Source organism: Heterodontus francisci, chromosome 46 (genome assembly GCF_036365525.1).
Source record: "Heterodontus francisci isolate sHetFra1 chromosome 46, sHetFra1.hap1, whole genome shotgun sequence".
Classification (NCBI taxonomy): Eukaryota; Metazoa; Chordata; class Chondrichthyes; order Heterodontiformes; family Heterodontidae; genus Heterodontus; species Heterodontus francisci.
The window spans coordinates 12,394,451-12,458,243 of NC_090416.1; the positions used below are offsets into that span (position 1 = coordinate 12,394,451).

The following is a 63,793-nucleotide window of genomic DNA, read 5'->3' on the forward strand; positions in this document are numbered from 1 at the left end:
TGTAACTTTCTTTTCCGTGTTCTTTCAGCAAATGGCAGCCCAGGGAGCAAAGACGCAGTCGGCACCGTTTGGGATGGGAGCGAGTCGCAGCTTCACAGCCAACGCCGCTTCCTTCAGCCCCCTCGCCACCCCTGTAGCCCCGTCCGCTGCCGGAGGTGCCACCTACCCAGCCCTCGCCAACCGCGCCACTGCTTTCGGTAGGTAGCCAACTCGCTGTCGCTCCCTCTATTTCTCTTGTGCCTGGCTGGAGAGGAAGGTTGAAATCCATCCTGGTTCCTGCGCCCGATAACTGTCCATTGACACTTACCCCAACCCCTCAGCCACAGCGAGTAGGTGTGCAGAGTGTGACGTGGGAACAGGATTGGGCTTCGCTTTAATGCCTCCCACAGTCGAATAGCGATCATGTCCTCCTGATCCAGACTTGGCTATGAAGAAAGTACAAAGTACTGGAGTTGAATCTGTAGAAGTACGTGAGGGAGCAAGGGATAGAAGAATATGCGTGAGACGAAGGAGAATGGGAGGAGGCTCGTGTGGAGCAGAAACACCATGGAGCAGATGGGCCGAGTGGCCTGTTTGTGTTGTGGGCTCATTTTAATTCTGAATCGGGCAGATAAGTTTGAATGAAGGTTATTTTCCCTCTTACTGCATTGTGTTAATTATAGAAGCAAAATACTGCAGATGGTGGAAATCTAAAATAAAAACAAAAAGTGCTGGAAATACTCAGCAGGTCTGGCAGCATCTGTGGAGAGAGAATCAGAGTTAACGTTTCAGGTCAGTGACCTGTCATCAGAACTGGCAAAGATTACAAATGTAATAGGTTTTAAGCAAATAAAGCAGGGTTGGGTAAAAGATAACACAAGGGAAGGTGTTAATAGGACAGAGGGTCACAGAGAATTAACTGACCAGAAGCGTTAGTGCCGAGAGGGTGTTAAGTGACAGAATAATGAACAGCTCTGGCCAAAAGCACAAACATGAAAAAAAAAGTGGGGCAGGCACATGGTAAATAAATGAATGATGAAACCAACTATAATAAAATTAAAATAAAAAGGGGGGGGGGTGCCCCGTCATGCTCTGAAATTATTGAACTCAATGTTCAGTCCAGCAGGCTGTAGTCTGCCTAATCGGTAAATGAGATGCTGTTCCTCGAGCTTGCGTTGATGTTCACTGGAACACTGCAGCAATCCCAGGACAGAGATGTGAGTGTGAGAGCAGGGGGTGTGGGGTGTTGAAATGGCAAGCAACCAGAAGCTCGGGGTCCTGCTTTCAGACTGAGCGAAGTTGTCACCCAAAGCGGTCCCCCAGTCTGCGCTTGGTGTCCCCAATGTAGAGGAGACCACATTGTGAGCAGCGAATACAGTATACTATGTTGAACGAAGTACAAGTAAATCACTGCTTCACCTGAAAGGAGAGTTTGGGGGCCTTGAATAGTGAGGAGAGAGGAGGTAAAAGGGAAGGTATTGCACCTCCTGCGATTGCAGGGGAAGGGGACGAGGTGTTGGGGGTAATGGAGGAGTGGACCAGGGTGTCGCGGAGGGAACGATCCCTTTGGAATGCTGAGGGGAAGGGAAGATGCATTTGGTAGTGGTACTGTGTTATTTATCCCTTGTCCAGTGCCACGTAAAACGTAAAATCTGGGTTGTCATCACATTGCTATTTGTGGGATCTTGCTGTGCATGAACTGTCTGCCCCGTTTCCTACATTGAGCGACTAGATTTCAAAATGTAATTCAGGATCGTAAAGCGTTTTGGGGTGTGCTGTATAAATGCCGATCCCTTTTTCTTTACTGGACTGAACTGTATTTCTGTACCCCTCCCCACAACGAAGCTGAGGCCGGACAGACGAGTGCACAGTTCCAGAGTCGACCTGCCGAAGGAGCCTCCGTGTGGCCGCAGTGGCAGGGTCAGCATCACACACAGACATCCAGCGAGCAACACGCTCACCAACAGCAGAGCCAGCCCGAGGTGTTTCCGGTGAGGAGTCAGACTGCAAGTAGTAACCTGTCACGTCTTAGAGCAGAGAAAGTTAAGGGAAGATACAATCGAGGCGTTCAAAATCATGAGGGGGTTTTGGTGAAGTAAATAAAGAGGAAGCTGTTTCCAGTGGCAGGAGGGTCAGTAACCAGAGGGACACAGATTGAAGATAATTGGTAAAAGAGCCAGAGAGGGAGATGAGAGTGACGCATGATCAGGTTGAATAGCGGAACAGGCGCGACAAGCTGAGTGGCCTCTTGCTAGTTTAGAGGGGAGGGATGTATGTAAATACAGGATGGTTCACATGCACAGACAAACGGTGTGTTGTCTTTTGTTTAACCCTTCAGGATATGCTGTCCATCTACGAGGACCAGGGCACCAGTTACAACAGCGACGAGTTCTCTGAGCTTCCCATATTCCCCTCGTTCTCCGAGTAGCCTGGACTCGCCAGAAAGGAAACATATTGCCAAATCGCATCTTTCGTCCCCTCTCTCTTTCTTTTCTGCCCCCCCGCACCAGAACCTTTTATTTGTAACCGTGCGCTAAGTGGTATCTTGGTTATTTTAATTTCCCCCCCCCCCACCTCCCCATTGGGTGTGGCGTATGATTGGACACGTCTTGCCCCACCGCCCCCCCCCCCCCCTCCCCCCAACCTGCCCAGCCACTTGTGCTTGAAGTGGTTGGCATTGTCTTCACGCTCATCTTGAGGGATCAGCGAGGGTTTGGCCACAGGTCTGCTCGGCGTGCTAGTGACTGTCAACTTCTGCAAGCAATCCACTTTTAACGGTCTTTCCACCTTGAAGCCTCGAAATATTGTCAGCATTTCCAAGTTGCGGAGGGAATACACCAGCATCATACTTGTGTCCGAGAAAGCTGGGTCATCTCCATAATGACGTCGTCGTCTGGCACTGAGCGGGCGCAACACTTGGGTGCTTGACATGCTGTTGCTGCACACTTTTGTCTCCTGCTGTGCCCCAGGGCAGTAAACCTCCACTCTACTTGTCTCAATTGCTGCCATAGTCGCTGTGTGCCTGGAAGCATCGAAGCTCTGTGAGCTTGCTTTGAGTGTTCTGTACCTTTTTCCACCCCCCACGCACACCTTTGCCCACCAGAGATCAGTGTATTACAGATGCCACCCCTCTCCGCCAATGCACAGTGGCAGCAGTGTGTGCCATCTACAAGATACACTGCAGCAACTCGCCAAGCCTCCTTTGGCAGCGCCGCCCAAACCCGTGACCTCTACCACCTAGAAGGACGCATGGGAACACCACCCCCTGCAAGTTCCCCTCCAACTCACACACCATCCTGACTTGCAACTATATCGGCCGTTCCTTCACTGTCGCTGGGTCAAAATCCTGGAACTCCCTCCCTAACAGAACTGTGGGTGTACCTACCCCACATGGACTGCAGCGGTTCAAGAAGGCAGCTCACTGCCAATCTGAGGGTCAACTAACGATGGGCAACAAACGCTTGAGATGCCCATGTCCCAAGAATGAATTTTTAAAAGCTAATTGTCTTGCAGGCCCCAGATGCTTTTGGGCTGATTGCAAGAGGAGTAATGCTTTCTCTGGTACCGTTCTTTCAGACCACTGGAATGTCTGCTGTGGCAGCAAGTGCATCAGAAGGCCCCACGCTTGACCCCCGTGATCTGCCCCAGTGTAGCATACACACACACACCACCTCGAACCTCGGGCAAGATGAGGGCGCTCCCAGCCTGCTGGCTGTCCAGGTGCATCCATGCTAAAGCATGAAGGGGCTCGGCTGTGATGCATCATGGGGTTGAATAGCCTGCCAGCCTTCGCTGCCTGGGCTTAGAGGTTGAGAGCAGGCCATCGATACCCATGAATATATTTCTAGCAGAGAAGAATTGGTGTACGTGGGCTTTTTTAAAAATCAGAAATGAACTGTACAGAATCATGGGGATTTGGAGTCACTGAATTATGCCCTTTAACAAAGGCTTGATAGTGGAATGAGGACATGTTTCTCACGGGCCTGTAGGATTCTAAAGCCACTGAGAAGAATGGCCATCAGTTTTACCTTTTCAAGAAAAAGGTTTCTGTGGGACGGGCGTGCCTGAGTAGTTACTTTTAAGACTCGTAATTCCGCGCACGTCGCACATTCACTTCTGCACCAGCCTCGAGAGTTTTCGTACATTGGAGCCCAGCGCAGCTTTTACTCGTTGGGTGCATATATACTTTTGTATTTTATGTTTTTAACTTGTAACATAGGTCTGTGTTGAACTCATGGATAGTTCAGGAACAATCATGCTTATCATTACCTTTTTTTTAAAAAAAAATCGTGTATTTCACAGCTTTTCCTTCTGTGCTGTTTGTAAATATATCATGTGAATTGGGGAGATGTGGGTACGAAATGGGGAACATTTTAAATAACTATGAAGAATATATATATAATATAGTTTTAAGGGGTGGTAGCACCAGCGAAGGAGCTGTTGTGTTTGTATCTCTCTCTCTCTCTCTCTCTCTCTTTTTCTTACCTGGAGGAAAACTAGGCAATGTCAGTTTCTGTGTGGTGATCCCAGTGACCACCCAGTTAAAGCAAGAGGCCGAGCCTGCTGCGGCCCTTGTATTGCTGCACGCCTTGAGTAAATTTTTAAAAATCTGAATTTTGGAGAACCCAGCATGCCAGCCCATTGCAGAAGCACGGCTGTAGTCTCGGGCGGGCGTGTTTTTACACAAAGCTGGATTGGGTGAATCTACCTCGAGGCTTAATTGGCAGGATTTAGTCTCCGAGGTTGCCCTTTGTTTTTTGTATTTTGTTCAATCCTCGTCTTTGTTTCCAGAAACGCTCACTGTGTCTCTACCTCTTACCCTGTTCATTTGCACACAGAGGTCGCCTTCCCAGGCAGCTTACATCCGTCACACTGGTTGGGGGAAAGACTCCCTCCTCTGTGGCTCCCTTTTACTTTTAGCTGGAGTCCCGAGTATTGGAACTCCCCCTGCCCTCCCCCCCAGCCTCGACAGCTTTTTTGGGGGCGAGGATTCCAGATTTTCACTCCCCTTTGTGTGAAGAAGTGCTTCCTGACATCACCCCTGAACAGCCTGGCTCCAATTTTAAGGTTCTGCCCCCTTGTTCTGGACTCCCCTCCCCCACCAGAGGAAATAGGGTAGATAGAGAGAAATTATTATCTGTTTTAATATCTTAAACACCTGGATGTAGATCACTCTTTAATCTGTTTTCCAGGGAATGCAAACCTAGTCTATGCAACCTGACCTCATAATTTAACCCTTTTACTGCTGGTGATTCACCTGCTGCCAAATCCTTTTCCCGTGTTGTACTATGGCACAGTCAGTTGCTTACGAGGGCTAGTGGTGCGTGAGTGTGCGGGTGAATTTAACAGACCTGTGTCTGTGAGGGTTCTACGTCAAATTGCGATTGCAGCTTGGCTCATCAGTTCCCCTGGGGATTGGGGGTGTGGTGTATGTGTGGCTGGGAAGGGGTCTTCATTGGGCAGGCTGACAATGGGAGCGCGGTGGGCAGGCCGGACAGACAGCTATCCTCCGGTCCGATCATCAGGGGGCGCAATCTTGGTTATATCGATCAGCCTTCGCCCCGAGCAGCTCCTACCTAACCTTCATGAAGGAAGGTGGCAGCGGTGCCCTTGTGTTTACTGGCTTAGCTTCTCTGGCAATACAGAGACCTTCCCTCAACAAAATAAAGGTCTAGGAACCCCCCCCCCCCCCCCCCCCCTTCAACAAGCTGCCTCACTATTTATATTTCAAACAATTCTTGGAGCATATGGTTCATTGCAGGTGGGAGGGAAGCCAAACCATTCTATTGGGGTGCGAAGGTGGGGCCACGAATGGTTCACATTGAAGGAGCTTGGAAAGTGTCTAGTTTTTGACTTTAAAGTCGATGATTTGGATATTATTTTAGGAAGGATTTTTTTTTCTTTGACAATCTTCTGGATTGTCTCCCCTTATTTCCTGTACATGTTTTTATTTGATTTTTATTTATTCAGATTAATACATTGTTAATCTTTCCATCTCTATTAATAAAGAAAAAAAAAACCACCCCTTTGCATTGTGTGTCTCTTTGGGTTTTGTGGGTTTTGAACAGTTGCCAGCTTTGCCCTCGTGGCTCAGTGGGCAGCACTCCTGCCTTGGAGTCAGAAGGTCGTGGGTTCAAGCCTCCCTCCCACTCGAGATGTTTGAGTGCTTAATCCAGGCTGTCACCGCCAGTACTGAGGGAGTGTCTGAGGTGCTGTCTTTTTGGGTGAGGCGTTGAGCCAGATGAGAGGTAGTGGCTGAGAAGTTGGCCTCTTTGTACACACAGCCTTGCTTTGGCCAAGCAAAGTTGACAATTCACCAGGACTGGATGCGACGCAGCTGAAGATACTGAGCTAAGTAAGGGTAGAAATTGCAGAGACTCTGGCCATAATCTTCCAGTCCTCCCTTGGAGATGGGTGGTGCCAGCGGACTGTATAAATGCAAATGTTACACCCTTGTTTTAAAACAAGTGGTGTAAGGATAAAGGTAGTAACTACAGGCCAGTCACATTAACCTCTGTAGGAAGGGTTTTAAAAACGATAATCTGTGACAAAGTTAACAGTCACTTGGGCAAACGTGGACTAATTAAGGAAAGCCAGCGTGGATGTGTTAGGCAAATTGTTTGAGTTTTTTGATGAGGTAACCGGGTTGATGAGGGCAGTGCAGTTGATGTGGTGTACATGGACTTCCGAAAGGCATTTGATAAAGTGCCACATAACAGGCTTGTCAGCAAAGTTGACGCCCATGGAATAAAAGGGATAGTGGCAGCGTGGATATGAGGTTAGCTGAGTGACAGGAAACAGTAGTGGTGAGCGGTTGTTTTTTCAGACTGGAGGAAGGTATATAGTGGGGTTCCCCAGGGGTCAGTATTAGGACCACTGGTTTTTTTGATCTATATTAATTATCTACACTTGGGCGTACAGGGTGCAATTTCAAAATTTGCAGGTGACACAAAATGTGGAAGTATTGTGATCTGTGAGGAGGATTTTAATAGATATCAAGAGGGCAAATACAGGCTAGTGGACTGGGCAAGCACTGGGCAGATGAAATTTAATGCAGAGCTGTGTGAGGTGATACATTTTGGTAGAAAGAATGAGGAGCAGCAATATAAAATCAAAGGTACAATTCTAAATGGGGTGCAGGAGCAGAGGGATCTGGGGTTTTATGCACACAAACTGTTGAAGGTGGAGAAAGGGATCCTGGCCTTTATTTAAAAAGGCATGGAGTAGAAAAGCAAGGAAGTGATGGCGCACCTTTTATGAAATAGTGGTTTGGCCTCAACTAGTATCGTTTCCAATTCTGGGTACCATGCTTTTGGATGTGAAGGCACTGGAGAGGGTGCAGAAAAGGTGAGAGGTTCCAGGGACAAGGGACTTCAGTCAAGAGAATAGATTGGAGAAGGTTGAGAGGAGGTTTTACAGAGGTTCTCAAAAATCATGAAGACAGAGTTTAGATAGGACTAAACTATTCCCATTGGAGGAAGGGTCAAGAACCAGGAGTCACCAATATAAGGCGGTTGGTGAAAGAGCCAGAAGCGCCATGATTCTTTTTTTACACTGAGTGGCTAGGGTCTGGAATGCATTGTCTGAGAGCAGAGTGGAGGCCGATTTAATTGCGGCTTTCAAAGGGGAATTGGATAATTACCAAAAGATAAAAGTTTTGCCGGGCTATGGGGAAAAGACGGGGCACTGGGACTAGCTGAGTAGCTCTTGCAGAGAGCCTGCAGGGGCACGACAGACCGAATGGCCTCCTCCTGTGCTGTAACCATTCCATATGGATGGAGGAGCCTGTCATATCAACACCTGCCAGAACACAGGGACATTTCATTTAGGTGTTGAGAAAAGGATTGAAGAATGCTTACCCTGTAATTATTACCAGTTAGATTCTCCCCCTTTCTTTTATGGATGCAGTTAATCGTAGAGCAGGCTTTTTCTAACATGATCCCCATTTGTTGCTGTGCTCCATCCTCGGGCCCAGAGTGATCAACAGCTCAATACAAAGCCTCCACTGCAATTGGAGCTCCACTGCCATGTGCCCTTTTCTCCCCAATATTTTACTCCAGTCTGAATAGGCAGCGAGATGAAAATGAACTAAAATCGGTGGCATTTTAAAGGGTGAAAATTCACACCCCAAAAAAACCAACATTTCAGCCTGCTCTGGGTGTCCGCCTGCAGTCACATCCGCCAGTCTGAAAGATGGCGCCCCTCTATCAGTCACACCGAGCGCTGATTGGCTCGCCGGGGGTACTGGCGTTGGCCACGCGGGAAGGCGCGAGGGACGGGCGTCGATGTTCGACGGGGGGGAAACAAAACGGTCCTGAAGCGGGAGGAGTTGGTAACGTCGTTAGTTAGTTAGCGAGTTATTAATAACTAGTAACTGGGTCAGTAATAACCGGCAGTGACTGTTCACTTACTGTCACTTTTAGAATAATCTTTACTGCGTAACTAGTAATGAACACTAAGCAGTAACCTGGTTATTATTAACCAGCGTTTACTGATTAATAAATAATGAGTAATTAATAACGAATACTCAATAACACCCTGCTAGTCAGTAACCAGCTAACTAATTAACAGCTCAGTAATTAATAGGGAATGCCCAGTAACAACCTGGTAATCATTAACCAGTTAACTAATGAATAATTTAATTAATAATACAGCGTAATTAATAACGAATACGGAGAAATAACACGAGTAAAGATTAATTAGCATTTACCGCTTAACTAATGCTGAGTATAATGTCGAGCAATAGCTCAGAAATTAATCACTAACACTGAGTAATTAATAATGAATACTGAGTAACAACCTGGTCATTTGAGTAATTAATAATGAATACTGAGTAACAACCTGGTCATTATTAACCAGTGTTTTCCGACGAACAACATAATTACTAATACAAGGTAATTAATAACGAATATTGAATAATAGCAGTGAGTAATTATTAACTAGTGTTTACTGATGAACAAATACTGAGTAATTAATAATGAATACAGAGTAACAACCTGGTCATTATTAACCAGTTTACGGATTAAAAACGTAATGAATTGCTAATACTGAGAAATTAACAATAAATGTTGAGTAATAACACGGTGAGTAACAATTAAACCAGCATTTACTAATTAACAAATACTGAGTCATTCATAATGAATATTTGGTAATAACAGCGGATGATCATTAACTAATATTTACTAACTTCCAGTGAATAAGTTATAATGAACATTATCTACAAATATTGTATAATAATTTATACTGATTAACAGGAGTAATTTTTACGATTTACTGATTAGATGCCAAAAAATGTATATCTAATATACAGTATTCATTGTTTAATTATTCCAACTAACTAATAACAAATATTTACTGATTAAGGCTAATTGCTGAGTTGTTACATTTAGTGAGTAGTGATTAATGTTGAATGATTAGTAATTGCTACAAAATGATACTATATGGTTAATATTTTTGGGCTAATTATTAACTGATAGAGTAATTAACCAATATTTATTAATATTTATTCATGACTGAAATGTCAAAAATGTCCAGGGATAAAGGCAGGCATTCAAAATCCAGCCCTGGACACTTTTAAGAATTTATAACTTTATCCCCATAATTTTGCAAACTACATGTCATTATTAACACGTCTTTTTTTTTGTGTGTTATTAATTAATGTTTGTGTGATTCTTTTAGAGGCACTCTTGTTCAGTCAGGAGGTCGTGGGTTTGCGTCCCAGTCCAGGAAGCTGGGCGCCATTATTCCGGCTCACAATCCTGGCTACCTTTTTCGGGACCTACAGGTGAGACGTTAAACCGAGGCCCCCCCCGTCTGCCCCTTTCAGGTGGAAGTAAAAGATTACATGGCCGCTAATGGGGGGTGCGGGGGGGAGGGTGGAGTTCTCCCCGGTGTCCCTCAAACAACGTCACTAAAAGCAGATCACATCACGTTGCTGTTTGTGGGGTCTTGCTGTGCGCAAATTGGCTGCCAGGCTTCCTACGCTACTAAAGTGACTACACTTCAAAAAAAATACTTAATTGGCTGCTGAGTGCTTTGGGACATCTTGAGGCTGCGAAAGGCGCTATAGAAATGCACACCTTTCTATCTGACTGTTTAATATGAAAATAGGGGGCAGGATTATGCCAGCAGGTCCGTCCCTCGTGATGGCTGGAGCAGCATAACTCAACTCTCCGCTTCCATGTCAGCTCCTGGGAGAATCAAAAGACCCAGGGTCAATAAGGGGAAAATATTCTGGGAGAATTCCTCTCTGACCCCCTCTCACAATCGAAACCAATTGAGGGGATCACACGAACCCCAGGTTTTCGCTACAAAGACACTCACCTTCAGTATGGTGCCATCTCTGCCCTATAGTCAGGAACCGGTCCACCTCGTGAAGGCAGAGAATGAGCACCCAGAACACCAGCCAGTGACCCATTCCAAGTTGGATAGCTTCTTAGTTACTTTAACTAAGTGGAGCATAAACTCTGTCACGGACAGGAATGCAATGGATGACTCATTCATCAGTTGGTGTTTGTCGTCAAGGTGTTAAATGTGAGCCAGGATTTTATTTTTATTCATTCATGGGATGTGGGCGTCGCTGGCCAGGCCCCAGCATTTATTGCCCATCCCTAATTGCCCCTTGAGAAGGTGGTGGTGAGCTGCCTTCTTGAACCGCTGCAGTCCATGTGGGGTAGGTACACCCACAGTGCTGTTAGGAAGGGAGTTCCAGGATTTTGACCCAGCGACAGTGAAGGAACGGTGATATAGTTCCAAGTCAGGATAGTGTGTGACTTGGAGGGGAACTTGCAGGTGGTGGTGTTCCCATGTATTTGCTGCCCTTGTCCTTCTAGTTGGTAGAGGTCGCGGGTTTGGAAGGTGCTGTCGAAGGAGCCTTGGTGAGTTGCTGCAGTGCATCTTGTAGATGGTACACACTGCTGTCACTGTGCGTCGGTGGTGGAGGGAGTGAATGTTTATAGATGGGGTGCCAATCAAGCGGGCTGCTTTGTCCTGGATGGTGTCGAGCTTCTTGAGTGTTGTTGGAGCTGCACCCATCCAGGCAAGTGGAGAGTATTCCATCACACTCCTGACTTGTGCCTTGTAGATGGTGGACAGGCTTTGGGGAGTCAGGAGGTGAGTTATTCCTAGCCTCTGACCTGCTCTTGTAGCCACGGTATTTATATAGCTACTCCAGTTCAGTTTCCGGTCAATGGTAACTCCTAGAATGTTGAAAGTGGGGGATTCAGCGATGGTAATGCCATTGAACGTCATGGGGAGATGGTTAGATTCTCTCTTGTTGGAGATGGTCATTGCCTGGCACTTGTGTGGTACGAATGTTACTTGCCACTTAACAGCCCAAGCCTGGATATTGTCCAGGTCTTGCTGCATTTCTACACGGACTGCTTCAGTATCTGAGGAGTCACGAATGGTGCTGAACATTGTGCAATCATCAGCGAACATCCCCACTTCCGACCTTATGATTGAAGGAAGGTCATTGATGAAGCAGCTGAAGGGAATCATGAAGGGATGGTTGGGCCTAGGACACTACCCTGAGTAACCACTGTCCTGGAGCTGAGATGATTGACCTCCAACAACCATCTTCCTTTGTGCTAGGTATGACTCCAGCCAGTGGAGGGTTTTCCGCCTGATTCCCATTGACTTCAGTTTTTCTAGGGCTCCTTGATGCCATACTCGGTCATCTCACCTCTTGAGTTCAGCTCTTTTGTCCATGTTTGAACCACGGCTGTAATGAGGTCAGGAGCTGAGTGGCCCTGGCAGAACCCAAACTGAGCGTCACTGAGCAGGTTATTGCTGAGCAAGTGCTGCTTGATGGCACTGTTGATGACACCTTCCATCACTTTACTGATGATTGAGAGTAGGCTGATGGGGCGGTAATTGGCCGGGTTGGACTTGTCCTGCTTTTTGTGTACAGGACATACCTGGGCAATTTTCCACATTGTGGGTAGATGCCGGTGCTGTAGCTGTACTGGAACAGCTTGGCTATGGGCGCGGCAAGTTCTGGAGTCTTCAGTACTATTGCCGGAATATTGTCAGGGCCCATAGCCTTTGCAGTATCCGGTGCCCTCAGTCGTTTCTTGATATCACGTGGGGTGAATCGAATTGGCTGAAGTCTGGCATCTGTGATGCTGGGAACATCAGGAGGAGGCCGAGATGGATCATCAACTCGGCACTTCTGGCTGAAGATTGTTGCAGATGCTTCAGCCTTATCTTTTGCGCTGATGTGCTGCGCTCTCCCATCATTGAGGATGGGGATATTTGTGGAGCCATCTCCTCCAGTTAGTTGTTTAATTGTCCTCCACCATTCACGACTGGATGCGGCAGGACCGCAGAGCTTAGATCTTATCCGTTGGTTGTGGGATCGCTTAGCTCTGTCTATCGCATGCTACTTACGCTGTTTGGCATGCAAGTAGTCCTGGGTTGTAGCTTCACCAGGTTGACACCTCATTTTGAGGTATGCCTGGATGCTAGGAGAATGCCCATGCTCTTCCATGAGTAGTCCCGTATGATGTTTAGCACCCACCCAAAAAGGCACATAGGTTGAATTTAAATGAAGCAGCGAATTTCACTGGCCCTCACTCAGAGGTGCAACTCACATTAACAACAGTAACTTGCATTTATATAGCGCTTTTAACAGGAATGTTATCAGACATAAATCAACAGTGAATCAAAGGTGGAGAATTTAGCACAGGTGACCAAAAGCTCGGTCAAAGAGGTCGGTTTTAAGGAGCGTTTTAAAGGGGGAGAGGGAGTGAGGCGGAGAGGTTGAGGGAGGGAATTCCAGAGCTTAGGGCCCCAGGCAGCTGAAGGTGATGCGAGAGAGGCCGGAATTGGAGGAGCGCAGAAGTCTCGGAGGGTTGTAGGAGGAGACGAGGACCATAGAGGGATTTGAACACACGGATGAGAATTTTAAAGTCGAGGCTTTGTTGGACCAGGAGCCATTGTAGGTCAGCGAGCAGAGGGTGGTGATAGGTGAACAGGACTTATGTGGGTTATATATCAAATTAAGCTGTGAATTTTCAGTGGGAGGTGTTCACATGAACACACATTGCAAAGAAAGGAATTTTCAATTCAGAGATGACTATTGTAGCTTGTTATTCACACACGTATGAAAAAGAGCTGTTCAAAGAACCAGCACAAAGTCATTAAACACCATACTTGGCTCTCAATGAAACTCAAGTTTTACACCAAAAGACGAAATAATTGAAAGAAAGGCTTACATTTCTATAGCGCCTTTCACGGCCTCACATGCTTTGTAGCCAATGGAGCACTTTTGTGAAGTGTAGAAACTTTTGTAATGTAGGGAACGCTGCAGCCAATTTACTCACAGCAAGCTCCCACAAACAGCAATGACCAGATCACTGAATAATACAGTGCAGAAGACGCCCTTCGGCCCATCGATTCTGCACCGATGCATTAAAGACACCTGTCCTGTCTACCTCATCCCATTTGCCAGCACTTGGCCCATAGCCTTGAATGTTATGACGTGCCAAGTGCTCATCCAGGTACTTTTTAAAGGATGTGAGGCAACCTGCCTCTACCACCCTCCCAGACAGTGCATTCCAGACCGTCACCACCCTCTGGGTAAAAAAGTTCTTCCTCAAATCCCCCTTTAACCTCCCGCCCCTCACCTTAAACTTGTGACCCCTCGTAACTGACCCTTCAACTGAGGGGAACAGCTGCTCCCTATCCACCCTGTCCATGCCCCTCATAATCTTGTACACCTCGATTAGGTCACCCCTCAGTCTTCTCTGCTCCAGCGAAAACAACCCAAGCCTATCCAACCTCTCTTCATAGCTTAAATGTTCCATCCCAGGCAACATCCTGGTGAATCGCCTCTGCACCCCCTCCAGTGCAATCACATCCTTCCTGTAATGTGGCGACCAGAATTTCACACAATACTCCATCTGTGGCCTTACCAAAGTTCTATACAACTCCAACATGACCTCCCTGCTTTTGTAATCTATGCCTCGATTGATAAAGGCAAGTGTCCCATATGCCTTTTTCACCACCCTATTAACCTGCCCTTCTGCCTTCAGAGATCTATGGACAAACACACCAAGGTCCCTTTGTTCCTCGGAACTTCCCAGTGTCAGGCCATTCATTGAATACTTCCGTGTCACATTACTCCTTCCAAAGTGTATCACCTCACACTTTTCAGGGTTAAATTCCATCTGCTACTTTTCTGCCCATTTGACCATCCCGTCTATATCTTCCTGTAACCCAAGACACTCAACCTCACTGTTAACCACTCGGCCAATCTTTGTGTCATCCGCGAACTTACTGATCCTACCCCCCACATAGTCATCTATGTCATTTACATAAATGACAAACAATAGGGGACCCAGCACAGATCCCTGTGGTACACCACTGGATACTGGCTTCCAGTCACTAAAACAGCCGTCTGACATCACTCTCTGTCTCCTACAGCTAAGCCAATTTTGAATCCACCTTATCAAGTTACCCTGAATCCCATGTGCATTTGCTTTCTTGATAAGTCTCCCATGTGGGACCTTGTCAAAGGCTTTGCTGAAATCCTTGTAAACTACATCAACTGCACTACCCTCATCTACACACCTGGTCACATGCTCAAAAAATTCAATCCAATTTGTTAGGCATGACCTCCCTCTGACAAAGCCATGCTGACTATTCCTAATCAAATTTTGCCTCTCCAAGTGGAGATAGATTCTCTCCTTCAGAATTTTCTCCAATATTTTCCCTACCACTGACGTGAGACTCACTGGTCTGTAGTTCCCTGGCTTATCTCTACCACCTTTCTTAAATAGTGGGACCACATTAGCTGTTCTCCAGTCCTGTGGCAGCTCCCCCGTGGCCAGAGAGGAATTAAAAATTTGGGTCAGAGCCCCTGCAATCTCCACCCTCTCCTCCCACAGCATCCTGGGACAGAAATTGTCCGGACCTGGAGATTTGTCCATTTTTAAGCCTGCCAAAACCTCCAATACCTTGTCACTCCCTATGACAATTTGCTCAAGAACCTCAAAGTCTCTCTCTACGTTCCATATCTACATCCTCTTTCTCTTGGGTGAAGACAGATGTGAAGTATTCATTCAACACCCTACCAATGTCCTCTGGCTCCACCCACAGATTTCTCCCTTGGTCCCTACTCTTTCCCTGGTTATCCTCTTCCCATTGATATACTTATCGAATATCTTGGGATTTTCCCTACTTTTACCAGCCAGAGCTTTCTCATATCCCCTCTTTGTTATTTATTTAGAGATACAGCACTGAAACAGGCCCTTCGGCCCACTGAGTCTGTGCTGACCATCAACCACCCATTTATACTAATCCCATATTCCTACCACATCCCCACCTTCCCTATATTCCCCTACCACCTACCTATACTAGGGGAAATTTATAATGGCCAATTTACCTATCAACCTGCAAGTCTTTGGCTGTGGGAGGAAACCGGAGGACCCAGCGAAAACCCACACAGTCACAGGGAGAACTTGCAAACTCCGCACAGGCAGTACCCAGAATTGGACCCGGGTCACTGGAGCTGTGAGGCTGCGGTGCTAACCACTGCACCACTGTGCCTTTGCTCTCCTAATTGCTTTCTTAAGCTCCATCCTACACTTTCTGTACTCCACTAATGCTTCTGTTGATTTGCTCTCCTTGTATTTGCTAAAAGCCTCCCTTCTCCTTCTCATCATACCCTGAATGTTTCTGGTCATCCATGGTTCTCTGGGCTTGTTGCTCCTACCTATTACCCTAGAGGGAACATGTTGGGTCTGTACCCTCCCCATTTCCTTTTTGAATGCCCCCCACTGCTCTTCTGTAGCTTTCCTGACAAGTAACTCTTTCCAGTCTACCTTGGCCAGATCCTGCCTTATTTTACTAACATTCGCTCTCCCCCAATCCGAAACCTTTTTTTGCAACTTGTCTATTTCTTTCTCCATAACAAGCTTAACTTGTACCATGTTGTGGTCGCTATCACCAAAATGCTCCCCCACCAACACATCAACCACCTGTCCGGCTTCATTCCCCAGAATTAGGTCCAGCACTGCACCCTCCCTTGTTGGATCCTCTGCATATTGAGCTAAAAAGTTCTCCTGTATACATTTTAAGAACTCCACTCTGTCTAAGCCCTTAACACGATGACTATCCCAATTAATGTTGGGAAAGTTGGAATCACCAAATATAATTACCCTATTATTATTTTTACATACCTCTGTGAATTGCACACATATTTGCTCCTCAATTTCCCGCTGACTATCTGGGGGTCTATAATAAACACCTAGCAATGTGGCTGTCCATTTTTTATTCCTAAACTCTACCCATAAAGCTTCATTTGATGCCCCCTCCAAGATATCATCTCTCCTTACGGCAGTAACTGACTCCTTAACTAATATTGCAATGCCCCCTCCTCTTTTACCCCCTCCTCTGTCTCGCCTGAAGATTCTATATCCCGGGATATTGAGCTGCCAATCCTTCCCCTCCATCAACCATGTCTCCGTGATGGCTACTATATCACAATTCCACATGTCAATCCTTGCCCTTAACTCATCCGTTTTACCTGCAATACTCCTGGCATTAAAGTAGAGGCCATCCATCCTGGTCTCACTCCCTTGAAACTTACTTGTAGGTTCCCTCCGACTTGTTTGCTTTCCTGTGTTTAGCTGTGTCCTTATTCTGCTAGAAGTCTGCATCCCCTCCCCCTTCCAAATTAGTTTAAACTCCTCCCAACAGCACTAGATCATCTGTTTTTTTTTGTGATGTTGGTTGAGGAGTAAATATTGGGCCCCAGGACACTGGGGAGAACTCTTGCCCCGCTCTTCTTCCAATAGTGGCCGTGGGATCTTTTCCACCCACCCGAGAGGGTAGACGGAGCCTTGGTTTAACATCTCATCCTGAAAGACTGCACCTTCCTCCATCCAGAGGTACTGAGGCCAAGTCACTGCATCCGTCTGCTGTCCTATTCGGGACCAGCTAACTCGGACCGAGAATCAGTGGCTTAGAACTACATTGAGCCGGGAGGAGGCTTTTCCACGCTAGACCACAAGCGGTAGCGTGCATTATAAGGCTGGGAACTCCCGTTGGTGTTACCTGTTCTCATCACCTATTCACTGACATGGCCTTGACTGTGTTTGCAGGTAATCCGCTGCTGCAGAGCTTTCTAAAATCGCAGTTGTGACACGGGACACCCCCCACCGCCCCCTCAATCATGGCCGTTGTCCAGATGCAGAAGAACGCAATGGTACTGTTCACATTTTATTGATTCAGTCACTGCTCACACATTCAAGGTTAGCAAATAATGTTAAAGGACAGAATCTTTGCGCATGGAGAAAAGTGAACCAATCCATTCTCTCTGTCTCCTCTCTCTCCCTTTCTCCGTCCTTCCTTCCCGCCCTCCCTCCCTCTCTCCTCCTCCTCCTCCAGCTGTTGTTAAATGTTTATTTTCCTCCTCCTGGTTTCTCCCCTTCTCATTTGTAGACAGGGCGTGTTGTCTGTACTGCCTGTGTGTACCCGGAATGCAGAGGGGAAATTCAACCAGGGGTGGCGGCTCCTCTGCAATTTTTCCTCCAGTTAAATGAGCAATGCACAGGGCATGCAGCACCCCCACAATTTTGCCGATCCCCTCTCCCCACAGAAGGGTTTAGGGAGAGTAAGTAAGGAGAAACTGTTTCCAGTGGTTGAGAACCAGAGACTTAAGGTGATTGGCAAAAGAACCAGAGGAGACATGAAGAAAAATTCTTTAGTACCACGAGTGGTTAGGATTTGGAATGCACTGCCTGAAGAGTGTGGTGGATACAGGTTCAATAGTAGCTTTCGGAAGGGAATACTTGGAGGAGCAAAATCTGCAGGGAAAGAGCGGGGGAGTGGGACTACCTGGATAACTCTTAGAAAGAGGCAGTACAGACACGATGGACCAAATGTTCTCCTCCTGTACTGTATTGTACAATTGAACCTACTTCTGTCAGGCAGCACATTCCAAGATTGTAGCGACTCGCATTTTTAAAAAAAAACTACATTCTGGAGCTATTCGAAGGGTTGCAGAGGTTCCCCCTAACATAGGGCGGCACAGTGGCGCAGTGGTTAGCACCGCAGCCTCACAGCTCCAGCAACCCGGGTTCAATTCCGGGTACTGCCTGTGTGGAGTTTGCAAGTTCTCCCTGTGTCTGCGTGGGTTTTCTCCGGGTGCTCCGGTTTCCTCCCACAAGCCAAAAGACTTGCAGGGTGATAGGTTAATTGGCCATTATAAATTGTCCCTAGTATAGGTAGGTGGTAGGGGAATATAGGGACAGGTGGGGATGTGGTAGGAATATGGGATTAGTGTAGGATTAGTATAAATGGGTGGTTGATGGTCGGCACAGACTCGGTGGGCCGAAGGGCCTGTTTCAGTGCTGTATCTCTAAAACAAAATAAAACAAAACATGATCGTCAGGTTAACGCTCTTTGTCCATTGCTTCACAGAGCGCAGCCATGTTCCCCAGCAAGGTAACCACAGAGCAGCAGTCATTGGTCCTGGTGAAGCGTCTGCTGGCCGTGGCGATCTCCTGCATCACCTATCTCAGGGGGCTATTCCCCGAATACGCCTATGGCACACGATACCTGGAGGGTAACCTTTCTTACTGTGTGTACTTCACATAAGCCAAGGGCGGGGTAGAGAACAACTCCACCCCTGTTACAGCTTGTCCCTCTGGATCACCCACCCTCGCATCATGGCATCTAATTATATTCCAAATCAACAACAACAACTTACATTTATAGAGCGCCTTTAATGTAGTAAAACATCCCGAAGTGCTTCACACGGCCAATTAAAATTTGACACCGAGCTGCATACATTAGGGGCAGGTGACAAAAAGCTCGGTCGACGAGGTCGGTTTTAAGGAGCGTCTTAAAGGAGCTGTGAGAGAGGCGGAGAGGTTTAGGGAGGGAATTCCAGAGCTTAGGGCCCCTGGCAGCTGAAGGCACGGCCGCCAAAGCGGGAGCGATGGGAATCGGGAGATACACAAGGGTCAGAATTGGAAGAGCACAGAGATCTCGAAGGGTTGTAGGGCTGGAGGAGGTTACAGAGATCGGGAATCATTCCGGCCTTTCCACCTCTATTACCTTATGTGGTAATTGATTACAAATATTTACTGGAGGCAGAGTCTCAGGATTAACACTTGAGGCAAAGTTGGCAAGAATGTTTCCAAACTGAGGGCTATTCAAATGGACTTGCATAGCATTCAATGACTATTGAGGCAGAGATCATAAACTCATTTCAATATTTGACAGGGGAGACTATAAAAGGAATTCAGGGAGCTAGGATTAGAGAAGAGAGCTTTGGTACAGGCACAGTATGGCCCCCTGTGCTGTGATAATTTCTATAAAGATAGGCTTGCATTTCTATAGCACCTTTCCTGTTCTCAGGCTGTCCCAAAGCACATTATAGCCAATGAAGTACTTTTGAAACAAAAGCCGAAAATGCTGGAAATACTCAGCAGGTCAGGCAGCATCTGTAGAGAGAGAAGCAATATCGGTGCCACTTCCTGCCCTTGTCCTGAGCTGAAAAATTCTGTTGACTGTATTTCCAATTTCCACCCTTCTCTCACGTTCACATGGTCCCTCTCCGACTCTTCCCTTCCCTTCCTCGACTTCTCTGCCTCCATTTCTGCTGATGGGCTATCAAGCAATACTCACTATAAGGCCACAGCTACCTGGACTACACTTCCTCACACCCCACTTCCTGCAAGGACTCGATTCCATTCTCCCAGTTTCTCCATCTCACCTGTTCGGATGATGCAACCTTCCACACTAGCATTTCCGATATGTCTTCATTTTTCCTCAACTGAGGATTCCCCCCCCCCACCCCCCCCACATTGTGGTTGACAGGGCCCTCAACTGCTCCCACTCTGACCTTTGTGTCCTTGGCCTGCTCAGTGTTCCAGTGAAGCTCAACACAAGCTGGAGGAACAGCAGGTCACCTTCCGACTGGCCACTCTACAGCCTTCCGGACTCAACATTGAGTTCAATCATTTTAGATCATAACCTCTGCCCCCATTTTTCCCCCCTTTTCTCATGTTTCTTTTGCTGGTTTCCCCCCCCCCCCCCCCCCACCCCCAGTGTTTCTTTCTTAATCCCTTTACTTAGTGTTCGAATGGCTACAATCCTGCCAGCTGCACCTCATGCAGACACATCTTTTGTTTCTCGGTTTTGTACCATGCAACCTTTTGTCATTTAATGTCGCCTGCACTCCACCTTAGCACAGACCTTCTCTTTTGTTCGTCATCCCCTCCCCCCGCCCCGTCACTTACACTTGCTGAAAACCTATTACGTTTCTAACCTATGGCTGTTCTGAAACGTTAACTCTGTTTTTCTCTCCACAGATGCTGCCAGACCTGCTGAGAATTTCCAGCATCCACAGTATTTTGCTTTTGTTGAAGCAGTTTCGAAGTGTAGTTACTATTGTAATATAGGAAACGCTGCAGACAATTGGTGCACAGCAACCTCCAACAAACAGCAATGTGACCATAACCAAATAATCTGTTGTTTAGTGAAGGATAAGGATTGACCCCAGGGAGTCATCTTCCAATCTCCCTCATCTTCCAATAATGGCCACAGGGTCTTTTATGTCCACGTGAGAGGGCAGATGGGGGCCTTAGTTCAACACATCTGAAAGACAGCACCTCCAGCAGCACAGCACTCCCTCAATACTGGCACTGGAAGCGTCAGCCTAAATTATGTGCTTGAGTCTTTGGAGTGGGGACTTGAACCCTCACTCAGAGACAAGAATGCTAGCCATTGAGCCACAGCTGACACCATGTTCACTGGCTTACGCATGTCACATGGCACGAGAGTGTGGTGTGGGGCTGGCTTCACATGTAGACCAGACTGATTACAAATGCAAGGTTCTACCCTTGAGGAATGTAAATAAGCCAGTTTGCCAGTCCACATATTACGATATTGAATTCAGTTTTGCAACTGACCCTGGTTGGGTTTTGAACTCAGTCTCTGGGGCCTAAGTACAAATCTGCCGAAGTGAGGGGTTTAATTTGATTAAAGGATTTGATCAGATGGATAGAGAGAGACTATTTCTTCTGGTGGGAGGAGATCAGGACAATGGGGCTGGACCTTAAAATTCGGGCCAGGCCGTTCAGGGATGATGTCAGGAAGCACTTCTTCACACAAAGGGGAGTGGAAATCTGGAACTCTCTCCCCCCGAAAAGCTGTCGAGGTTAGGGGGGGGTCAGTTGGAAATTTCCAAACTGAGATTGATAGATTTTTGCTGGTGTAAAGGGATTAAGGTTATGGAACCAAGGCAGTTAGATGGAGTTAAGAGACAGATCAGCTGTGATCTAACTGAATGGTGGAACAGGCTGGAGCAGCTGAATGGCCTTCCTCCTGTTCCTGACAGATTTTGCCAGATGTAATTGTATTGCAGATGGGCTTTTCACACTATGTTTGTTCTGAAGGCATCCTATGTTACCTTTTTCCTCAGACCTTTGTGTAAAGATTCTACGGGAGGACGACAACTGCCCTGGATCCTCACAGATTGTGAAATGGTTTGTGGCAATTCATCTCCACTCTTATAAATTGTAAAAGAAAAATGCAGTTTAACCTAAAATAACAACAACGTGCATTTATATAGCGTCTTCAATGTAGTAAAACGTCCGTAGGGCGCCACACAGGAGTGTAAATTAAACAAAAATTTGACGCTGAGCCACATAAGGAGATATTCGGACAGGTGACCAGAAACTTGGTCAAACGGTGTCCGACAAACATTGACACTCTCCTGGGGATCCCCTACAAATATGGACACACTCCTGGGGATTCCCTACAAATATTGACACTCTCCTGAGGATCCCCTACAAATATTGACTCTTTCCTGGGGATCCCCTACAAATATTGACTCTCTCCTGGGGATCCCCTACAAATATTGACTCTCTCCTGCGGATCCACTACAAATATTGACTCTCTCCTGGGGATCCCCTACAAATATTGACTCTCTCCTGGGGATCCCCTACAAATATTGACACTCTCCTGCGGATCCACTACAAATATTGACTCTCTCCTGGGGATCCCCTACAAATATTGACACTCTCCTGGGGATCCCCTACAAATATTGACTCTCTCCTGGGGATCCCCTACAAATATTGACACTCTCCTGCGGATCCACTACAAATATTGACTCTCTCCTGGGGATCCCCTACAAATATTGACTCTCTCCTGGGGATCCCCTACAAATATTGACTCTCTCCTGGGGATCCCCTACAAATATTGACTCTCTCCTGGGGATCCCCTACAAATATTGACTCTCTCCTGGGGATGTCCTACAAATATTGACACTCTCCTGCGGATCCACTACAAATATTGACACTCTCCTGGGGATTCCCTACAAATATTGACACTCTCCTGAGGATCCCCTACAAATATTGACTCTTTCCTGGGGATCCACTACAAATATTGACACTCTCCTGGGGATTCCCTACAAATATTGACACTCTCCTGAGGATCCCCTACAAATATTGACTCTTTCCTGGGGATCCACTACAAATATTGACACTCTCCTGAGGATCCCCTACAAATGTTGACTCTTTCCTGGGGATCCCCTACAAATATTGACTCTCTCCTGGGGATCCCCTACAAATATTGACTCTCTCCTGCGGATCCACTACAAATATTGACTCTCTCCTGGGGATCCCCTACAAATATTGACTCTCTCCTGGGGATCCCCTACAAATATTGACACTCTCCTGCGGATCCACTACAAATATTGACTCTCTCCTGGGGATCCCCTACAAATATTGACACTCTCCTGGGGATCCCCTACAAATATTGACTCTCTCCTGGGGATCCCCTACAAATATTGACACTCTCCTGCGGATCCACTACAAATATTGACACTCTCCTGAGGATCCCCTACAAATATTGACTCTCTCCTGGGGATCCCCTACAAATATTGACTCTCTCCTGAGGATCCCCTACAAATATTGACTCTCTCCTGGGGATCCCCTACAAATATTGACTCTCTCCTGGGGATCCCCTACAAATATTGACTCTCTCCTGGGGATCCCCTACAAATATTGACTCTCTCCTGCGGATCCACTACAAATATTGACTCTCTCCTGAGGATCCCCTACAAATATTGACTCTCTCCTGGGGATCCCCTACAAATATTGACTCTCTCCTGGGGATCCCCTACAAATATTGACTCTCTCCTGGGGATCCCCTACAAATATTGACTCTCTCCTGGGGATGTCCTACAAATATTGACTCTCTCCTGGGGATCCACTACAAATATTGACTCTCTCCTGGGGATGTCCTACAAATATTGACTCTCTCCTGGGGATCCCCTACAAATATTGACTCTCTCCTGGGGATCCACTACAAATATTGACTCTCTCCTGGGGATGTCCTACAAATATTGACTCTCTCCTGGGGATCCCCTACAAATATTGACTCTCTCCTGGGGATCCCCTACAAATATTGACTCTCTCCTGGGGATGTCCTACAAATATTGACACTCTCCTGCGGATCCCCTACAAATATTGACTCTCTCCTGGGGATCCACTACAAATATTGACTCTCTCCTGGGGATGTCCTACAAATATTGACTCTCTCCTGGGGATCCCCTACAAATATTGACTCTCTCCTGGGGATCCCCTACAAATATTGACTCTCTCCTGGGGATGTCCTACAAATATTGACTCTCTCCTGGGGATCCACTACAAATATTGACTCTCTCCTGGGGATCCACTACAAATATTGACTCTCTCCTGGGGATGTCCTACAAATATTGACACTCTCCTGCGGATCCACTACAAATATTGACTCTCTCCTGGGGATCCCCTACAAATATTGACTCTCTCCTGGGGATCCCCTACAAATATTGACACTCTCCTGGGGATCCCCTACAAATATTGACACTCTCCTGGGGATCCCCTACAAATATTGACTCTCTCCTGGGGATCCCCTACAAATATTGACTCTCTCCTGGGGATGTCCTACAAATATTGACACTCTCCTGCGGATCCACTACAAATATTGACACTCTCCTGCGGATCCACTACAAATATTGACTCTCTCCTGGGGATCCCCTACAAATATTGACACTCTCCTGGGGATCCCCTACAAATATTGACACACTCCTGGGGATCCCCTACAAATATTGACTCTCTCCTGGGGATGTCCTACAAATATTGACTCTCTCCTGGGGACCCCTACAAATATTGACTCTCTCCTGCGGATCCACTACAAATATTGACTCTCTCCTGGGGATCCCCTACAAATATTGACTCTCTCCTGGGGATCCCCTACAAATATTGACTCTCTCCTGGGGATCCCCTACAAATATTGACTCTCTCCTGGGGATGTCCTACAAATATTGACTCTCTCCTGGGGACCCCTACAAATATTGACTCTCTCCTGCGGATCCACTACAAATATTGACTCTCTCCTGGGGATGTCCTACAAATATTGACTCTCTCCTGGGGATCCCCTACAAATATTGACTCTCTCCTGGGGATGTCCTACAAATATTGACTCTCTCCTGGGGACCCCTACAAATATTGACTCTCTCCTGCGGATCCACTACAAATATTGACACTCTCCTGCGGATCCACTACAAATATTGACTCTCTCCTGGGGATCCCCTACAAATATTGACTCTCTCCTGGGGATCCCCTACAAATATTGACTCTCTCCTGGGGATCCCCTACAAATATTGACTCTCTCCTGGGGATCCCCTACAAATATTGACTCTCTCCTGGGGATCCCCTACAAATATTGACTCTCTCCTGGGGACCCCTACAAATATTGACTCTCTCCTGGGGATCCCCTACAAATATTGACACACTCCTGGGGATCCCCTACAAATATTGACTCTCTCCTGGGGACCCCCTACAAATATTGACTCTCTCCTGGGGACCCCTACAAATATTGACTCTCTCCTGGGGATCTCCTACAAATATTGACTCTCTCCTGGGGATCCACTACAGATATTGACTCTCTCCTGGGGATCCCCTACAAATATTGACTCTCTCCTGGGGACCCCTACAAATATTGACACACTCCTGGGGATCCCCTACAAATATTGACACACTCCTGGGGATCCCCTACAAATATTGACTCTCTCCTGGGGATCCACTATAGATATTGACTCTCTCCTGGGGATCCACTACAAATATTGACTCTCTCCTGGGGATCTCCTACAAATATTGACTCTCTCCTGGGGATCCACTACAGATATTGACTCTCTCCTGGGGATCCCCTACAAATATTGACTCTCTCCTGGGGACCCCTACAAATATTGACTCTCTCCTGGGGATCCCCTACAAATATTGACTCTCTCCTGGGGATCCACTACAAATATTGACTCTCTCCTGGGGATCCACTACAAATATTGACTCTCTCCTGGGGATCCCCTACAAATATTGACTCTCTCCTGGGGATCCCCTACAAATATTGACTCTCTCCTGCGGATCCACTACAAATATTGACTCTCTCCTGGGGACCCCTACAAATATTGACTCTCTCCTGGGGATCCCCTACAAATATTGACACACTCCTGGGGATCCCCTACAAATATTGACTCTCTCCTGGGGATCCCCTACAAATATGGACACACTCCTGGGGATCCCCTACAAATATTGACACTCTCCTGGGGATCCCCTACAAATATTGACACTCTCCTGGGGATCCCCTACAAATATTGACACTCTCCTGGGGATCCCCTACAAATATTGACTCTCTCCTGGGGATCCCCTACAAATATTGACTCTCTCCTGGGGATCCACTACAAATATTGACTCTCTCCTGGGGATCCACTACAAATATTGACTCTCTCCTGGGGATCCCCTACAAATATTGACACTCTCCTGGGGATCCCCTACAAATATTGACTCTCTCCTGGGGATCCCCTACAAATATTGACTCTCTCCTGGGGATCCCCTACAAATATTGACTCTCTCCTGGGGACCCCTACAAATATTGACTCTCTCCTGGGGATCCCCTACAAATATTGACTCTCTCCTGGGGATCCCCTACAAATATTGACACTCTCCTGCGGATCCACTACAAATATTGACTCTCTCCTGGGGATCCCCTACAAATATTGACTCTCTCCTGGGGATCCACTACAAATATTGACTCTCTCCTGGGGATCCCCTACAAATATTGACTCTCTCCTGGGGATCCACTACAAATATTGACTCTCTCCTGGGGATCCACTACAAATATTGACTCTCTCCTGGGGATCCCCTACAAATATTGACACTCTCCTGGGGATCCCCTACAAATATTGACTCTCTCCTGGGGATCCCCTACAAATATTGACTCTCTCCTGGGGATCCCCTACAAATATTGACTCTCTCCTGGGGACCCCTACAAATATTGACTCTCTCCTGGGGATCCCCTACAAATATTGACTCTCTCCTGGGGATCCCCTACAAATATTGACACTCTCCTGGGGATCCCCTACAAATATTGACTCTCTCCTGGGGATCCCCTACAAATATTGACACACTCCTGGGGATCCCCTACAAATATTGACACTCTCCTGCGGATCCACTACAAATATTGACTCTCTCCTGGGGATCCCCTACAAATATTGACACTCTCCTGGGGATCCCCTACAAATATTGACCCTCCCCTGGGGATCCCCTACAAATATTGACACACTCCTGGGGATCCCCTACAAATATTGACACTCTCCTGCGGATCCCCTACAAATATTGACTCTCTCCTGGGGATCCCCTACAAATATTGACTCTCTCCTGGGGATCCCCTACAAATATTGACTCTCTCCTGGGGATCCCCTACAAATATTGACTCTCTCCTGCGGATCCACTACAAATATTGACTCTCTCCTGGGGACCCCTACAAATATTGACTCTCTCCTGGGGATCCCCTACAAATATTGACACACTCCTGGGGATCCCCTACAAATATTGACTCTCTCCTGGGGATCCCCTACAAATATTGACACTCTCCTGGGGATCCCCTACAAATATTGACTCTCTCCTGGGGATCCCCTACAAATATTGACTCTCTCCTGCGGATCCACTACAAATATTGACTCTCTCCTGGGGATCCCCTACAAATATTGACACACTCCTGGGGATCCCCTACAAATATTGACACTCTCCTGCGGATCCACTACAAATATTGACACTCTCCTGGGGATCCCCTACAAATATTGACTCTCTCCTGGGGATCCCCTACAAATATTGACTCTCTCCTGGGGATCCCCTACAAATATTGACACTCTCCTGGGGATCCCCTACAAATATTGACTCTCTCCTGGGGATCCCCTACAAATATTGACACTCTCCTGGGGATCCCCTACAAATATTGACTCTCTCCTGGGGATCCCCTACAAATATTGACTCTCTCCTGGGGACCCCTACAAATATTGACTCTCTCCTGGGGATCCCCTACAAATATTGACTCTCTCCTGGGGATCCCCTACAAATATTGACTCTCTCCTGGGGATCCCCTACAAATATTGACTCTCTCCTGGGGATCCCCTACAAATATTGACACACTCCTGGGGATCCCCTACAAATATTGACTCTCTCCTGGGGATCCCCTACAAATATTGACACTCTCCTGGGGATCCCCTACAAATATTGACTCTCTCCTGGGGATCCCCTACAAATATTGACACACTCCTGGGGATCCCCTACAAATATTGACACACTCCTGGGGATCCCCTACAAATATTGACACTCTCCTGGGGATCCCCTACAAATATTGACTCTCTCCTGGGGATCCCCTACAAATATTGACTCTCTCCTGGGGATCCCCTACAAATATTGACTCTCTCCTGGGGATCCCCTACAAATATTGACACACTCCTGGGGATCCCCTACAAATATTGACTCTCTCCTGGGGATCCCCTACAAATATTGACACTCTCCTGGGGATCCCCTACAAATATTGACTCTCTCCTGGGGATCCCCTACAAATATTGACACACTCCTGGGGATCCCCTACAAATATTGACACACTCCTGGGGATCCCCTACAAATATTGACTCTCTCCTGGGGATCCCCTACAAATATTGACTCTCTCCTGGGGATGTCCTACAAATATTGACTCTCTCCTGGGGATCCCCTACAAATATTGACTCTCTCCTGGGGATGTCCTACAAATATTGACTCTCTCCTGGGGATGTCCTACAAATATTGACTCTCTCCTGGGGATGTCCTACAAATATTGACTCTCTCCTGGGGATGTCCTACAAATATTGACACACTCCTGGGGATCCCCTACAAATATTGACACACTCCTGGGGATCCCCTACAAATATTGACTCTCTCCTGGGGATCCACTACAAATATTGACTCTCTCCTGGGGATGTCCTACAAATATTGACTCTCTCCTGGGGATCCCCTACAAATATTGACTCTCTCCTGGGGATGTCCTACAAATATTGACTCTCTCCTGGGGATGTCCTACAAATATTGACTCTCTCCTGGGGATCCCCTACAAATATTGACACACTCCTGGGGATCCCCTACAAATATTGACTCTCTCCTGGGGATCCCCTACAAATATTGACTCTCTCCTGGGGATCCCCTACAAATATTGACTCTCTCCTGCGGATCCACTACAAATATTGACTCTCTCCTGGGGATCCCCTACAAATATTGACTCTCTCCTGGGGATCCCCTACAAATATTGACTCTCTCCTGGGGATCCACTACAAATATTGACTCTCTCCTGGGGATCCCCTACAAATATTGACTCTCTCCTGGGGATGTCCTACAAATATTGACTCTCTCCTGGGGATGTCCTACAAATATTGACTCTCTCCTGGGGATCCCCTACAAATATTGACTCTCTCCTGGGGATGTCCTACAAATATTGACTCTCTCCTGGGGATGTCCTACAAATATTGACACACTCCTGGGGATCCCCTACAAATATTGACACACTCCTGGGGATCCCCTACAAATATTGACTCTCTCCTGGGGATCCCCTACAAATATTGACTCTCTCCTGGGGATGTCCTACAAATATTGACTCTCTCCTGGGGATCCCCTACAAATATTGACTCTCTCCTGGGGATGTCCTACAAATATTGACTCTCTCCTGGGGATGTCCTACAAATATTGACTCTCTCCTGGGGATGTCCTACAAATATTGACTCTCTCCTGGGGATGTCCTACAAATATTGACACACTCCTGGGGATCCCCTACAAATATTGACACACTCCTGGGGATCCCCTACAAATATTGACTCTCTCCTGGGGATCCACTACAAATATTGACTCTCTCCTGGGGATGTCCTACAAATATTGACTCTCTCCTGGGGATCCCCTACAAATATTGACTCTCTCCTGGGGATGTCCTACAAATATTGACTCTCTCCTGGGGATGTCCTACAAATATTGACTCTCTCCTGGGGATCCCCTACAAATATTGACACACTCCTGGGGATCCCCTACAAATATTGACTCTCTCCTGGGGATCCCCTACAAATATTGACTCTCTCCTGGGGATCCCCTACAAATATTGACTCTCTCCTGCGGATCCACTACAAATATTGACTCTCTCCTGGGGATCCCCTACAAATATTGACTCTCTCCTGGGGATCCCCTACAAATATTGACTCTCTCCTGGGGATCCACTACAAATATTGACTCTCTCCTGGGGATCCCCTACAAATATTGACTCTCTCCTGGGGATGTCCTACAAATATTGACTCTCTCCTGGGGATGTCCTACAAATATTGACTCTCTCCTGGGGATCCCCTACAAATATTGACTCTCTCCTGGGGATGTCCTACAAATATTGACTCTCTCCTGGGGATGTCCTACAAATATTGACTCTCTCCTGGGGATCCCCTACAAATATTGACTCTCTCCTGGGGATCCCCTACAAATATTGACACTCTCCTGCGGATCCACTACAAATATTGACTCTCTCCTGGGGATCCCCTACAAATATTGACTCTCTCCTGCGGATCCACTACAAATATTGACTCTCTCCTGGGGATGTCCTACAAATATTGACTCTCTCCTGGGGATCCCCTACAAATATTGACACACTCCTGGGGATCCCCATACAAATATTGACACTCTCCTGGGGATCCTCTACAGATATTGACACTCTCCTGGGGAACCCCTACAAATATTGTCGCACTTCCCGGGCCCCACTCCCACCCCACCCCCTACAGATTCTGACACAATATCAGGGGCCCTCTGCAAATAGCGACTCCATCCCAGCTACCCCACTGTCTCATCGACAGTTTGAGCTAGCCACAGGAAAATACCGCGGCTGTACCTTTACTTAGTCTACCCTAACATACATTACACTTAGAAACCAACAAGTACAGAAAGGACGAAAGCCAAATTCTTGATACTCCTTGCCACTTGACACATGGCACTCCCCCTTGAGACAAAATGAGGGCTTCGGCATGATTTATTACATGATTGTTCTGTTTTGTGTAGGATGATGGGATGCTATGACGCTCTGCAGAAGAAATACGTAAGTTCTTTATTGTCTAATAGCTCTCTGGAACATATTAAGCGTCAGGGGGAGGAATGTCGGATAGTAGTGTGAAATTAAATGTGGTTGATGTGACATGTGCATTCTCACCCATATACAGACACGCATTCAGCCCAGACACATCATACATGTGGATATACTCATACACACACATACAACAACAATGCCAATGTGTATTTATATAGTGTTTTTAATGCAATGAAACAGAAGCACTATCAAATAAAATTTGACACCAAGCCATAGTGAGGTCGGTTTTAAGGGGCATCTTAAAAAAAGGAGAGAGAGAGAGAGAGGCGGAAAGGTTTAGGGAGGGAATTCCAGAGCTTGGGGCCCCAGGCAGCAGAAGACACGGCCGCCAATGGTGGAGCACTTAAAATAGGGGGATGCACAAGAGGCCAGAATTGGAGGAACGCAGAGATCTCGGAGGGTTGTGGGGCTGGAGGAGGTGACAAGAGATAGGGAGGGGGCTGAGGGTCACAGAGGGATTTGAAAACACGAATGAGAATTTTGAAATGTTGGCGTTGCCGAACCGGGAGCCAGTGAACGTCAGCGAGCATGGCGAGGTGGGGGTTGGGGGGGTGGGGTGGGTGATGGGTGAACGGGATTTTGTGCGGGTTCGGACACAGGGCATCAGGTGACGCCAAGTTTGCGGAGGATAGGCCGGCCAGGAGTGCGTTGGAGCTTCCCAATCTCAGCATGAGTAGTCACAGAGCCGAGCTGCAAACAAATCTATTCGCACATCCCCAGTGGTACATCCTAGGAGTACGTGTGTTGCTTCTTATTGAGCCGCTCTCCTTCCAGTAGTGACCGTGGGATCTTTTACATCCATACGAAAGCCGGCACCTCTGACAGTGCAGCACTCCCTCAGTACTGGTGCTGGGAGTGTCGGCCTGGATTATGTGCTTAAATCTCTGGACTGAACCCACAGCCTTCCAAGCCCGAGGTGAGAGAGTGCAACCCACTGAGCCGTGGCTGACACGTCAGAGACAGAGGGGTAAAGATAGGGAAATCAAAAAGTCACTGAGGGGGACACATCAACGTCGGCAGTCATCGAAACATCCATTCACATTAAAGCTGTCTTGTGTTTTCTTTTAAACAGCTGCGGATGCTGGTTTTAGCTGTAAGTAACTTACTAACAAGATCATTTTAAAAAGCTGATTAGTGACCATTAGACAGTGGATTGCATGTACCTTTGACTTTTGCTTTGATTTATAGATCTACACAAATCAGGAGGATCCTCAGGTATGTTTCAAATAATTGTGTTAGACATCTCTCTCCATTAGAGAGAAGGAGACAGTTGGTAACGTATAGCTTGAGGGGCACCACTCCTCAACGTAAGGAGGCAGGCCTCTATCAACTACCACAGCCAGTATGGGGATTAAACCCATGCTGTTGGTATCTTTTTGAATTACACACTAGTCGTCTAGCCAACTGCGCTAACTGGCCCTTGTTTCCAATACCATTGCAGTTTTTCTCAGACTAAATTTCCGATGTTGCACTCGCGGTGGGGAAACCAACCCCACAGGAACCTATATTGGAAATTCAGGAGCAACGCACGTGTGTCGGAAATTTCGGCATGTGCTCCCAATGGGTCTTCCCTCTACACCTGCTTTTTGACCTTTCCTGTTCTGCTCTTCCATTCTTTCGTTGTTCCCTTCTTTCTCTCTCCTCTCTTTCTCTCTCCTCTCTATGCCTTTTTTGTTCTCTGGGTCTTTCCCCCTTACCCTTGCTCACATCCCTTTTTTATCTTTCGCTCTGCTCCCTTCCAGTTCCTTCTCCTTTACTGGTTTACTCGCGTTCTCTCTCTCTCTCTCTTTACCTCTCAGTCTCTTCCTGCTTCTCTATTCCCTTTCTCCTCTGCCCCTTTCTCCTCTGCTTCGCCTGTCTATTTTCCTCATGACCTTTCTCTTGCCGCTCTGTCTCGTTCTTGCACTCTTTCCTTTTCTGGCTTCTCTTCGGCTTCCCCCTCCCGCTTGGGGCTCCCGCTTTTATTTCTTGCCCCCTTTTTTTTTTTGTCACCCCGCTCCTGTTCAGCTGCGTGCAGGAACGCTGCAGGGTGGGGATAATGTAGGCCAGAGGTCTGATGAGCTGCTGACCAAGAAGGTCCACAGGGCTGACAAAACATGCCAGAAAGCCAACGCAAGCAGCGTCACTGAATGTTCATGGAGAAGGGGAAGGAACGACAAAGGGTGGTACAACATCTTACATTTATATAGCGCCTTTAACGTAGTAAAATGTCCCACAGTGCTTCACAGGAGCGTTATCAAACAAAATTACACACGAACCACGTGAGGAAATATTAGGAAAGGCGACCAAAAGCTCGGTCAAAAGAGGTAGGACTTAAGTAGCTGCTTAAAGGAGGAGAGAGAGAGGCGGAGAGGTTTAGGGAGGGAATTCCAGAGCTTAGGGCCCCAGCTGAAGGTACGGCCGCCAATGGTGGAGCGATGGGAATCGGGGGGGATGCGCGAGAGGCTGGAATTGGAGGAGTGCAGAGATCTCAGAGGGTTGCTGAGACCCTTGCTGTTTGTAGTGTACATTAATGATTTTAACGTGAATATAGGAAATATGATAAGTTCGCAGATGACACGAAAATTGGTGGTGTCGTAAATAGTGAGGAGGAAAGCCTTAGATTACAGGACGATATAGATGGGTTGGTAAGATGGGCAGAGCAGTGGCAAATGGAATTTAATCCTGAGAGGTGTGAGCTGATGCATTTTGGGAGGACTAACAAGGCAAGGGAATATACAATGGATGGTAGGACCCTAGGAAGTACAGAGTATCAGAGGGACCTTGGTGTACTTGTCCATAGATCACTGAAGGTAGCAGCACAGGTAGATAAAGTGGTTAGGAAGGCATATTGGATACTTGCCTTTATTAGCCGAGGCATAGTATATAAGAGCAGGGAGGTTATGATGGAGCTGTATAAAACGCTAGTTAGGCCACAGCTGGAGTACTGTGTACAGTTCTGGGTACCACACTATAGGAAGGATGTGATTACACTGGAGAGGGTGCAGAGGAGATTCACCAGGATGTTGCCTGGGTTGGAGCATTTCAGCTATGAAGAGAGACTGAAAAGGCTAGGGTTGTTTTCCTGAGAGCGGAGAAGGCTGAGGGGGGACCTGATTGAGGTGTACAAAATTATCAGGGGCATTGATAGGTTAGATAGGAAGAGACTTTTTCCCTTAGCGGAGGGGTCAATAACCAGGGGGGCATAGATTTAAGGTAAGAGGCAGGAGGTTTAGAGGGAATTTGAGGAAAATTATTTTCACCCAGAGGGTGGTTGGAATCTGGAACACACTGCCTGAAGGGGTGGTGGAGGCAGGAACCCTCACAACATTTAAGAAGTATTTAGATGAGCACTTGAAACGCCGTAGCATACAAGGCTGCGGGCCAAGTGCTGGAAAATGGGATTAGAATAGTTAGGTGCTTGATGGCAGGCACAGACACGATGGGCCGAAGGGCCTGTTTCTGTGCTGTATGACTCTATGACTCTTAAGTTACAGAGACAGGGAGGGTTGTAGGGGCTGGAGGAAGTCACAGAGATAGGCAGGGGGCGAGGAGACCATGGAGGGATTTTGAAAGCACGGAGGGTAATGTTAAAATTGCTGCTGGTGCAGGAGCCAGTGTAGGTCAGCGAGCACAGGGGGGTGATAGGTAGACGGGTAAGGGGATGGACCTGGCCAGGGTCTTTACAGCAGGATGGGGATGTGTGGCTCTGACTGAACCCCATGAGGTTGGAAATCAGGGTTGTGGGGGATGTGGGTGAGAGTTTTAAAAAAAACCCCACTGACGCTGTGATGATAATTGCCCTAAGTGATCAACTACACCCAATCAGAAGGGCCCCCAGGCATTGTGCTCCCTACCAGCTGGTTTATTTTTAAAGTGCATTCACTCAATCTCAGAAACTGCTGTTTTGCGATCAGTTTTCACCCGCACCCTTGGTGCCCGCGGAGTTGTACCCCAGCAGAAGCCTGTAGGGGAGGCGAATATTGGTTTGGGGTGGGGGGGGGGGGGACTTTGGTGTGTGGGGGAAAGGTAGGATAAGCCAGAACTCTAAGCCTCATTTGCTCCACCATTTCTGACACTCGCTGCGGGGGGCCTGGCCAGTTGTTGTTCATAACCCATTCTTCCTTTTCAGACAATCACTGAATGTTACCAGTTTAAGTTCAAGTACATGACGAATGGACCAACGATGGACTTTGCAAGGTAGTCTCCACCTCCAGCCTTCTTCCTCCGAGCAGATGCATAGTTTGCCGGTCTGTGTCTGACTGCATCCTTACACGAGTGTGTGCGTATGTGCGTGTATGTGTTGTCATTTGCTTCAGCCACGCCCTGTGAATGATTTTTTTTTAAAAACACACGCCTCCTCCACCACTGACGCACCGTGGCAGCAGTGTGTACCATCCCTCCACCACCTCGTCCGTTCCTTCACCGTCACTGGGCTATCATCCTGCAACTAGCCTAACAGCACTGTGAGTATACCTACACCACACGGACTGCAGCAGTTCAGGAAGACGGCCCTCCTCCTTCTGAACTAGGGGTGGGCAATAAATGCCAGCTGTGCCACTGATGCCCCACCTCCCAAGAATGAATAAAAATAACTTGGGGCTTCCCTGGTTTGCGTGGCTCTGCTTCTCGACAGCTTAACCACCTCAGCCCCGCCATGAGTTGGTATGTAAGGGCCCAGAGCCTTATAACATCGAGGGCTGGACTTTATGATCTGGTGGGACCCTTGCAGGGTCAACGTGATTAATGCAGTTTTGGAGAACCCCCCACTGGTGTGATTAATGCATTGCTGCCGCTGCTAGCCTCAGGTAGGGGAGAAGGGCATTGTCATGTGATGCCTGCCACAGTGGGATAGTAACGGCAGAAGGAAAAGGCAGTGTCGCCTTATTTTGATATCTTCTGTTTTGTGGAGCAACCAACTAGACAGGGAAGGGCGGGCGTTACTTTGAACCTTCCCACCCAGCCCTCCCCACCTCCAAACGAAGCCTTGCTGAATGCTACAAACACTGCAGCATTCTTGATGCTCAGATAAGGCCTTAACAACAAGAGCTTGCATTTATATAGCACCTTTAACATAGTAAAATGTCCCAGGGTGCTTCTCAGGAACCTGATCAAACAAAAATCTGACCCCCAAGCCACATGAGGAGATATTAGGGGACCGGCGACCAAAAGCTCGGTCAAAGAGGTCGGTTTTAAGGAGCGTCTTAAAGGAGGAGAGAGAGAGAGAGGCGGAGAGGTTTAGGGAGGGAATTCTAGAGCTTAGGGCCCCAGGCAGCTGAAGGCACGGCCGCCAATGGTGGAGCAATGGGAATTAGGGGGGATGTGTAAGAGGCCAGAGTTAAGGGCAGTAAATGCCCATATTCCTGTTGTTAACCCAGGAGTTGAAGATGCCTGCCTGTATTTAGCACAGACTCTTTGCCCCCTTTGCCAGCTTAACGCATTGTAAATGCCACTGTCAAGCCCTCGAATTTCCTCCTTAGTCTCATTCTTAACGTTTGTGTAGCAACAACAGGAAGATTAGTTCCACTGTGAGTTGTTCAGACACAAAGAAAGCCAGCATCCTGCTCATTCGCAAGCTCTACGTCCTGATGCAGAGCCTGGGGCCCCTTCCAAACGACATCTGCCTTAAGATGAAGCTGTCCTACTACGATGAAGGTAATTTACTTTCCCGCCGCATTGGGATCTGCTCAGCGGCGTGCCGCGCGGTTGAGAAAAACTCGCTCTAATAACGTTAAGGAGCCTCTCTCCTTCCCCCATCGTCAATACCACAGCTCAAATGGCGCCAGTTAACAGGAAAGTGGTTCGCGATTCGCTCGACGTGATAGATGGCGTCACGCGGCACCGCTATAATAGTCTGCTAGAATCAACAAGACTGTTGTAGGTCGCCATTGAATAAACTAAAGAAGACTGCATGCTGCGCGACTCTCTAGTTAAACTGCAGTGGTCGCTTAGAACTACCAGTAACCCCTACGTCACTTAGGGGAGTCTTGAAGCGCTGCGCCCAAAAGATAATTGCACATCGCAAAACTTTTTTCATTCTCTGGTTCGGCTACAGCTAGAGTATTGGGTCAGATTCTGGGCACCGCACTTCAGAAAGGATGGCAAGGTCTTGGAGAGGGTGCGGAGGTGATTGCCCTGAATGGTCCCAGGGATGAGGGGCTTCAGTTATGTGGTGAGACTGGAGAAGCTGGGATTGTTCTCCTTACAAGGTTAAGGGGGAGATTTAATCGGGGCGTTCAGAATCATGAAGGGTTTTGATGGCGTATATAAGGAGAAACTGTTTTCCACTGGCAGGAGGGTCGGTAACCAGAGAGACACAGATTTATGTTAATTGGCGAAAGAACTGGAGGTGGAGAGGAGATTATTGCTTTTCTTAACTCATTGTGCTCTTTGTTCAGTAACTCCGCCAGACTACCAGCCTCCTGGCTTTAAAGAGGGTACCTTAGAGAATATGATATTTGAGGGGGAGCCTGTCTTCCTGAGTGTGGGCGAGGTGGCCACCCCATTCCATGTCCTGAAGGTGAAGGTCACAACGGAGAGTGAGCGCATGGAACAAATGGATAAAGACGCAGGGAAGGAGAATGAAGATGGCCCAGATGCCCAGGACGTGGAATTAGACCAAAATGAGCAAGTCGAAATTAATGTAAGATGCTTTGTGCTATGTTTAACTGTCTGCTCTAGGGTAGAAGTCCAAAGGATGTGATACCTCCCCCCACCATTCCTCCAGCCCTTGGGAGTCACTTGTGGCCAGTCTCCCACCTTGCACCCTCATAACCTCCGCAGGCTGACCTCTTTGCCCGATCTTCTGGTCACCTGTCCTGAAGTCATGCTTCAGCTATACAAAGCCCTAGTTAGACCACACCTGGAGTGACTGTGGGCAGTTCTGGGCACCACACCTTAGGAAGAATGTATCAACCTTGGAGGGAGTGCAGTGTAGATTCACCAGAATGATACCCAGACTCCAAGGGTTAAATTGTGAGAAGAGATTACACAAACTAGGGCTGTATTCCCTGGAATTTAGAAGATTAAGGGTGATTTGATTGAAGTTTTCAAGATATTAAGGGGAACAGGTAGAGTAGATAGAAACTATTTCCACTTTTTTGGAAGTCCAGGTCTAGGGGACATAGCCAAAAAGTTAGAGCCAGACTGTTCAGGAGTGAAAGGGGAGGTAGGAGTTTGGAACGCTATATCACAAATGGGAATTGTAATTTTTAAATCTAAGATTTATGGACTTTTGTCTTCCAAAGATATTAAGAGATATGGAGCAAAGGTGGTTAGAGGAAGTTAGGCTACAGATCAGCCATGATTTCATTGAGTGGGGGAACAGTCTCGAAAGGTTGAATGGCCTCCTGCTATTCCTATCCCCATATCCTTCTATTCCTTTCTCCCTCGTGCGTTTATCCAGCTTCCCCCTAAATACATCTCTGCTATTCCCCTCAACCACTCCCTGTGGTAGCGAGTTCCACATTCTCACCACTCTCCGGGGAAAGAGGTTTCTCCTGAATTCCCCATTGGATTTATTAGTGACTGTCTTATATTGATGGCCCCCTAGTTCTGGTCTCGCCCCCACAAGTGGAAACATCTTCTCTACATCGACCCGATCGAAACCCTTTCATCATTCTTAAGCCCTTTATCGGGTCAACCCGCAGCCTTCTCTTTTGTAGAGAGACAAGCCCCCATCCTGTTCAACCTTTCCTGTTCGTTACAACCTCTCAGTTCTGGTATCATCCTTGTCAATCCTTTTTGCACCTTCTTCAATGCCTCTGACCAGAAATGTGCACAGACACTCCCAGTGTGGTCTAACCAAGGTTTGATACATGTTTAACATCACTTCCCTGCTTTTCACGTCTGTCCCTCGAGAATTTAAACTCAGTGGTTCATTTACATTTTTTATGGCGCTGTTTATTTGTGTCGCTGTTTCTAATGTGAATCTGCACCTCTAGATTCCTTTGCTCTTCTATCCCATTTAAACTCTGATTTTCCAAGCCGTATGTGGCCTCCTTACTCCTCCTCCTAGTGAAATGCAACACCTCGTCCTTATCTATATTTGCTGAGCTAGTAATCCAGAGGCCCAGATTAATGCCCTGGGGACATGGGTTCAAATTCCGCCATTAAACTCAATTAATTAATAAATCCAATTAATTTTTTTAAAATCTGGAATTGAAAGCTAGTCCAAGTAATGGTGCTATGAAACTGCCGTTGATTGTCGGGGAAAACCCATCCGTTTCACTCATGTCCTTTAGGGGAAGGAAATCTGCCATCCTTGCCCGGCCTGGCCTACGTGTGACTCCAGACCCACAGCAACGTGGTTGACTCTTAACTGCCCTCTGAAATGGCCGGGCACGCCGTTCAGTTCAAGGGCAATTAGGGACGGACAACAAATACTGGCGTTGCCAACGACTCCCACATCCCAGGGAAGAGAATGAAAAAAAACATTGAAATTCTAGTTATATCCTGAGGTTGTGAAAAATGCTGTAGATTACAGAAATGGAGTAAACTTGAGTTCATTCGTTACTCTTTTGAACCTTCACCTCGCTCCTGGGTCCCCCTTCTCTCCATTTGACGTTGTCCCCCTTGTGTTTTTGAAATAAAAGGATACGTTACCTGCAGAAAGCCCGACTGACTCCCGAGTGATTGTACCCGAAAACGTTAACGCTGAGGTACAAAGTACAGGTACGTGGAGTTCCTGTGAACGTGTGAACGTGCCCCCAGCGGGTCCCTCATATCGGCTGCTTAAAAGGCTTTTGTATCATGTTTTCAGAAGCAAGGACTGAAAAGGTAGCGAACAAGGCAAGCCCCAAGAACAACAGCCCGGCTACGCAGGTGAGTGCTGTCCCTCCAACTCCAGGTAGCTATGTTATAGCTAAGAACACCCCCTTTAATGTTTTCTGGCTTTCTCCTCCACCCCCTTGCCCTCGCAGATCTTCCCTGCTCCTCGTGGTCATGGTTCCTGCTGGGGTACAGTTCCACCTCACATGATCCCGCCTCCCCCCCCACCCCCCGCTCCCCTCACACACAATCCCATAATCTCATCTGAATGTCGGGTGAGGACTAAAGTTGGCTAGGCTGCGATACCCCCTGCAGTTGAATTGCCCCACTCAGCAGCTCCATACCAGGCATCAAGGCCACAGCCACTGTTCAGCACGCCTGACGGCCATACACACACGCTATCTAGCAGGGCCACGGGAGTGTAAGCCCTGCGTTATTTGTTTGTCTCTCCATGACCGAGGGGTCCTGAGGCTTAATTTAATGCCCCCCCCCCCCCCCCCACTTCTACAACTCTAGCAGAGGAACCTCAGTCATCATCTCATGAAGTCTCAACCGTGGCTTCGCAGGGGGTCACCTCTGGGTCAGTCCCCTTCCAGGCCGACATTCCCAATGAGGGAGAAAGGAATTGAAGTTCATGTAGACAGGGTTAGATGAAGAGGGAGAAGTTAACATCAGGTCTGTGGATTTCATTTGCAGCACTGAGGCAGGGCTGCACTGTCGGAGGTGCCATCTTTTGGATGAGACGTTAACCCAGGGTCCCGTCTGTCCTCTCAGGTGGATGTAAAAGATCCCACGGCGGCTCTAGGAAGAAGAACAGAGGAGTTCCCACGCCTGTATTTATCCCTCGACCGTCGTCACTCAAATCTGGTCATTTATCACATTGCTGTTTGTGGGATCTTGCTGTGCACAAAATGGCTGCCCCGTTTCCTACATTACAACAGTGACCACACTTCAAAATATATTGGTTGTAAAGCGCTTCGGGACATCCTGAGATTGTGAAAGGCTCTAAGTGTGCGAGTTCAATTTTTTTTCTACCTCCTTTCTAACTGGGTACTGTGTGCGTAACTGGTGTAAATTGAAGCTACTGGTTCTTACTGACGCAAAGGTAGCTCTCAGACACGTGTATATAATCTGGCCAGAAAAACCTCAGGACTTCCCAAAGCCCTTAATAGCCAATACTCTTTAAAGAGTGGTCCCCGTGCGGCAGTGTCGAAAACACAGCAGCCCATTTGCACACAGCAAGCTCCCACAAGCAGCAGTGTGACAGTGCGAAAACGCAACAGGCAAACTAAAGGCAGTGTCAACAGCCGCAAGCCTAACAAGCTCATCGCCACGTTTGCAGTTCCTATCGAGTGTGCTGCACTGCCAGAGGTGCCGCCCTGCACCTGAAACATTAAAGCAATACCCTCCCATCTCACACATCAATAAAGGCACATTAACCCATCGCTGGATCTTGCTGTGTGCAAACAACGGCTGCTGCCTTTGCTGACGTCGCAGCGGTGACCTCTCCTTAGTTCGTTGGCCCGGTGAAGCGCCTTGGGACCTCCCGAGGGATGTGAAAGGCGCTATATGAATGTAAGCTCCTTTCTTATTCCAGCACGGGTTTCCTGCCTGCTCATATTTTGTTGAAGAGTTACTATTTTTGTCAGCCGACAGCTGCTTCTTTCGTAGCTTTCTATTTGTGGAGGTTTTGCATGACAAATAAGAACTCGACAAGGGAAATGACCCCTGCGATAATACCAAATTTAAGATGTGCGAGGAAGGTCTTGGATCTCTTTAGGTAAATTGGCCATTATAAATTGCCCCTAGTATAGGTAGGTGGTAGGGAAATATAGGGACAGGTGGGGATGTGGTAGGAATATGGGAATAGTGTAGGATTAGTATAAATGGGTGGTTGATGGTCGGCACAGATCGGTGGGCCGAAGGGCCTGTTTCAGTGCTGTATCTCTAAACTAAACTAAAACTAAACCCACAGGTACACCCACAGTGCTGTTAGGGAGGGAGTTCCAGGATTTTGACCCAGCGACAGTGAAGGAACGGCCGATATAGTTCCACGTCAGGATGGTGTGTGACTTGGAGGGGAACTTGCAGGTGGTGGTGATCCTATGTATTTGCTGCTCTTGTCCTTCCAGCTGGTAGAGGTCGCGGGTTTGGAAGGTGCTGTCTAAGGAGCCTTGGTGAGTTGCTGCAGTGCATCTTGTAGATGGTACACACTGCTGCCACTGTGCGTCGGTGGTGGAGGGAGTGAATGTTTGTAGATGGGGTGCCAATAAAGTGGGCTGCTTTGTCCTGGATGGTGTCGAGCTTCTTGAGTGTTGTTGGAGCTGCACTCATCCAGGCAAGTGGAGAGTATTCCATCACACTCCTGACTTGTGTCTTATAGATGGTGGACAGGCTTTGGGGAGTCAGGAGGTTCTTCCTTTGCAAAGTCCACCTGAAGGGACTTGGTTTGATGTCTCATCTAAAAGGCAGCGTCCCTTAGCGCTGATCTGTGAAGAGAATAGGTGCTGCGGATTAGCGCTTACAAGGAACCAAGCCGTGTCTGCCCGACTCCTTTCATTGCCCCGCCATTTCCTCTGTATCTCTCTCTCTCTCCCCTCGCCTTTTCATCTGAATGGGCGGATAAGTGATCAAAATGTAATTGCTTCTCCCCATGTGGCAGATGGAGAACTTGGTGAGCAAGACGTCAGAATTGGAAGTGTCGGGGAGAAGGACAAGAAGTGGGAGGCTTTTCCAAATTAAGTCTGTGAGTATCTCACCAAGCATTGCTGTGCTTGGGAAGTAGAATCTTCTAAATAAAATGACCCCCCACCTCAGAATCCACCCCCTCTCCCTCCCCTACCCCATCTGCCCCATGGCTCAGGTGGTTAAGGCACTGTGTATTTGAGCCATTCAAACCAGCACCTTCCAGGCTCAATCTCTGCCTTGTGTCGAGTTAGCTGACGATGTATGTCGACTTGGACAACATACCCAAGGGTAATCGTGCGTGGTGCCGTTTCCACTGGCAGGGTGAGTCGGTAACCAGAGGAAACAGATTTAAGATAATTTGCCAAAAAAAAAAGAGGGGAAGCTGAGGATGTGATAACAGGGTTTAGCCCAGTTTAGTAAGAAATATGAGGCAGAGACTGAGACAGCATGATGTTGAACAGAATGGAGTCTTCTTTATTCTGTTTTACTTACACTTTCTCTTTCAGCCCCCTCTGTGGGCTCGTGTGTGTATGGTAACCTCAAGTGAACAATATGTACAATGCAATTCTCAAAACACGACAGAGGAGAATTTTTTTTTAACGCAGTGAGTTGTTGTGATCTGGAACGCGCTGCCTGAAAGGGCGGTGGAAGCAGATTCAATAGTAACTTTCAAAAGGGGGGAATTGGATAAATACTTGAAATTTTGCAGGGTTATGGGGGAAAGAGCAGGGGGGGTAGTGGGACTAACTGGATAGCTCTTTCTAAGAGCCGGCACAGGCACGATGGGCCGAATAGCCTCCTGTGCTGTATGAGGGCAGAAAAGGAGGGACTATAGAGCTTCACTAAGAAGTACGCTTATGTGTAAACTGATTCTCTGCAATGATTCAAGGAAGGTGCAGTCCCACTGGACAGAGGAGGCAAAAAGCAGTGTGAGAGCTCTCAGAGAAGGACAGCAACGAAGAAGAGAAGCTGTTCAGAACGAGATAAACCAGTAAGTTATCAGTCAGCCGGAAAACCTTCCTGTACCTTTGCGGTTTGTGGAAGAGACCTGTTGCTGTGAGGGAGTGATGGCATTACAGTACTCACCGAGCACTACTGTCTATTTCCACTAACCTAGATCACTTCTCATTCCCCCTTGGCCCCCTGTTCCATCATATTTCCACTCCCTCCTATCCAAATTGCGGCTCAGACGCATTGCAAGAGACCCACCAGAGACACTCATCTTTGTAGCGTGGCCCCTGTTAAAGAGCAGTTAATATGTCTGTCTCATTTGAAATACTGAGGGGGTGCTGCACTTTCGGATGAGACCCCACGGCCACTATCGGAAGGAGAGCAGCGGGGGAGTTCATCCCTCAACCAACATCACTGAAAGAAAAAACGATTAGCTCGTCATTATTGCAGAGTGGGATCTTGCCGTGCGCAAATTGCTGCCACGAATCCTACATTGCAGCAGTGACTGCACTGCAAAAAAATAGCACTTCGTCGTCTGTGGAGCCATCCTGAGGTGGTGAAAGGTGCGATGGAAATGCCTGTCTTTTCTTAATGATCTCATTGATGTTTGTGGGAGCTTGCTGTGCGCAAATTGGTTGCCTCATTTCCTGCAGCGCAACAGTGGCCGCACTTCGACTACGAAGTGAAGCGCGCGAGTGGGTGACAGGCGCTATTTACCCTGACCCGAATTGAAGGGGCCGGTGCAAAACCTCCGTAACGGTTTGTGTCTGCCCGCCAGGTTTTCCAGTTTGAAATTCCTTGCAGCCAGGATGAAGCGTGCGCACGGAAACGCAAGAAGTTCAGTGAGCCGAAGGATCGCTTTCGTTAGACGGCGGGTTGAAGCCTTCTTCAGCTGTTGGTCTCTCTATAACGCCTCAGCACTCCCATCGTTTCTCAGTAGTTCCTTCGTATCGTGCAAAACAATCGTCAAGAATTCTCTTCTTCCCTGACACGGTTGAAGTGTTTGGGGAGAGGAGGAGGAGATTGCGGTGCAGGGCAACTCCCCACCTCAAACATATGGACAAAACAGGTCCCACAAAAAGCGGCTGCTTATCCATCTTCCTCGTTCTTCTCCAATCCTGACACTGCTTAGGCACAGCAGGAGGCCATTTACAGCCTCCAAGCCTAAATCCCCATTCAATTAGCTCACGGCCAGTCTGCATCTCGACTTCCATCTTCCTGCCTTACCGTTTGTATTTTAATTTGCCCTCGAGCCTGCTCCGCCATTCAGTAAGATCATCTTCTGCCTCAACTTTCCCACCCGATCCTTCGATTCCCTCAGCGCCCACAAATCTACCGATCTCGGTCTTGGATATACTCAACGACTGGGCATCCACAGCTCTCTGGGGTAGAGAATTCCAAAGATTCACCACCCTCTGAGTGAAGACATTTCTCCTCAGCTTCAGTCCGAAATGGCCGAGCCCTCATCCTGAGACTGTGTTCCCCCCCCACCCCCCTGCAGTTCCAGACTCTCCAGCCAGGGGGAAACCAGCCTGAAAGAGCCCATGGCTCTGTTCCGACAACAGCAAAAGGGGGAAGCCCTCCCGGTGTCCATGGCCAGCATTCCTCCCTTGACCAACTCACCAGACACAGATTGATTAGTCCTTTATCTCCTTGCTTTTTGTGGGTCCCTGCCGTTTCCAAAACAGTTGCCGTGTTTACTCGACTTCAAAGTAGTCCATTGTATGCGAAGAGGTTCCGAGAGGCGTGACACGCGGAACATCTGCCTTATACTCACTCATTTACAGCGCCTGGAGCCAAATTTACTCATCGCTGTTATACAATGTATTACTGTACTTAGAAGATATTTTTAATAAACTTCACTGTTCTCCTTCAACACTGGCCTCTTTCTCTGCTAAATAACAGTTTGTCAACTACATAATCTGCTCCAGCACAGAGACGGGCCATTCGGCCCATCTGCTCCACACCACTGTTTCTGTTCCACAGGAGTCTCCTCCCACCCCACCCCTCTTCATCTCTCCCTGTCAACATATCCTTCTATTCCTTTCTCCCTCGTGTGCTTATCTAGTTTTCCCTGAAATACATCTACGCCGTTCATAAGAAGTAGGAACAGGAGGAGGCCATTCGGCCCCTCGAGCCTGCTCTGCCATTCAGTAAGATCATGGCTGATCTTCGACCTCAACTCCACCTTCCCACACTATCCTTTGATTGCCTTAGTCTTTCCTGCTATTTTTAATGTCCTAATTCTGAAGGGGGCTTTCCTTCCCATTTCACTTATGAGACCAGAGAAGCTGGGATTGTTCTCCTTAGACCAGAGAAGGTTATGAAGAGATTTAATAGAGGCGTTCAGAATCATGAGAAGTTTTGATAGAGTAGGTGTGGAGAAATTGGCAGGAGACAGGTGACCGAAAGCACCGTCAAAGAGGTCGGTTTTAAGGAGGGGAGAGAGAGAGGGGCGGAGAGGTTTAGGGAGGGAATTCCTCAGTCCGCCAATGGTGGAGCGACGGAAATCGGGGGGGGGGGGGGGGGGGGGGGGGGGGGGGAAGGGGGGGGGGGATGTGCGAGAGGCCGGAATTGGAGGAGCACAGAGATCTCGGAGGGTTGTAGGGGCTGGAGGAGGTTGGACCATGAAGAGATTTCATAGAATAGTATAGCACAGAAAGAGGCCTTCGACCCATCTAGTCTGTGTCTTTCGAAGAGCAGTCCAATTAGTCCCAAACCCCACTGCTCTTTCCCTGTAGCCCTGCGATTTTCTCTCCTTTGAGAATTTATCCAGTTCCCTTTTGAAACCTATCATTCGATCTGGAGCTACCATTTGAACACGAGGATGAAAACTGTGGCAATTAACACATTCACGTCATCAATCTGTGTCTGATTTCAATGCGTGTATCTTAAACGAGCAAAAATGTTGAACAGAGATTCATCATGCATATATCTGCTAACAAATGACAGGATTGGTCTGAGCTGTGCTGCCCTCCTCTGTCGAATAACCACTGCATTAACTAGACCTGATCAGGTGGACGTAGGGAAAATGTTTCCACTTGTGGACGAGACCAGAACGAGGGGCCATCAATATAAGACAGTTGCTAATAAATCCAGTGGGGAATTCAGGAGGAACGTCTTTCCCCAGAGAGTGGTGAGAATGTGGAACTCGCTACCACAGGGAGTGGTTGAGGGGGAATAGCAGAGATACATTTAAGGGGAAGCTGGATAAACACAAGAGGGAGAAAGGAATAGAAGGATATGGGGATAGGGTGAGATGAAGAGGGGGTGGGAAGAGGCTCGTGTGGAGCAGAAACACCAGCACGGAGCAGATGGGTGTTTCTGTGCTGTACATTGTATGCATAATACAATGGAAACATTCCCAAGCCGGGAATCAGCAGGAAGGGCGGGGGAGCATTTGCCGGGTGTTGTTGGGAGAAGAGGAAGGATGAAAAAAGTGTTAAAATCAGACCAACAGTGAATTCCGGTCTGAACTTCACCATTATGTTCGCAGCAGGTGTTGCCAACCCCTCCAGGATTGCCCTGGAGTCTCCAAGAATTAACAATTAGTCTTCAGGACACAGGCTGCGAGCAACACCCAGGAGAGAAACCACGGCGGGAATAGTCATGACCACTCTTGCCTATTATAAAAATGTAGCAGCCGTGGGAAATGGCTGTTTGAATGGGAGACAAGAACGATCCAATTGGTTAATGAAGAGCGTGCGTGTTTTCTCATTGGTCCCGTGAAGGCAGATGTGTGAAAGTGACCAATGGCAGGAGAATGTGATTGTTGACAGGAGGTCACATGATGATACCTCCAGCAATAGGCTCAGCCAGAGTTGGCAACTCGAAACTGCAGGTATCGGACAATGAAACTGAGGCACAGTACTGAGGTATTGAAATGAATTAACTGTTGCAGAAGTCTTTTTCACGGTGAAAGGAGGGGCAGAAGTGACGAGAGTGTCTTCCTCACTTATTGTGTCCAGTTGTGGGCTCCGCACTTTAGGAAGGATGGATGTCAAGGCCTCGGAGGGAGACTTACCAGAATGGGAGCAGGGATGGAGAGACTGGGAGAAGCTGGGATTGTTCCCCTTAGAGCAGAGAAGGTTAGCGGAGAGATTTAATCGGGGCGTTCAAAAATTAGGAAGGGTTTTGATGGAGTAAATAAGGAGAAACTGTTCCCAGTGGCAGGAGGGTCGGTAACCAGAGGGACACAGATTGAAGATAATTGGTAAAAGAACCAGAGGGGGGGGGGAGAGGAGGAGAATTTTTTTTTTAACGCAGCGAGTTGTTGTGATCTGGAACGCGCTGCCTGAAAGGGCGGTGGAAGCAGATTCAATAGTAACTTTCAAAAGGGGAATTGGATAAATACGTGAAGGGGGGAAATGTGCAGGGATATGGGGGCAGAGTAGGGACTAATTGGATAGCTCTTTCAAAGAGCCAGCACAGGCACGATGGGCCGAATGGACTCCTTCTGTGCTGTCGACTCTGTGAAATACTTCTCCAACCACCTTCCCCCCCTTCTGATTCGGAGAGGGGTCTTTTTTTTTAGCCTTTATGGAGACCAGTTCTGTATAATTTGTGTATTCAGTTTTTGGAAAGAAAATGCGTCTTCCTCTCAAAAAAGGCCAGGAAAAGGTGTTTGACAGGTTTTCCTGGAAAAGCAGGCATAGAAATTTATGATGGAAAACGTGAACAGCTTCAGCTACTATGGCTCTGTGCCGTCACTTTTGCCTCTTCAGTCTGGAGGTTGCAGAGACTTGAGCACAAAATCTAGGCCGACATTCCCAGTGCCAGTACTGAGGGAGTGCCGCCTTTTGGGTGAAATGTCAAACCGAGGCCCCTCCCCCTCTCAGGTGGATGTAAAAGATCCCAACGCCGCTATTGGAAGAAGAGCGGAGGTGGCATTCTCCCCGGTGTCCTGGGGTCAATATTTATCCCTCAACCAACATCGCTAAAAAAAAAAAACTGATAATCTGGGGCATCATCACATTACTGTTTGTGGGATCTTCCTGTGCATCAATTGGCTGCTGCATCTCCCACATCATAACAGTGACTACACACTTGGAAAAATGCGCTCCATTGGCTGTGAAACAACTTGGGACGTCCTGAGATGGGGAAAGGTCCTGTGGGAAAAGTTTGCAGGAGACCCCTAGGAATGCAGGTTGTCTGCAGGACTAGGAGCTTCAGTCCCAGAGTGAAACGAGAAGGGATGTCCCGTTACCTGTGCCAACGGAACTCCCCTCCCCACCTCCCCCCCCCCCCCACCCCCCCCCCCGGCCCCACTGCTTTTCCATCTCTGTTTTCCATTTGATTGAGCATCCTGAATTCGGACTTAAGGGGAAACAAGGATTAACCCCGCCCTACCCTGCTCTCTCTCTGCTCCATTTCCTGAACAGCACAGCGAACAGAGCTACTAAGAGCAGGAGGATAAAACACATTTTCCCATTTGAGACGGGGCGACGTTTGCAAGACTGCTGGAAAAATTGTTCACTAGTTATCATTCGTCCCTCTGGTTGCACCAGTTCGCATTTGCAAACCCCCCGGATTCATTGATAGAAGAATCTTGCCAGGACACACACACACAGACACACGCACACACTGGGTTAAGCAGAAGAGGATCGGAGAAAGAAAGAAACATCTTGCATCGGTATCAAGACCGTCTTAAAACGATATTCCTCTCTTGAAAACAGGACTCGTAAGTCAAGGCTGGTCCGGGGCGGCTTTTTTTGAGGGCGAGCATTTGAAAAGAGACCGACTTGGTTCCTATCCTGGTTCCTTTTTTTGGCTGCAGATCAGATGTGCGGAACTTTTTAAGTGGAAACTTACTGCTGCCGAGTTGGTAAGAACATTCTCATCCTTTGGCGACGGCATTCAGAGTGGAACGCAGTGCCGAGGGCTGCCATGGATTGTAGTCCGTGGGAGCGCTCCATCAGCTACAGCCAGAACCGCGTCGCCTACGTTTCTGACTCCTGCAAAAAGAAGATCCAGCACGTGGCGGAGCTGCTGCTGTCTGACGATGCCCGGCCCGTGGACACCAGCGGCTTGAGCAGCTGTGCCGAGTCCTTTGAGAAGTGCAGGGACACCATCATCGCCAGGACAAAGGGTCTAGCCATCCTCGTGCATGAGCTGCAGTACCTGGTGCACCTGAGCAAGGACGAGGAAGTGGGGCACGGTTTGATTGAACTCTGCAACGTGGTGGTGGCGCTGGTGGAGTGCTCCTCGCACGCCGCCTATCTGGCAGCCATGGAGATGCCGGGCGCCAGGCCGGCTCAACCGGGGCCCGTCGAGCGCTACAAGGTGTCCGTCCTGGAGCAGGAGATCGAGCAGCACTGCGGCGTCCTGGGCAGCCTGCCCCTGCGGGAGCTGGCACCGCCACTGCTGGCAGACGTCACCCAGGGCGTGGGCCGCAGCATCAGGGGCCTGACCCAGTCCTGCACGCAGGCCGGCGAGGGGCGGAGGGACGGCTTCGCCCGGGACCAGTTCAGGATGGGCCTCAGGGGCGCCGCCTGCTGCGCCACCGCCCTGCTGGCCTGCGTCAAGGAGCTCGGGGCGTCACCCAGCGAGGTCACGCGGGGGCGCTGCGTGCTCTTCAGCGGGTCCCTGCTCCAGTCCGTCCGCGCCCTGGTGGGCTTCGCCACGGAGCCGCAGTTCCTGGGCTGTCCGGCCCACCTTCCCCCGGAGGCCAGGTCCGTCCACGCCAACATCCTAGAGGGCGCGAGACACGTGGTGTCCTCCTGCCTCCTCTTCATCCAGTGGATCCGCGACACAGCCCTGCTGGTGGACAATGGGACCAAGATCGCCCCCTTCAGAGAGCAGCTGAAGACTTTAGCCTGTGCCGTGTCCGACCGCTGCGACCTCCTCTCCCAGGTGCTACGGGACAATGACTCCTTGAACATTTTCAACCCCTGGAACACTGACCCCAGCTCCTGCCAAGAGCGTGCATTTCTGTAGCGCCTGCCACCACCCCGAGTCGTCCCAAACGCTTCAGGAGCAATGAAGTACTTCGAAGTCAAACGTCGAGAGGTCGCAAACGCGGCTGCCAATTTGTGCACAGCAAGATCCCGCAAACATTCGGATAAATATCAGGCACTCAGGACACTGGGTTGAACTCCCCCCTGCTACCCCCGCACCCGCACCCCCCCCCCCATACTCTTCTTCCAATAGTCGCCCCGGGATCTTTGACATCCACCTGGGAGGGGCAGACGGGGGCCTCGGTTTAACCTCTCACTGCCTGGAACTAACCCGCAGGAAATGTCAGCACCTTCAGGAGAGGCTGAAAGAAAGTTAGCAAACTTACTTTAAAAAGGAACGAACACCTGGAAATATTCATATTTACCCCACATTCCAATTTGATTTTCAGAACTTGGACCCCGCAACTGAAGAGCCTTGATATTTTTCTGTGCACGTTTTTGGCAACGCGAATTTAATTCTTATTTACATCCTATTGTGCTCTCGTATTTTATTGCCAGTGTAGAGGGAGCTTTACTCTGTATCTAACCCCGTGCTGTACCTGTCCTGGGAGTGTTTGATGGGGACAGTGTAGAGGGAGCTTTACTCTGTATCTAACCCCCGTGCTGTACCTGTCCTGGGAGTGTTTGATGGGGACAGTGTAGAGGGAGCTTTACTCTGTATCTAACCCCCGTGCTGTACCTGTCCTGGGAGTGTTTGATGGGGGACAGTGTAGAGGGAGCTTTACTCTGTATCTAACCCCCGTGCTGTAGCTGTCCTGGGAGTGTTTGATGGGGGACAGTGTAGAGGGAGCTTTACTCTGTATCTAACCCCCGTGCTGTACCTGTTCTGGGAGTGTTTGATGGGGACAGTGTCGAGGGAGCTTTACTCTGTATCTAACCCCCGTGCTGTACCTGTCCTGGGAGTGTTTGATGGGGACAGTGTAGAGGGAGTTTTACTCTGTATCTAACCCCGTGCTGTACCTGTCCTGGGAGTGTTTGATGGGGACAGTCCCATGAGCACTGAATCGACACAAGGTTTTTATAAAAGAGGAGACGCGCAGTGAGGAGAGAGTTAAACGCTTAAACTGTGGCCTGTAATTTGACTTATTCTGGTGGGGACAACATTTCCGATTTAATTAAACTGGGACCAAACCCTTTCCTCCAATTGTGCAGAGGAGCTTGCTGGGCGGTACGTAAGGGATCAGCCAAAAGCAGATCGACCTAATGCAACCCTAGTGATGGATGGAGTTGGCAAGCTGCTGTTTTCCTGATTTCAGTTAAAGCCCACCCACCCCCCACCCCCCCAACCCCCGCAGCTGTGTGGAGCAGTTGGAACAGCTTCAACAACAGCGATTTGCATTTATATAGCGCCTTTACCGTCCCAAGAGCATATCAAAATCTGACACCGAGCCCCACAAGGAGATATTAGGGGGCAGGCGATGAAAAGCTCTGCCAAAGAGGTCGGTTTTAAGGAGCGTCTTAAAGGAGGAGGGGGAGAGAGAGAGAGGCGGAGAGGTTTGGGGAGGGAATTCCAGAGCTCCCAGGCAGCTGAAGGCACGGCCGCCAATGGCGGAGCGTTGGGAATCAGGCTGGGATTGGAGGAGCGCAGAGATCTCGGAGGGCTGTAGGGGGCTGGAGGTGGTGACAAGAGATAGGGAGGGGGTGCGAGGAGGCGAGGCCATGGAGGGATTTGAAAACGAGGGTGAGGATTTTTAAATGGGAGGCGTTGCCGGACCGGGAGCCGGTGTAGGTCAGCGAGCGCAGGGGGGTGGGGGTGGGACAACGGGCGAACGGGACTCTGGTGCGAGTTCGGACACGGGTAGTGTGGGGGGGGGGGTGGTGGGCAGCAGGAGTTTTGCGTGAGCTGAAGTTTATGGAGGGTAAGAGCTGAGAGACTGGCATTGGAGAACTTTGGAATGGGCACGTGGGCGTACCTACCCCACGGAGAGTGCAGCGGTTCAAGAAGGCGGCTCGCCACCGCCTTCTCAAGGGGCCAATGAGGGATGGGGCAACAAATGAACCCCAGTGACCGCTCACATCCCGAGAATGACTTTTTAAAGAATTAGATCGAATTCGCTGTGAATATTTGCTGTTTTGTTTCCTGCAGTGGTGGTTCTCAAACTGGGGCGCGCAGACCTCCATGGGGTGGGGATGGACGGTCTAAGGGCTCTGTGAAATGATGCGAATGGGATCGATGGCAGGGTTCAGACGGACGCTGTTGGCTGTTACTCCCGTTCCCTTCGTCTGAGAGCTCGCCCACCAGGGAGTCCGATATCGGTAAACGTCGGCCTTGTCTTGGGGGCGGGTGGAGGGGGTTGCCGGGAATGACCATTAAGCCGAACCTCATTGACTGAGCGCGCTGGGCCTGTGCCTGAACCCGGACTGAAGTTGCGGTCGGTCCCCAGTGGCAGCAATGGCCGCACACGCCCCCTCCCCTCCCCCTCCCCTGGGCTGGGTCTCTCTGTCACCAGTCGATAGCGGGCGAGGGCCAGGAATGGCGCGAGTTCCCCCACCCCACACACACGCACACACACTTTGTGTGAATTACTTTGCTCCTCGCACCCCAGCAAGCAACAACACCAACTTGCATTTATCTAGCGCCGTCAACGGGGCCCATGGAGGGATTTGAAAACAAGGGTGAGAATTTTAAAATGGAAACGGAGGGGGCTTGTGTCAAAAACGGGTTCGGCAGCGAGTCGCAAAAGTCCAACGTTCAGCGCACCCCTCCCCCCACCTCCAACACAGACATCACTAGGTCAACAACCCAGATGTCGTGTCGGGCCTTGCTCAGGGCCCCGACTGGAATACAGTTAAGCGTAGGCTCTTTGAAGGTCTTTGGGATGACCCGAGATCGGTTCTGGGCCTCCGCACCTCAGGACGGATATATTGTCCTTGGAGAGGGCGCAGATTCACCAGAATGATCCCGGGGATGAAAGGGTTAAATTACGAGGACAGGTCGCACAGACTCGGCTTCCCTTTTCCAGAGAAAAGAACCCCAGCCTGTTCAGTCTTTCCCCAATAGGTATTTATTTTCCCCCGAGAATATACTTTATTCAAAAAAATCTGTAAAAAAAAATACATTACAAAACAGCACCAAGTTGACATTCCAAAAATTGCAAAGGAAATCAGTTTTCTTCAACACAGGAGTGAGTTCCCTCGCTATACTTCCATTCCATTTTACAGCAAACCCATATTTGGTGTATACAGCCCGAGGGGTTTCCCATGGGTCCAGCCCCTCGGTTCGCTATGGCGGGAGGACCTCACACAGTGGTCTTTCCCCATTGAGCCTTTGCTGCGGCTGCCCCAAGCTTTCGTGCGTCCCCTCAGCACGTAGTCCTGGACCTTGGAATGTGCTGGTCTGCAAACACTCGGTCGTGGACAACTCTTTGCGCTGGAAGACCAGCAAGTTTCGGGCAGACCAAAGGGCGCCTTTCACCGAATTGATGGTCCTCCAGCAGCAGTTGATGTTTGTCTCGGTGTGCGTCCCTGGGAACAGCCCGTAGAGCACAGACTCCTGTGTTACAGAGCTGCTCGGGATGAACCTCGACCAAAACCACTGCACCTCTTTCCACACCTGCTTTGTAAAGACACTTTGGTCGGAAGAATAAAAAGGCAGATTACTATTTACATAGAGAAAGACTACAAAATACTGCAGTACAGAGGGATCTGGGTGTTCTTGTATATGAAACACAAAAGGTGTGTCATGCAGGTGCAGCAAGTAATTAGAAAGGCAAATGGAATTTTGGCCTTTATTGCTAGGGGCTTAGAGTTTAAAAATAGGGAAGTTCTTGTTACAACTGTACAGGGTGTTGGTGAGGCCACACCTGGAGTACTGCGTACAGTTTTGGTCCCCGTATTTAAGGAAGGATATTCTAGCATTGGAGGCAGTTCAGAAAAGGTTCACTAGGCTGATTCCTGGGATGAAGGGGTTGTCTTATCAAGTGCGGCTAAACGGATTAGGGCTTTATTCATTGGAGTTTAGAAGAATGAGAGGTGATCTTATTGAAACATATGAGATTTTAAGGGGGCTCGACAGGGTAGATGTTGAGAAGATGTTTCCACTAGTGGGGGAATTTCAAACTAGGGGACAGAGATACAGAATAAGGGCGCACTCATTTAAAACTGAGATGCAAAGGAATTTCTTCTCTCAGAGGGTGGTGAATCTCTGGAATTCTCCACCCTGGAGAGTTGTGGGGGCTAGGTCACGAAATGTATTTAAGGAGGAGGTAGATAGATTTTTGAAATCTCGGGGAGTCAAGGGTTGTGCGGAGCAGGCCCGAAAGAGGAGTTGAGGCCTGGGACAGATCAGCCATGATCCTATTGAATGGTGGGGCAGGCTTGAAGGGCTGAATGGCCTGCTCCTGCTCCTATTTCTTATGTTCTTCGTACCACTTGCCACTGACCAGTTTGTTCATCAGCTAATTCCTCCTCTATTGATTCTGTCTGTGGAGGAGGGGTTTCCGGGCGCAGGGTAGGTGCTGGGTCACTGGTTTCAGCTGCCTCCCCTTTCTTCTCCTTCTCAGGTAGACTTTCCTCGCTGCGGAGAAGGTTGCTTGTCTCCTTCCCAGCACCAGACGCATTCGCCGTTCATTCTCCCGGCCTTTCCTTGGACCTTGCCGCCTGAGCATAACTGAGGCAGCGTTTGGGGCAGGTTTTGTAGAGGTGGCCTGCCGCACCGCACAAGTTGCAGCACTTACTCTGCTTACAGTCCTTGATCTGATGGAAATTCCTTCTTGCAGTTCTTGCAGACGACTGTGCTGCAGTTGGCTGCCACGAGACCAGATTTGCCACAGGTGCGACACACTCTGGGCTGCCCCGCATAGACCAAGAAGCCTCGACTTCGCCCCCCCCCCCCCCCCCCGATAGCGAAGCTGGAGGGAGGACGGACGATGGCTCCGTTGGCATCGACCTTCAGGGTCACCTTGACCTGCCGCTTGCTGGTCCAAATCCCAAATGGGTCCTTGACATCAGTGCTGCTGCCGGCCACCTCGACGTACCTGGCGAGGAAGGTGAGTACATCCACCACCGGAACATGGGGGTTGTAGAGGTGGATTGTCATCACCCGGTCACGTTGTGACGGCAGCGTGAAGAGTGGCTCCACTGTGAGGATGGACAGTGGCACCCGGTCCCCTTTCTCCTTGAACACCTTCAGGAACTTGATGCATCCCGCCACGTTCTTGAACGTCACGCCGAAATATCCACTGCTGGGGAAATCCTGCAGGCAGAAGACGTCCACAGCTTGAAATCCACAGCAATCAATAAGGATTTTCTTAATGAAGAAGGTACGGTCATCCGGTGCACCTCCTTCCTTCTCCTTCACCACCTGAACGGTGTTGCGCACTCCCTAGCCTGAAGCTCTAGAAATGGTTACAGCCATTTTTGCTCAAAATTTACCCGGAACAGGGTCAAAGGCCACTTATCATGGTTTCTCCCCCTGCCAGGTAACGATCTGGTGGTGAGTCATTCTGCTCGAAACTCTATTCTCTGACCTAAGCCTCTCCTCCATATTCCCTCTCCCCTCATCTGCTCAACACACTTTTCCCTCACATTTGAATATAGGTTGTGACCGACCTAAATTGTCCCAGAGAGCAAGGTGACCAGTTCCTGCTGCTGGCAACACAGCTCAGCTCCTGTTAATATGTAACCCATGCACAATAATAAATATATCTCTTTCCTCTGAGCCAGGAGGTTGTAAGTCTAAGTCCCCGCACTCCAGAGATTTGAGCACAAAAGTGATCCATCGAGCCAGCGTCTATTGCTTCTTGTGGGAGAGAGTTCCACACTCCCATTGCCCTTTACGTGGAGCAGTGTTTCCAAACCTCTCTCCAGAGTTTAAGGAGTCTGCCCCTCCTTGTTCTAAACTCCCCCACCGGCGGAGAAAACGTTTCTCTCTATCCACCCTATCAGTTCCTTCCCAAATCCTAAAGAACCTCAATCAAATCACCCCTTAACCTTCGATATTCCAAGGGATACAAGCCTAGTTTATGTAATCCCTCCTCATAATTTAACCCTTGGCATGCTGGTGAGTCTGCACCGGGCTCCCTCCATCCTTTCTAAGGTGCGGCGCCCAGAACTCTATGCTGTACTCTAGATGTGATCCAACCAAGGCCTGGCAGAGCTGTGGAGAAAGTGCAGTGGCATATTATAACCCTAGCTAGCTATGCAGGATTATATTCCACTCCTTTTTTTGGGGGCTCCCTCGGCCACATCCGGGTTTTGGTGATGACCCGGGGTTGCCAGGCGACAGTTGTCTGCGGCGATCTGCATCAAACCATTGAGGAGCAAAAGCTGGCGGGGGTGGGGGGGGGTGGGTGGGGTTGGGTCGGGAGGGGGGGTGGGTGTTGGAGGCACTGGCAGCTACGAAAATCCGTGCTGGAGTCTGTGCGTACGAATCGGATCGGGAGCATTTCCCAAAGCCAACTCAGAGCCAAACCATCTCGGGAAAATGGCGCCAGTGTTATTGGCACTCCGAAGGAGAAAAGAGCCTGCATTTCTATAGCGCCTTTCACCACCTCAGGACGTCCCAACTTTACGGCTAACGAAGTGCGGTCACTGCTGCGATGCAGGAAACATGGCTGCCAATTTGCGCACAGCAAGATCCCACGGACAGCGATGCGTTGTCGACCCAGATCGTATCCTTTTTTTTTTTAGGACGTCGGCTGAGGGACACCAGGTAAAGCAGACCCACCCCTTCTTCCAACAGCGGCCGTGGGATCTTTTACATCCACCTGAGAGGGGCTTTAACGTGTTATCCTGAACAGTCACAGTGTTACCTCCGACAGTTCAGCACTCCCTCAGCACTGGCACTGGGAGCGTCGGCCTGGATTTTGTGCTCAAATCTCTGGAGTGGGGGCTCGAACCTCAACCTCGTGACTCAGAGGAGAGAGTGCAACTGAGCTACAACTGATAGGTCAAAAGCTTTAGCACTGTCACTTACAGGGCTGACCATCGCTGATCAACACAGCAGATTACCCTGTTACCATGCTGGGTGCAATATCCTGCTTGGGTTACATATTAACAGGAGCTGAGCCGCCAGCAGTAGAAACTGGTCACTTTGCTCTCCAGAACAAGTTAGGTCAATCACAACTTATATTCAAATGTGAGGGAAAGTGCGTTAAGCAGAAAGGGGGGAGGGATTATGGAGGAGAGGCTAAGGATTTCAGGAAGACTTCAAGGTACTAACTATTGGGAAAGACTGAACGGGCTGGGGGCTCGTTTCTCTAGAAAAGAGAAGGCTGAGGGGTGGTCTTTAAAATGATGAAAGGGTTTCGATCGGGTAGACGTAGAGAAGATTCCACTTGTGGGGGAGACCAGAACTAGGGAGCCATCAATATAAGACAGTCACTAATAAATCCAATGGGGAATTCAGGAGAAAATTCTTCACCCGGAGAGTGGTGAGAATGTGGAACTCGCTACCACAGGGAGTGGTTGGGGGGGAATAGCAGAGATACATTTAAGGGGAAGCTGGATAAACACATGAGGGAGAAAGGAATAGAAGGATATGGGGATGGGGTGAGATGGAGAGGGGGGTGGGAGGAGGCTCGGGTGGGACAGAAACACCAGCGCGGAGCAGATTGGGAAGGAGATTGGAACGGGGGGGGGGGGCCATTCAGCCCCTCGAGCCTGTTCCACCATTCAATTGGATTACGACTGTTCTGTATCTTAACTCCATCTCCCCGCCTTGGTTCCTTAACTCTTAATCCTCTTAACCCAACGCATAATCGATCAATCTCAGTTTGGAAATTTCCAATTGATCCTCCCCCAGCCTCGACAGCTTTTTGGGGGAGAGTGTTCCAGATTTCCCACTCCCTTTGTGTGAAGAAGTGCTTCCTGACATCACCCCCTGAACGGCCTGGCTCCAATTTAAGGTTTTTTTAGTTTTAGAGATACAGCACTGAAACAGGCCCTTCGGCCCACCGAGTCTGTGCCCACCATCAACCACCCATTTTATACTAATCCTACACTAATTCCACATTACTACCACATCCCCACCTATCTCTATATTTCCCTACCACCTACCTACACTAGGGTCAATTTATAATGGCCAATTAACCTATCAACCAGCAAGTCTTTGGCATGTGGGAGGAAACCGGAGCACCCGGAGGAAACCCACGCAGACACAGGAGAACTTGCAAACTCCACACAGGCAGTACCCGGAATTGAACCCGAGTCGCTGGAGCTGTGAGGCTGCGGTGCTAACCACTGCGCCGCTGTGCCGTTAAGGGTAGGTAATTTATCCTTGCAGGAGTAACCAATTGTCAATAACTGAGCAGCTGGAGATGTATAGCACTGTAAAGGCTCTCATCAAAGGACATTCACTGTGACTGTGCTGTCTAATCCCTCCTCGACCGCTCGACAACCTTTGACCCCATCAATCACACACCATCCTCCTAGTACAGGTTATCATCGAACAGAATCATAGAGAGCTTAAGGCACAGAAAGAGTCCACTCGGCCCATCGTGTCTGTGCCGGCTGAAAAACGATCCACCTGTTCTAATCCCACCTTCCAGCATTTGGTCCGTAGCCCTGCAGATTACAGCACTTGAGGTGCATATCCAGACTCCTTTTGAATGAGTTGAGGGTCTCTGCCTCAACCACCCTTTCAGGCAGTGAGTTCCAAACCCCACCACCCTCTGGGTGAAAATGCTTTTCCTCATCTCTCCTCTAATCTTTCTACCAATCACTTTAAATCTATGCCCCCTCGTCACTGATCTCTCTGCTAGGGTCCTAAGGCCCTACACCTCCACTCTATCCAGGCCACTCAAAATGTTGTACATTTCAATCAGATCTCCCCTCAGCCTTCTCTGTTCCAAGGACAACAACCCCAGCCTATCCAATCTTTCCTCATAGCTGCATTTTTCCAGTCCCGGCAACATCCTCGTAAATCTCCTCTGTACCCTCTCTAGTGTAATTACATTCTTTCTGTAATGAGGCGACCAGAACTGCACACAGTACTCAAGTTGTGGCCTAACCAATGAGTTATACAGTTCCAGCATAACCTCCCTGCTCTTATATTCTATACCTCGACTAATAAAGGAAAGGATTCCATCTGCCTTCTTAACCACTTTATCGACCTGTCCTGCTACCTTCAGGGATCTGTGGACATTCACTCCAAGGTCCCTCACTTCCTCTACACTTCTCAGTATTTCCCCATTAATCGCGGATTCCTTTGCCTTGTTTGACCTCCCCAAATGCATCACCTCACACTTCTCTGGGTTAAATTCCATTTGCCACTTTGCTGCCCATCTGACCAGATCATCAATATCTTCCTGCGGCCTACAGCTATCCTCCTCGCTATCTACCACACAGCCGATCTTTGTTTCATCTGAAAACTTCTTGATCATGCCCCCTACATTCACTTCCAAATCGTTAATATATACCACAAAAAGCAGGGGCCCCAGTACTGAGCCCTGCGGAACACCACTGGAAACAGCCCTCCAGTCGCTAAAACACCCATCAACAATTACCCTTTGTTTCTTGCCACTGAGCCAATTTTTTATCCACCTTGCTGCATTTCCCTGGATCCCATGGGATTTCATTCTTTTAACCAGTCTGCCATGTGGAACCTTGTCAAAAGCCTTGCTAAAATCCACTTAGACCACATCAACTACACTACGCTCATCTATCTTTCTTGTTACTTCTTCAAACAGTTCGATCAAGTTGGTCAAACAAGATCTTCCTTAACAAATCCGTGCTGACTATCCTTGTGCTTTTCGAAGTGACAGTTTATCCTGTCTCTCAGAATAGATTCCAATTATTTGCCCACGACTGAGGTTAGACTGACTGGCCTGTAATTATTCAGTCTATCCTTTGTTCCCTTTTTAAACAGAAATACAATGTTAACAGTTCTCCAATCCTCTGGCACCACACCTGTATCCAGTGAGGACTGGGAAATGATGGTCAGACCCTCTGCTATTTCCTTTCTTGCTTCTTTAACAGCCTTGGATACATTTCATCTGGCTGTGGTGATTTATCAACTTTCAAGGATGCTAATCCCACTAATACTTCCTCTCTCCTTATGTTTATCACATCCAATACTTAACACTCTTCCTCCTTAACTACAATATCTGCATCGTCCCCATCTTTTGTGAAGACAGACGCAAAGTATTCATTAAGAACCATACCAGTATCTTCCATTCCTACACATAGGTTACCTTTTTGGTCTTTTATGGCCCTACTCTCTCCTTAGTTATCCTCTTACTCTTAATGTATTGATAAAACATCTTTGGGCTCTCCTTGATTTTGGTTGCCAATATTCTTTCATGCCCTCTCTGCTTTCCTAATTTCCTTTTTGATTTCACCCCTCCACTTTCTATATTCCTCTCGGCTTTCTGTAGTATTGAGTTCTCGGTGTCGGACATAAGCTTTCCTTTTCTGCCTTATCTTACCCTGTAGGCTCTTTGACATCCGTGGGGTTCTGGATTTGGCCGCCTCACCCTTTTTCTTTGTGGGAACATATTTACCCTGAACCCCTTGAATTTCCCCTTTGAATGCCTCCCACTGCTCTGACACTTCAAGTAGCTGTTTCTAGTCCACTTCCGCTAAATCACTCTCAGTTTAGTAAAATTGGCGTTGCCCCAATTGAGAACTCTAACTCCTGTTCTATCTCTGTCCTTTTCCATAATTATGTTAAAACTGACTGAATTATGATCACTACTGCCAAAATGCTCTCCTGCGGCCACTCCTTCCATCTGCCCATCTTCGTTTCCTAAAATTAATTCTAAAACTGCACCCTCCCTTGCTGGACTTGCTACATACCGGGCAAGAAATGTTCTCCTGAATGCACCTCAAGAATTCTGCTTCCTCAATTCCTTTCACACTAAAACTATTCCAGTTAATATTGGGGTAGTTAAAATCCTCTATTATTACTACCCTATTGTTTTTGCACTTCTCAGAGAATTGCCTACAAATCTGCTCTTCTATCTCCCTCTGACTGTTTGGGGAGTGACTATAGTACACTCCCAGCAGTGCTATTGCCCCTTTTTTGTTCCTGACTGTGATAGGGCGGCACAGTGGTGCAGTGGTTAGCACCGCAGCCTCACAGCTCCAGCGACCCGGGTTCAATTCTGGGTACTGCCTGTGCGGAGTTTGCAAGTTCTCCCTGTGACCGCGTGGGTTTTCGCCGGGTGCTCCGGTTTCCTCCCACAGCCAAAGACTTGCAGGCTGATAGGTAAATTGGCCATCGTAAATTGCCCCTAGTGTAGGTAGTTGGTTGGGAATATGGGATTACTGTAGGGTTAGTATAAATGGCTTGGCCATGTGAGCCGCATGGAAGATGGCAGGATCCCCAAAGACACATTGTACAGCGAGCTCGCCACTGGTATCAGACCCACCAGCCGTCCATGTCTCCGCTTTAAAGACGTCTGCAAACGCGACATGAAGTCCTGTGACATTGATCACTAGTCATGGGAGTCAGTTGCCAGCGTTACCACTGACCACCTCCAGGCGCTTACCCATTGTCTCTCGAGATAAGGAGGCCAAGATTGAGTATAAATGGGTGGTTGTTGGTCGGCACAGACTTTTTGGGCCGAAGGGCCTGTTTCAGTGCTGTATCTCTAAATAAATAAATAAATGTGTTTGAGTGATGTTGGTTGAGGGATAAATGGACTAAATCCAGAATCATTGTTAATACGGGTGGCGCCAGGACCCTGCGGAATTCAATATTGTCACTTTACCGCCCCTTTCCCCTGAAGCGATTGGGTGACTGTCGGCCGGCTAACGCACAGTAGATTGGTTGATGCAGCCGCCAGTCACCTAGCCCCAGCTCCGCACTCTGTTCTTCGTTGGAGACTCGCCCACCTCGCGAGGTAATTGGCGGAGAAGGGAAACGGCGTCTCCGTGACGATTGGTTCAAGTGGGTTGTCAGTCACGGAAAACTCCGGGGCACCCTCTGAACGAGGTACCCGCCCCTCACCTCATCGCGCCATGTGATTGGCGGATCATGGGGAAGGGGCAGGATTCCCGGTCGTCAATCTTGGTGAGATGGCACCTGCTGTCGTACCGGAGGGGGGGGGGGGGGGTCGTGGTCCCGCCTTCCTCGCGAGGTGATTGGCGGATCGGGGCGGCAGAAGCAGGGTTCCCGGCTCCGATTGGTCAAATCCTCTCGTCAGTTGAGCGGAAGCCGGCGCGCGCCGTGCCGTAGAGAACCCGCCCTCCCACTCCGCTTCGCGAAGCGATTGGTGGTAAGCGGGGATAGAGCCTGGCTCCGATTGGTTTAAGGGTCTGTCAGTCGAACTGAAGTTGGAGCCCGCCCACGCCGGCCGGGCTGATTGGTGAAAGCGGAGCGATGTCGGGATCTGATTGGTTGAAAGGGTTGTCAATCGACGGCGAGGCGGGTTCTCGGTTTGCGCCCTGGGCTGACAGGAGTGGAGCGGGAGAGAGTGACCAAAAGTCGGGCCAAGTTTGAGCGGCGGCGGTGGGGCAGCAGCAGTAGGAGCGGGGCCCATGTCGACCCTGATTCACAGGGCCCGGCGGGCGGAGGCGGCCCGGGACCCCGAGCGGCGGGGCCAGCAGGCGGAGGCCGGGGAAGAAGAGCGGGGGACCGGGCCCGAGGAGGAGGAGCAGGAGGCCGACGCCAAGGAACTGCGGCTCACCCTGATGGAGGAGGTGCTGCTGTTGGGCATCAAGGACCGAGAGGTCAGCCTGGGCCTCGGCTACTGGGGGTCATGGGCAGTGGGGGGGAGGGGTCACTAGTGGAGCTCATAGTGGGGGGAGGGGTCACTAGGGGGGGGTCAGTGGGGGGAGGGGTCACCAGTGGGGGGAGGGGGGTCACTAGTGGGGCTCAGTGGGGGTCACTAGTGGGGGTCACTAGTGGGGCTCAGTGGGGGTCACTAGTGGGGATCATGGGGAGGGGTCACTAGTGGGGGTCAGTGGGGGAGGGGGTCACTGGGGGGGGTCAGTGGGAGAGTGGTCACAAGTGGGGGGAGGGGGTCACTAGTGGGGCTCAGTGGGGGTCACAAGTGGGGATCATGGGGAGGGGTCACTAGTGGGGGTCAGTGGGGGAGGGGTCACTAGTGGGGCTCATAGTGGGGGGAGGGGGTCACTAGTGGGGGTTAGTGGGAGAGTAGTCACAAGTGGGGGGAGGGGGTCACTAGTGGGGGGAGGGGGTCACTAGTGGGGCTCATAGTGGGGGGAAGGGGTCAGTGGGGGGAGGGGGTCACTAGTGGGGGTTAGGGGGAGGGGGTCACTAGTGGGGGGAGGGGTCACTAGTGGGGCTCATAGTGGGGGGAGGGGGTCAGTGGGGGGAGGGGGTCACTAGTGGGGGTCACAAGTGGGGATCATGGGGGAGGGTTCACTAGTGGGAGTCAGTGGGTTATTGGGCAATGTATAGTGAGCAATATATAGATCCCTGGGGTGGCGGCGGGTGATGGGCTGATAGATCAGTGGATATAGTGGGTGTTTAGATCACTGCATATTGATCGCTGGATCCAGGTCGCATTCATTTAGCTGCGTCGAGTGGACATTTGGATCACTGGATCTATGAATCTGTGCATATAGACCACTGGTTCGACATCTCTGGGCACAGCGGTCAGTACAGCAAGATCCCACAAACAACAGTGTGACACTGATCCAGATCATCGTTTTTTTTTAGTGGTGTTGGTTACATAGGAACAGGAGTAGGCCATTCAGCCCATCGAGCCTGCTCCGCCATTAATGCCTTTTTCCCCACAGTATCCCCATATCCCCTTATGTCATTTGTATTTAGAAATCTGTCAATTTCTGCTTTAAACAGACTCAATGACTGAGCTTTCACAGCCCTCTGGGTAGAGAATTCCAAAGATTCACAACCCTCTGAGTAAAGTAATTGCTCCTCATCTCTGTCCTTATTTTGAAATTCTGTCCCCTGATTCTAGACTCCCCGACCAGGGGAAACATCTTGGCTGCATCTACCCTGTCTATCCCTTTCAGCATTTTGTAGGTTTCAAAAGATCACCTCTCATTCTTCAAAATCTAGAGAATACAGGCCCAATTTCCACAATCTCTCTTCGTAGAACAGTTCCGCCATCCCG

General features: G+C 48.9%; 3 protein-coding genes across 5 annotated transcripts in view; all 3 read left to right on the forward strand.

Moving 5' to 3' along the window:
• Nucleotides 1-6,001, forward strand: part of LOC137356747 (aryl hydrocarbon receptor nuclear translocator-like) — a 35,857-nt gene extending 29,856 nt beyond the window's left edge. For both annotated transcript variants that reach the window (XM_068022483.1, XM_068022482.1), the window contains exons 18-20: nt 29-197; nt 1,825-1,970; nt 2,318-6,001. In XM_068022483.1, the coding sequence (XP_067878584.1) occupies nt 29-197; nt 1,825-1,970; nt 2,318-2,407 (405 nt within the window). In that variant the 3' untranslated portion in view covers nt 2,408-6,001. The remainder of the gene's footprint in view (nt 1-28; nt 198-1,824; nt 1,971-2,317) is intronic.
• Nucleotides 6,002-9,662: 3,661 nt separating this feature from the next.
• On the forward strand, nt 9,663-44,712 carry hormad1 (HORMA domain containing 1). Of its 2 annotated transcripts, XM_068022447.1 has the most exons (15): nt 9,663-9,763; nt 17,088-17,191; nt 18,409-18,553; nt 21,419-21,482; nt 30,378-30,414; nt 31,535-31,555; nt 31,651-31,677; nt 34,574-34,641; nt 35,945-36,096; nt 36,840-37,084; nt 39,036-39,114; nt 39,203-39,264; nt 41,873-41,956; nt 42,788-42,889; nt 43,628-44,712. In XM_068022447.1, exons 2-15 carry the CDS (start codon nt 17,159-17,161, stop codon nt 43,715-43,717), a joined length of 1,209 nt encoding a protein of 402 aa, XP_067878548.1. In that variant the 5' UTR covers nt 9,663-9,763; nt 17,088-17,158; the 3' UTR covers nt 43,718-44,712. The 2 variants fall into 2 exon arrangements, with proteins under 2 accessions (XP_067878548.1, XP_067878549.1); XM_068022448.1 differs by lacking the exons at nt 41,873-41,956; nt 42,788-42,889; nt 43,628-44,712 and adding an exon at nt 39,985-40,779.
• A 3,535-nt stretch (nt 44,713-48,247) lies between these two features.
• Nucleotides 48,248-50,818, forward strand: LOC137356976 (talin rod domain-containing protein 1-like). The gene has a single exon (XM_068022879.1). It carries the CDS (start codon nt 48,736-48,738, stop codon nt 49,783-49,785), a length of 1,050 nt encoding a protein of 349 aa, XP_067878980.1. The 5' UTR covers nt 48,248-48,735; the 3' UTR covers nt 49,786-50,818.
• Nucleotides 50,819-63,793: the final 12,975 nt, after the last annotated feature.

What these genes read in the sequence shown, in the direction of transcription:
- hormad1 (XM_068022447.1), top strand. Translation starts at nt 17,159, where the DNA reads ATGGCCGTTGTCCAGATGCAGAAGAACGCAATG. An exon ending in TGGCACACGATACCTGGAGG is followed by an intron (nt 18,554 to 21,418) that starts GTAACCTTTCTT and finishes CTTTTTCCTCAG; the next exon opens with ACCTTTGTGTAAAGATTCTA. An exon ending in CGCTGAGGTACAAAGTACAG is followed by an intron (nt 39,115 to 39,202) that starts GTACGTGGAGTT and finishes TCATGTTTTCAG; the next exon opens with AAGCAAGGACTGAAAAGGTA.
- LOC137356976 (XM_068022879.1), top strand. Translation starts at nt 48,736, where the DNA reads ATGGATTGTAGTCCGTGGGAGCGCTCCATCAGCTACAGCCAGAACCGC.